General features: G+C 43.5%; 1 protein-coding gene across 1 annotated transcript; it reads left to right on the plus strand.

Annotated features, from left to right (window-relative positions):
* Positions 1-13,276: 13,276 nt before the first annotated feature.
* Positions 13,277-57,825, plus strand: LOC147667579 (GTPase IMAP family member 2-like). Its single transcript, XM_086948808.1, has 3 exons — positions 13,277-13,365; positions 19,252-19,374; positions 57,030-57,825. The coding sequence occupies exons 2-3, from the start codon at positions 19,362-19,364 to the stop codon at positions 57,689-57,691; spliced, it is 675 nt and encodes a 224-aa protein (XP_086804934.1). The 5' UTR covers positions 13,277-13,365; positions 19,252-19,361; the 3' UTR covers positions 57,692-57,825.
* Positions 57,826-72,089: the final 14,264 nt, after the last annotated feature.

Consider the following 72,089-nt stretch of genomic DNA (forward strand, 5'->3'; position numbering starts at 1 on the left):
CATTTTCTACATTTACATGTGTGGAATTTTGAACTACACCCACTGTTATAGTACATTGCATTATAAGTTTATTGTATGTGCATGTTTGTTCTTCACATCATTTTATGTGGTACTTCCACTTCTAATGCCCATGTTGCATTTCACATTTATTACAGTCAATCAATCAATCAATCATAGCATTTGTATAGCGCACTACTCACCGGAAGGGTCTCAAGGCGCTTGGGGGAAGGGGTCTGCTATTGCTCGAACAGCCAGGTCTTGAGTTGTCTCCTGAAGGCGAGATGGTCCCGGGTCAGCCGAAGGTGTGTGGGTAGGGAGTTCCATGTCTTGGCCGCCAGTTAGGAGAAGGATCTTCCTCCGGCGGTGGCTCTTCGGATGCGTGGTACGGCGGCGAGTGCGAGGCTTGTCGAACGTAGCTGGCGGGTGGGCGTGTAGAATGTTAGGCGGTCGTTGAGGTAGTTGGGGCCCAGGTCGTGGAGAGACTTGTGTGCGTGGGTGAGGAATCTGAACGTGATTCTCTTGCTGACGGGGAGCCAGTGCAGGTCCCTCAGGTGGCCTGAGATGTGGCTGCGTAGGGGGATGTCCAGGATGAGTCGGGCGGAGGCGTTCTGGATGCGTTGGAATCTTTTCTGTAGCTTGGCTGTGATTCCGGCATAGAGGGTGTTTCCGTAGTCCAGTCGGCTTGTGACGAGTGCCTGGGTGACCGTCTTCCTGGTTTCGGTCGGGATCCATCGGAAGATCTTGCGGAGCATGCGTAGGGTGTTGAAGCATGATGAGGAGACGCCGTTGACTTGTCTGGTCATCGAGAGGGAGGAGTCCAGGATGAAGCCCAGGTTGCGTGCGTGGTCTGTTGGCTTGGGAGTGATGCCCAGGGCGGGGGGCCACCAGGAGTCGTCCCAGGCGGACGGCGATGGTCCCAGGATGAGGACTTCCGTCTTGTCTGAGTTCAGTTTCAGGCGGCTGTTCTTCATCCACTTCGCGACGTCTTTCATCCCTTCGTGTAGGCCCGATTCCACAGACGAGCTCCTGTCGGTCGCTTCCATGTGCCGTACATGTCTGGTTGTTGCTGTTCTTGGTCTCCCGGGCCTTCCTCGTTCATTTTTGAATTGCGCACCTTGGCACATGGTGGCAAAGTGGTTGCTTCTGTTGCATTTCCTGCATGTTTGACCGAATGCTGGGCAGGTTCCTCTGTGTGGAAATTCCAGACCGCATCTGTAGCATTGGGAACCTTGTTTTTTTTGTTGCTTGTTCCTTGTGTCCTCCCTTCCAGTTCCCTTTCTTGCCTGTGTCCGACATTCTGTGTATTTGTTCTCCTCTTCGGTCCATCTGTCTCGCTTGCATCATTGCTCTTGCTTCTGCTCTCGCTAGATCTAGAATCTTTTCTAGGGTGATAGGTTCTTTTAGTAGTCTCGTGCGAAATTCTGTGTCGCGACAGCCTTCTATCAGTCTTAGGCGAAGGGCCTGTTCATTGTCATATTTTTCAAATTCGCAATGTGCTACTAGTTTTCTCAGCCTTGTTGCAAAATCGTCCATTGATTCCTCTGGCTGTTGAAATGCTATGTTGAAACAATATCTTTCAAAGTCGACGTTTCTTTGGGGGTCGAACTTGGTCGTTAGACATTTTATCAATTTTTCGTATGTTTCTGTTTCACTCTTTGGCAGTGTTATGAGGAGGTCATCCACCTCGTCTCCCACTAGGTTTAGGAATAGCCCTAGTTTCTTTCCTTCTACCACATCGGTCGCCTCCATGTATCGCTCAAACTTCATGATCCTCTTTTCCCAACGTATGCCCATTTGCGGCTCTGATACATTGAAAGGCATCGGTCTGCTGTATTGTGCACTTTGCTTTGTTTCCGGCATTTTCTCTTCTTTTCTTGTCTTTGTACTTGTTTTATTTCTGTTCTCTTGTGTTACTTTATTCTTCCTTTGTCCTTATTTTCTCTTTCTTAGATATTTCTTCTTTTATTTCTCTTTTCTTATGCCCCTTTATTCTTCCTTAATTATTGTAATCTTTTTTTAGACACTTCTGTCTTATTGTGGCAATATTTCTCCTTCCTTCTGTTTCTGTTGGGCTTTTTTTCGTTTTGCCTGCCCTTCTAATGGCTGCCCTTTATTTCCTATGTTCTTTTCTTCTCTTGTCCTTGACAAAATGTCCGCCCCTGTTCCCGCGAGATTTCGGGATCGAAATCTCGCTTTTGCCTGGCCTTAAAATGGCCGAAGCGTTGTAGCTGCCTTTCTATTGGCTTTCCCGCCTGTTCTCAAAATGGCCGCCGAGATTTGCCCCGTTCTCGCGAGACTTCGTGCTCGATTTTCGAGCGCGATCGCCTCACTCTTCTGTTTGCCACAGGCGCTGCTCCCGGGGGCTCTTCTTACCGCACTTTGCAGCTCTCGTAGGACGCTGATCGGGGTGGGCTCCCGTGTAGCTCCTTGCGTCGCGCCTTCACAATCACGTGCACTTCGTCAGTCGCGTGTTGTCAATGTTCCTCCACCTCGTCGCCAGATGTCATGTAATGTGGTGCACGATCATCAGGAACAGCACAGGACACCAGATGCAGGTTAGAGATACTTCTTTATTTGGTTATCTGCTCAGCCGGTGTCGGCACGTTCGTCCTCGTCCTCGTCCTCTCACCTAATGCCCCTTCCTGTCCGTCCACAGGAAGTTATGTCCAGTGACCTGGTCACTACCCTGTGACCCACAGGGTCCTAGTGCCCTGCGTCAGTGGTCATCATCAGCGGTCATCACACGGAGCACTAGAGCGCTCACAATGGCGCCCAAAAAACGTCCCCTCTCCTGCCAAGATGTCGGCCGATATTCGCCGAAATCGGAAGCCCCAGGACCGGACCCGCTCAAGCAGCGGTGATCAGACAATTATTGTGAAAGAAGGTGGAAGAATGCTCTTTAAATCAGGGGATAAAACAAGAACAAGAAGCTTCTTTCTGGGTAATGCAATGAAGCCTGATGGAGCACTCATAACCGTAGTGTCCCTTCCAAGTGCTGCCTCCTGAGTAATTCACTAAAACCTGGAGGAGCACCTCTGACTGTAGTGTTCCTCCCAGGACCTGTCTACTGAGCAATTCACTAGTGCCCATGCATCAGATCGCCCCCATCCCCAGGCGTGGCTCTTCCTCTCTATCTCAAAGGGAATTTCACACTAGCTAGTCTTCCAGAAAATACTAGGAATCACAATGCCTTTATAATAATCACAAGAAAGAAAAAAGAAGCAAATTCATATTCAAATTTCAAAAGAGAAAAAAACACTTTCATGTTTAGAAAGAAACATTAACATTCATATTTATCATAGCAAAAGAGAAAAGAAAACCCCTTGTATGCATTTTACATTTCTGTGCTGTGACTGCCAAAACCTCATGTAATTCAAACTGCAAGGAACAAAGTTCAATATCTCTCCCCTTTTGTGACAGCAACATGGGATCTTACCCGCTTGTTTCTGAACAGACAGACTTAGCGTAATACTTTGGCAGTTTCTTACCTGCTATTGGAAGAGGTGTGGTGCAGCAGCCGGGGTGCCTGACTGTGAATCACAGGGTTCACGGTTCAATCCCTGACTCCGGTGGCAGGTTAGCTCAGCACCATGTGACTCTGGGCAATAGCTCGCTTAATCTTCCTGAGAGCCCCCAGCGCTGGGACACCTCCGTTGGAGGTAGCTGTATGCTTTACAAATGCTGGCATTGTTTACAGCCTTAATGAAACCCTCCTTACAACTTTAGGAAATATAATTCAAAGGAATAATTTTGCAAATGGGCAGGTTGCATCTAACTGCTGATTGGATATCAGTTTTGTACAGTCTTTAAAATATATGCCTTTTACTTTTCTATACACTTTTAACTCTCTTGATTCCTATATATACAGTGGAGCACTCTTTTTACATGTTCCCTAGAACATTCTCCTACATTTCTTGACCCTCTAATGAATAAATGTATTGTTATAATACTTAGTGGTTTTTCTGCACACCTGTTTGTTTTAATTATTTTCACGATTTACAGACGTGTGTATTGCTGATTAATGTAAGCTCAAATAATTTCTGTTAATCTAACTCTTCCTTGAATAATTGGTCCAGGACCATTGTTTCTTTATAATAACCGATACCCAGGTCCAGGGACTATTTGGGAATACCCTATTGTTTATAATGGCTAAAGCTTCCCGTGGCACATGAGCACGCAGTGAAATATATACTGTTTCATTTCAAAGCTGAATACATCACATGCATAATAATTATTGATGGAAACTTCCAGCAGAAGTCTTTGTTAACAAAGGCTATACTATTCTACAAGAATAACTAATCGTGTGTACCTGAGGTCTGAAACTATCTTGCTGTCCTTGGCTTGTTTGGGTCTGAAGCATGAGATACCACTCCTACATGTCAGGGGTTCTATGAAGCCTAACATCCTGGCTGTCCCGCGTGTCTATTCTACTCCTACATGTCTTGGGCTCTATGAATCCTGACATCCTGGCTGACTCACGTGTTATTCTACTCCTACATGTCTGGGGTTCTATGAAGCCTAACATCCTGGCTGCCTTGCAGGTCAATTCTACTCTTATCAACATATTTTATTAAACATGTGTTCCCTACAAAGCAGGCCTGTGGCCTTCATGGCTTGTGTGGCTGCCTAAATGTATTTTTCTAGTCTATGAAAACATGCATTTACTTTTCTCCCTTCTAATGTTAACCCTATTGGTGCTGTTTTTCTTTGTGCTATTGTAGCAAGACAAGGCCTGAACTGGTTTCTCACTACATACATTTGTAGACGTTTTCCAGCTGAGGTTTGCATTGAAACATACACACTTGCTTAATTATTTACACTATGCTGGTCATGCGCCTATTGAATAACCAGGTGAATGACCTGAGGAGGTAGGCAGACCGCCACGCCCTGCCGCGTTGGATGTTGCTGGTGAATAAACAATATAAGGGGACACAAAATAAAAACAGCATAACATCATCACACTACAGTATAAGAGTGGGAAGTTGAGATTTCGGGCCCTCATGTGGAGGCTGGTAACATTGTGCCCTGCTTTGCCCATGCTGCTCCAACTCAGGTGAAAATTTCCCCTGTAACTACAGGTGTAGAGCTTCCACAACACGGACATTCCAACGCTCTGTTCACCCTACTACCCCAGTCCAGTATGAGGTGGCATGACATCCACATGCATGAGGAGTTGTTGAGCCTCCCCAGACAGCACAGATGCCGCGTTGGAGTACCGACGGAGAGAGCGGTGCTTCACTTATGTCCTGAGCTGCAGCCAGGTGAGGTGAGGTCTTCACATCTTACACATCGGTGAACAACCGAATCTGTAAGACGATACGTATGAGTACACCTAGGAGTTCCAGGTGACTTCTACACCAGTATCTGATTTGTCTCACTTTTTTAGAACACTATTTCTTTTTATTTGTTTACACTTTGGTTCTGTTTGCAGTAGCAGTAGTCGTTTTGACAAGGTCCTGAAGAAAGCAAGGCCACATGGCCGCAATTTGCTGAAACATGTTGACCACGCTCCACTACTAGACAGTTTATAAATATTCTCTGTCTTGGCTATTTTTAATGTTGGCATTGGAAGCTATATCCAATTAAATTAGTTTTTTGCTTCCTAAACCAAATTTACCTACTTTATTCTCATTTTTTTGGTATCACATTTTCTCTGCACTGCACATTTTTCTGTTACCCCATCAGCCACGCCACACATATATATACATAACCAACTATTTCTGACAATAGGTGACCCCACGCTGCCCACAGGAGGGACCGTTTATCATCTATTAGGCCCTTTCCTGGTTGAGATCAGGCAGTTTGGTGTGCGGGTCCCCAGAACCCCAAATGATGAAGGGCGGTTCCGAGTGGTGACTGATGGGTGTTCAAGACCATACACTTGATTGGCTCACTTTTATCTTATAAAGAAGAGTTGGGATATAGCTAGTGGTACTAATTCTCAGCCATTATCCGAGTATCCTTTGTTAATACTTTGACCCTCTGGTACCCTTGTTGTTGTGAAGAGCCCCACTAGGTGCCTGACTTCATCCCTGCATGAAAAAGAATGGCGGACACCACACCTAATGCGCCTACTAGACCAGGTGCCTCAATGCCTAGTGAGCAGCTGGCTGGGGCGGTGAGTACAAACAGCTCACTCACGGCCCTCAAGCCATTCAGCAAACTAGAGGACCCAGCCACCACAGCCTGAGGATGAAGACCAGCATTGGGAGGTTGAATAATTATTTTGCAGCCACCCAGAAAACATTAAGACACTGCTGCAGGGATTCTGCCCTTGAACAGGACTATGAGTTGGATTATGGGACCTTTGTGAGCAGGGACTGAGCCATCCTGTCACCCATGATACCAGGACCGTCTAGCTATTGTGTCTCACTTGCCCTCCTACTCACTCACAGAGAAACAAGTGAATAGACACCCCAGAAAACAACACAGCAGAATCTCTCTGGACTCTTGGTTGCAAGACACACCCTTTCGCTCGCACTCTTCTACTTGTCCACAACAAGATCTGACAAAGACACGAAACATTTTAAAATATTTATTTTAACTAACGTGCTCTAACATGTAGTATACATGCCACAACAAAAAGGAGAATGCATAATATGAATACAGTCAGAATAGCAGCTAGTCCATATATCATGAGGAGAGATGTCATCATGAAAAGACAGAAGAGCCTAACCTCCCTCCTTGTGATAAGAAGCAAAATTATTATATATTAGAAGATCTCTGGGTTTTGTCTGCAGACCCCATACCTCCGACTATAGATGAAAGATCTCCATCATAGGTGCTGTCTCGCTATTCTCCCTGGAAAGGCCCCTCTCCAAGTGTGTGCTCCCTATGCATGTATCCCAATAATACCAAAGTACGAGTTCCAAACAACAGCTGCAATGGTATGTTTTGTCTAGGTGCTAGGGCCTGAAAAGAACAGCATAAAAATGGGCACTGTATTTCGGCCTTGCACAGCATGTTCAGACTAAATCCCAGGCACTGGCAGAAAGTGAATGCAGCAGACAGTTCTCATGTGAAAAAGCTGATGAAAGTCTTTGGAAAAATAAAGCCATATAGTAAAGTGCACAAAGCAGCGCACTGTCTGCAAAGCTCATGCTAACTTAGAGAAACGACACCGTTCTTTGGAAAAAGGGCCCTCTCCTCTGTTTGCTGAATCCTTTTGTGGGCCTTAGGAGGCTGAGCACTTTATAACTACTGAGCAGTTCTAAAGTGCATGTGCCCTTTCCCCTAAAAATAGTAACATTGGTGCATGCACCATTGGAATATTTTGGTTACGTACTACGTCATTGGAATATGTTGTGTACTTATAAGTCCCTTGCAAACAGATATACCGTATACCCGGGCCTCTAACCCCTTCCATGCTGCCGTCGGCCATTGGATGACGGCAACGCTACCTCGCTGGTGCTGCTGTCGGCCAATGGCCGACGTGGCCCCGCCCGTTTTGCAGAAGTGCCAAACTTCCACAAAATTGCGGGCGCATGGGAGGAGTTAAATTAAATTCTACTAGTGGGCCAGCAGCACTGATTGTGCCACCCATACAAGTAGCTTTTCAAACCTGTCTCAGGCCTGCCACAGCAAGGCCTGTATGTGCAGTTTACTTCTACTATGGTTTTACATTTAAAACCCTTTGCCAAGGATTAAACTCCCCTTTTATTACACAAACATCACCCCTACAGTAGGCCCTCTGTAGCCCATCGGGCAGTGTGCTGAGTAAGTTTTAGGTACGGCATGTACCTTTATGTTTTGCCTGTCCTGGTAGTGACATACAGTTAAATTCATTTTTTTCTACTGTGAGTACATTCTTCTCATAGGTTAACATTGGAAATTCCTTAATACATTTTTAAGTTCTACGTCCCGGTTAGAAAGGAGTAGCTGCATCATGTTTCGCTATCTTTGGAATGGTGGGGATTAATCTTCCTTACTGGTATAGTTGGATTTAACATTACTGTTTTAGATATGTCACTTTTAGAAAGTAGATATTTCTCTGCTCTTACTGCTTGCTGTGCCCCAGTCTATCTCCAAAACACACCTGGAGTGGATAGCAGCTAAACGTTGTGCATTCCGTCTAGACAGTCACAATCACAGGAAGGTTAAGTGTGTCTGAATACTCATCTCCATTCTGATGGCTCTTCCTGGGCAGGAGGGGAGGAGGGCTGACACTTACACTTGAACAGACAGTTTCCTATTCCCATGCAACGGTCTGATTACCCCTTACTGATAGTCTGGATCCAGGGCTACGAAGAAAGCACCTCCATGCACTTCAAAGACCCTTCTTATAAGTCATTCCCACTTCAAAGGCACAACTGGATATGAGTACTGGCTCCCTGACTCAACAAAGTTAGTACACTACTGCACCTCTGAAGAACATTGTAAGGAGGAAGGACTGGTGTGCTGCTACCAGGACTGTCCCTGCTGGACTGCTGCTCAGGAAGAACAGTTTTTCTGCTTTGATGTGCTGCCTGTTGCATGCTATTTGCTACCATCTGGCCTGCTAAGGAAAAAGACTGGACCCATATCACTTCAGCCCAGTGTGACTCCAAGGGGCATGCTGGCATGCCCCCTGCTCTGAATTCTTTGGGCCATCAAAGACTTCCTACAACCCTTCAAAAACACCAATAATCTGCTATCTGTGAGTCCTGGCTCGCCAAGTGTTCCCATCCCAGTCGTGGTCCCTTGGAACAGAGTTTTCTGTGCTGATCCAGCAGAATCCATGCATTGATGACTTTGATGGTGAGACAGTACTGTATCTAAGACTGCTTTGATGGACTGCGCAGCTCAATGACGCCGGACTGCACGACTCAATGATGATGCATCACCTGCATCACAAAGTGTTTTGTCAATGAGGCTCACTGACTGCGCGGATCAACAACGACACATGACCTCCTCTGCTCCTCGCAGTGAGTTATGGGCGTTGCTGTTTCCTCCATCCATTTTTCAGCGTGACCTACGGGAATCCAGTAGCTGGTCTCCCCTCCATCACAATGAGCCTGAACTTTGGATTTACTCTTTGCAACAAGATGTCTCCAGTTGGCGCCTTGTAACTCCAAGCAGTATATTTGGTTTAATCTTTAGAAATTCATAACTCCTGTTCTACCTATTGGATTTTTGTAATTTTGGTTATTTTTCTCATTAAAAAAATACAATTTTTTCTGTCTCTATGGAATATTTTTAAGGTGTTTTCATTGTGTTTCTGTGTGTGTATGTGTGTGTGTGTGTGTTACACAAATACTTTACACATTCCTTCTTTATATAAGCCTGACTGCTCTCTGCCAAGCTACTAGAGGGTGAGCACAGGTCATGTTTTAGTGTGTATCTAACTTACCCTTACTAGAATGGTGGTTCCTGCTTGGATAGGGTGCATCATGCCTCTGAATTTCAAACACCGTCCGACCCAAAGACACATGTCACATCAAATTGTGACACTGATTTCTGCTATGGAAAATCTGAGGCGAAGGGCTACCAACTGAAGAGATGCACCACTCAAAGGAAAACATGTTCCAATTGTGAGGCAGCACAACCGCCTGAACCTGTGGCCCACACAGTCATCAACCAAAACTAAAATCTACACATACGGAGGCCAACAACTAAGGTGTTCTTGATGTAGTGGTGCAGCATGGTCAGAAAGAAGCACTGGCAAAGTTTAATGCCACAAAGAAAGAGGATGAGAAGCTGCTAGGATGTCAAACTGCAATTATTTTGAGGTCGTTTTTTTGTATTCTCTGTCCACACATTCCTAATGGATCAAATACTCAAGTGCTTCCATTAACTATTCCAAGGCTTAGGATGGCTGAAAGGTGCTTCAGTGAAGTTGCATCTCTAGGCCTCATGGATTTGGAGTACAGGTGTAATAGGTTTGGTTTATGATGCACACTATTCCTTGAGAAATGCACCCAAAATATAGTACTAATATCTCAGGGTCCTCAAAGTAATTCCATTGACCCAATCAAGAGTGAGAACATTTACTTTGGTGGCTTTATGATACTGCTGCTATGGAACACTTCTGAACTCTCCCACTAAGTTCAGTATGTAAGGAAATAATATATTTATATGTATTATTTATTTTGCGTATTTTTAACGAGCAAAACTAGGGGATGTCACGGTGCTAAGTAGTTGCCCAACCTATGCACTGAGAGATCTCACTGAACAAAAAACATCATCCAGTCCATTAACCCGGAAAGCTGATCACAAGATCCCTGGACATTCGAATATTAAGGAGATGCTTTACTCCCTTGTGTTGAGTGAGTTGTGGGAGTATCCAGCTGCCACCAACTTTCTCATCCAGGGACTCACTGAAACAGCTCTATTCAGCAGTTAATGTGGACATCAAACCCTGGAAAGTTGCTCGTACCAAGCTATCAAGTGAATTCATTGATTTGAATTTCTTCTGTGGATACTAGTTGTTTGGGAATCAGGTGCCTGTCACATTGGACAGGAAGTTATATTTTCAATTCAGAGTAGGCACCCTACCGCTGAGAGCGTTTACCTCGAAATGGGCCACTGGGTGAGTTGTTGTTTGTCCACCCCATAGCTCCTGAGACGAGAATGTGTTGCATGCACTCTTTGTGTGTGCAGCCTACACATTGTGTAAGAATTCTAAGACAGAAAAGCACATCCAGTCACTGCTTCAGGCCTTGAAAGACTACAGTAAGAAAATGGGCTTTTAATTAGGGAGAAGTGAGTCCTTCCCAGGAAATACGTCCTACACATTGTCAGGTCCAACACACAGTTTAAGAAAATACATCTGACATTTTCTTTGGTGACTATGGCATGGGGCAGCCAGGCACGACTTGTGGAAAAAGATAAAATATGATTAAAATCCAAAAAGGGGAACTCCAATTTATTAATGTAAAGGTTTTGAGGCATAAGAGTGCCAAGAAAAAGGAACAGCTTTTTACTATTGTCACGATTCACAGTTGGCCTGAACTTAGGTGCAGTTTCAAGCCAACCATTATGGGCTTCAGTCTCAGACATCAGCAGGTTTTTGAGGTTAACGTTTTTTCCTTCTTTTTCTATGGAAGTCAAAATTATCGAGCGGTTGAAAGCTGCATCTGTCAAAGTCCTCTCCAAGAGAGTCTTTGGATGAGGTCCTGCTGAAGCACTTGGTTTTGGCAGATAAATCTCAGAGCAAGAAAATTTCAAATCCCTCACCTGCTGAAGTCCTCTCCGCATCTGGATACTTTTTCTACCTTTGCTTGGTCGAAATTTCTATATTAGAACCGATTCTTCAGGAGGACAAGCCTGGAAATGTAACTGGATGCTTTATTCATGAGGGTGCATTACAGACTTTTTTCAGGTGGCAAAAGCTTCTGATTTTCTTGCCCACCAAAGCCGAAAGTTGTGGTTGGTGAGTCCCAATACTTCTTTTTGGACCAGTTGCTATTTGTCACTCAAGGGATCCCGGCACCTCAGTAGAGGCCTTAAGCAGTGCCCATTGAGAATCCAGTTGTAACTGGTCAGCAGGCCACTTCATGTAAGTGCTTCTTGCAGCGTTTCATACCCCTGTCGACACACAACATTTCAGCTACCTTACAGTGGGAATGCATTTGTTATGCTTCAGTATATGTGGGAGCAGGTTCTGCACTTTAGGTCTCCACTGAGGTCACAAACAGCAGTTACTCTCATGTGCTGTTATTCCACAGGGTCAGATGTGTTCTGAGGAGATGGGAGTGAGGTGCCATTTTTAAATAATTTGCTAGTCTGTGGGTGGGGGTGACTCCAGGACACTCCTTAACCAATGGGCAAAAAGTTCCCAAGAGCAAATAGTTCCCCGTTTGCAGCACAACCTGTGTACCTTGTTACAAACTATTCACAGTGCACCAAACTCAGGGAAAATCAAAATGGCAGAACCTTTTTGCATCTGGGGATGGCTGGTGGCCCAATCAGGGCTGTCTTTAGGGAAACAAGCAGATCCTTCCTCCAGAGGTACCCCAAACTGGCTCTAGGGGGAGCGCCCTCTCTCACTCAAATAGATCCAGACTGGCTACAGTTGGGCCTGGGATCAAAAGACCTCTCTTCCATAAATCTCACTGAGAAATACTGAGTAACATAATTCACACCACCAGGATCATCCTGCTAGTAGGTCTATGTCTTTGTTTCTGATTTAATATCAGTGTTTACACCTCATCAAGGCGAAAGCCATGACAGGGAGGGCAGTTGCAGGCAAACTAATGTTAATTAGCCAACTAGAGCTTCAAGCAGGCAAACTCTTACTTCTTAAATGTTACTTTTACTTTTATAATATTTCAAACTCATTCTTACCATTTAATTGGATTTTAAATACATATTTAAAACAACAGTAGGATGGACTCTGTAGTTTTCTCCAACCCAAAGTTAGTAGAAATATTGCTCTCCTTACTAGCACATCCAACAAGGGAAGTGCATTCTGTCAGCAGTTCATGTCCTGATAGTCTGAGCTACCAGTCTGACCCTAATATTATGCAACAACCTACCTAGAATTTCAATGGAAGGGCACAGATCAAGCACAGGAGGACACAGCTTGTTCCAAGCATTTCAAGCTCATCCTGTCCTCACTTGTTTCTTTTGTGGGAGTGCATAAACTTACAAGACAAACCATGCCTCGATTGCCTCGCTGCCCACCGGTGTCAGTGATATTTCTTCCCAGTTTCATTAAGTGGGTGAAAGACTCATGTATGTCTTCAGTGTTGTGATGTGAATGCCGCACATATGTGAACACATCCAAACATGCATTTATGAGCTCCACCCTGATATTTTGCTTGTATTTGGTTATTATGATATTCACAGATAATTTAGATTGTATTTACATCCTTATTTATATTTTCCAAAGAAAATGAACCTCACAATACTGTAAATAAATGAAAAAATAATGATTACAAAATATAAATCCTTGATGCTTTATGTTATTTATTTTTGTGCTTTCATATATTTCCCACATCTTGCCCTGCTCTTAATATGCATGAAAACAAAATGCTGAGTGAATAAAATAACATGACAGAAGTAGAACATTATGTTTATATTTTATATATTTTATATGTGATCTCCCCACAGCAACCTTCCAGAGCACCTTCTGGTGTAGCTCCCAATCTTTGACTGCCCCACAATTTTGAATAAATCTCCTATCCAGGGTAGGAAACAAAAGGTCCCCAAATCCCATCAGCAATGACACAGGCAAGTTCTTTGTATGACTAAGGTTCTACCTGACAGCCCTGCCATTCACAGAGGCCAGGCTTCACATCAAGCTAATAGCTGTTAATAAATGCTAATTAAGCTAATAAATGTCCTCTTCAAATCTAGATTTGATCTAGTCCTAATGTACCTGTGTTTATTTCAGGTGCGAAAATTTGAAGTTTCATTCAATAAAGAAGCCGCTGAAGCACAAAGGTAACATAATTTAATGAATTATGCTTTATCTCAAATGCCTTTTACCTGATGAAGTTATTATAAGACCAGCAATTAGGAAATTGAAGCTACACCGGACTAGGTATTCAGGAGAAACCAGCACTGCATCTTGATACAGGCAGTACAGACTGATGCAAAGCAATCAATCAATCAATCAATCAATCAGAGTTGGTAGAGCGCAGCTCCTCACCCAAATGGGTCTCAAGGCACGAAGTGGGGAAGGGTCACTCCTCTCCTCGGCATTCAGGGGTTTGTGTCGGAGACCAATGGGTGGGAGGACTTCCCTGTCCAATGGGTACCTTTGAGTCCAGACTCTCATGGTGATTCATCAAAGAGCCAGGTCTTGAGGTCCTTCAGAAACTTGGAGAGAGTTGGTGTCTGGCGGAGGTGTAGAGGCAGGGTGTTCCATGCTTTAACCCCAAGAAAGGAGAAGGAGGGACTTCCGGTTTTGGTCTTCTTGATTCGTGGTACTGTTACGAGGGATAGCTGGGCTGAACGGAGGGATCGCTGGGGTGCGTGGAACGAGAGGCAATGGTTCATTTAGGTGGGGCCAATGTTGTGGATGGCTTTGTAGGTGTGGGTGAGAAGCTTGAAGGTGATTCCCTTCTAAATTGGGAGCCAATGTAGTGCCCGCAGGTGTTGGGTGATGTGGTTTAGGACTAGTCTGGCAGGGGTGTTCTGGATGATCTGGATTTTGTGGGTGAGGTTTTTGTTGATCCCGGTGTGTTGTCATAGTCCAGTCTGCTGCTGATGAGGGTGTGGGTGATGGTTTTCCTGTGTTCGAGGGGTGAGTCAAAATATTGAAATTTAAATATCGACTTACATTAGTATCAAGTTTTTAATATCGAAGGGACAGAATATCGAAGTCAAGAATGTCATTGACCAGAATATCGACTGCATGGTAAGTAATATCGATTTATTTAATATCAAAGTAATATCAAAGTAAATAATATCGTCAGCAAAAATATTAACGATTTTATTTAATTTTATGTATTGAGTATGTATTTTATATGTATGCTTTTATGTTTTTTCATTATTTTTAAATATATGTATTAAATGTTTGGAAAATAGTAATTTTTCTAAACATTTATTTAGCGTTTAGTATTAGAGCTGGTTGGGGGTTTATAGGGGAATAGGATGTAAAGTAATTTAATTACAATTAATTACTTAAATGTTTTTATTTATTGTTAATTTATTGCTGATGAATTAATAATTGGCAATTCGTTTTTATTAATTGGTTAATGTATAATTATATCAATTATAATTATAATTAAGGTATATACATTTTTTGTTATTGTTATTGTTAATTAAGTTATTGTAAATTAATTTATTAATTGATAATCACATGAATTATGATATGTTTAATGTGTAGCGAGTTGAAGAGAGTGGGAAGTAATTTAAATATCATTTATCAATTCATATGGTTTTATTTATTGTTATTGATTATTAATTTATTGTTAATACATTATTATTAATTGGTAATTACTTTTTTGTTGGTTAATTTTAAATTATAATAATTATAAATAAATTATAATTAATTTATAATTACTTTTTCTTTGTTGTATTGTTAATTAAATTATTGGTAATTAATTGTTATTTGGTCATTACTTTGTTATTAATTGACTAATTGATCATTCTATTAATTGTGTTATTTTTTCATGTGTAGCGCGTTGTGTGTTTATAGGGGAATAGGGTGAGAAGTAATTTAATGTTATTTAAGTAAACATTAATTTAATGTAATAGGTATTTACAAATAATTTTTGTTAAATAAATATTAATATGTTATTTATTTTATAAAAAATATTTAATTGATAAGTATGTTAATTTAACTCCTATGCTATCCAACACTTTCCATACTGTTGCACTCAGTCAGTCAGTCATATATCTTTTATTCGGTTTCCATAATTTTTTAGGAACCATAAAAAGTACATTACAACAAACAATATATAAATATTGGACGGCGGAAAGGGTTGTACCAAAATACAACGTTTTCATAAAAAAGAGATACATTATAAGGTTAAAATAATACGGGGTTAATTAATTAATTAATTCTGTTATTATACAGACTGTTGGTAAAATGCGAGTGCATTAAAAGACAATTTAGTCATATTTACACCGATATTTTATACATGTTTTAAGAAAACCAGCTACGCATTTGGCAATAAATTCAGAGTCTAGGTATTGGAAAGCAAGAAAAGCGGGACGACAGGATCTCAAGCCCATAGATGAATATAGAGGGATAATCCATTCATAAAATCGGCAAAATAGCGTAACATGGATTGGGGATTGATACGAAATATCATCACATGGGCACTTAGTAATAGATTTTGACCAATCTTGCTTTTTTGGAAAGGTAACAATACGAAAGAAAATATTAAAATGAAACCAGGTCAACAGTTATTTTTCATATGCATTTAGATGATATTTCAAGTAGGGTTGAATGCCTAAGGCAGATTGAACACTTAGGATATGGATATTGGAAATCTTGTTAATTTCTTTGGATATGCGGAGCTCCCTCATATGTGATAAGCATACCATTTTTAGGTTTTTCCTTGAAATGCTTGACAATGTTGAGGGCTAAAAGAAATAAATGGTCATGTTTATATCCTTAAAAAAAGTTACTCACATAGGCCAGCCAGGGGATTTTTGTCCAGTTGGCCAGGCCCAGGCTGTCCATAATGAGTGAGCGGGTCAAGTTACACTGCTCCGTGGTCCAGACTCGGTGCCATAAGAGAATGGGCTGGATTTTTATATTATCCGTGATGTAATACATACCCAGCTCAATATGGCTACCATAGATTGGAGCGCCTTTTGGGGTTGCCAGCATGTACCTAATAAAACCGTTCTCTACCACCTGAAGAGCTTCTACGGCAGTGTAGCCCCACACCCCCGCGCCATAGACTGCCACACTGTGGCATTTGGCATAGTATATTTTCAGAAGTTCTTCGAGAGGAGGCTTTCCAAGCTTACGTGCAAAAGTAACCAGGGCAGTTGGTGCGCGTAGAAACATTATATTCCTACTGCACATAGCCTGCTTCCAGGATATTTTGTTGTCAAATAAAATACCTAGATAAGGGTACGTATTAGTACTTTCCAACTTATCTTTAGTGATAAAGATCGGTTTAGGCTTCTTTACTTGCTTACCAAAGTGCATTACGAAGGTCTTTTTAATGTTGACCATCAGGTCCAGAGAAGACATAAAATTACAGTAATTATTAAGAAGATGCTGCAGCTGTTTTGGGGTTCTCGCCATGATCACCGAGTCGTCCGCATACAGTAATGCGAGACTGGGGCGATGGTCAATTGTTGGTAGGTTCTGGCTCCCTTCCAACATGGCTAACTCAAGGCCATTGGTGTAAAGGTTAACAAGGAAGTGAGCCAGGACACAGCCCTGCCTAACTCCCCTGGTGACGGCAAATGGTGGAGTAAGTTCGCCGTGCACTCCGTATCTCACTCTCGCCGGGGCGTCTGAGTAGAGTTCTCGTAGAAATGTGACCAAAGGCGGGAAAACGCCCAATTCGGCAAGAATTAACCACAATTTGGAATGAGACACGCAGTCAAACGCTGCGGACAAATCTACATACACGAGGTGTAGACTGCCTTTCTTTGCCCCAGCGTATTTACCAATAAAAAGGGAGAGGTTTAATGCCTGCTCTACGGTTCCCAGTCCCTCCCGGAACCCATATTTCAAATCGGTCATAATATCATTAGCAGTGGCCCAATCCTGTAGGCGCTCAAGGACTAGCCGACCGGCCACTTTGCCAAGGGAATCGAGTAGGGATATGGGCCTGTAGCATGCAGGGTTATTACGATCTCCCTTTTTAAAAATGGGGAGCAGAGTTGAGGTTGACCATGAATCAATTAACCACAGTGAGGTGGCAGCTTCAAGAACACGGGTCAAAATTGGTGACCATAATTCCTGATTATGGGTAAAGACATCTAACGGTACCCCATCCGGGCCGGGCGCCTTGCCATATTTAGAAGCTGACAGGGCGGTGATGATTTCATTATGCCCAAATGTTAACTGGATGGCGAGATACTGGTGGTGAGGGGGACTCCTGCCCTACCTTTCCTATTATCATTCTGGGTTAAATTATTATCATTCTGGGTTAAATTATCTGCTGAGAAAATTTTCAAAAAATGGTCAACCCAGCTCTCTGCAGTTACTGCCACTTCTAACCTGGGTACAGAGCTTGAATCTGAGAGAAAAGGGGATTTGACTACTCGCCAGAAAGCTGAGCAGTCCTTAATACGACAGCTCTCAGGGAGCTATTCCCAGAGATCCTTCTTAATTTCCCGTCTGCAGTTCTTAATGGCCAAGTTATATTCTTTCCTTAATTTTCTGACTTCAAGTGGGTCTCTTATTGGGTTGCAAAAGGGCCTCCTTTAAAGATGAGAGGGCCGGACGACATTGCATAAGTGAAACCCCTACTGTTGCACTCACTGGAGTGGGAACAGTAATTTTTACCCCTACGCTATCCAGCACTTTCCCTACTGTTGCTCTCTAGAGTGGGAATAGTAACTTTTATCCTGACACTATCCAACGCTTTCCCTAATGTAGCAATATGTGGAATAAGTATATATATTAATTTATATGTAGATGTTTAATTAATTTTTTAATTATTTGTTTTAGTTAGTATTTTTAAAATATATGTTTTAATATTTATATATATATACATTTATTATATGTATTATTTACCTATGTTTACATTATTATTAAAACATTTTTTAAAAAACGATATTTTTAACATCGATGTGGATAGAATATTTTTGTCTTCGATATTTCTGGGTCGATATTTTTGTTGGTCGATTTTTTGTCTGTCGATATTTTGCCAGACATTGGTTCGAGGGGGACCCAGTTGAGAGTTTTACGTCAGAGGATGAGTAAGCAGGAAGAGGTGACGACATTGATCTGGTGGTCCATTTTGAGTCTGCAGTCAAGGATGATTCCGAGGTTGCGTGCATGGTCTTTGGGTGGAGTTGGTTTCTCGAGGGCTGGGGGCCACCATGTGTCACTCCAGGCATCGGGATATGGGCCTATGATGAGTACTTTGGTTTTGTCTGTGTTCAGTTGTAAGTATCTGTTCTTCATCCATCTGGTGACTGCTTCCATTCCTTCTCGAAAGTTGTGTTGCGAGATGTTGGATTTGTTGGATGGTGAGAAGATGAGTTGTGTGTTGTCTTCATACGATACGATTTTGAGTCCGTGTTATCTGACGATGGGAGTGAGAGGGGCCATGTATACGTTAAACAGGATAGGGCTGATGGATGATCCTTGGGCATTCTGCAGGTGGTTGGCGTGGGCTCCGAGATTAAAGGAGGTAGTCTGGCAAGATATTGACAGATGAGTTTCAGAAACAAGTAAAGTGCTAAGTTGAAGAATTTGTGCCATTACCAACTCACATAATTCACACGGAAATGGAAAACCATAATACATTGAAACGAAAACATTATGTTATATCTATGCTTTTCAAAGCAAGTGTGGGAGCCCTTGAGATCCATGCACATATGCTTTAGCGATATCCCTAAACAACTCTGCACATTAATGAGGCATACTTAGTGCTTCCATACAAGTTGAATGGAGCTTTTAAAGGAGATAGTGGGGCATTTGGAGTTCAGTGCACTGGCCAGTATCTCTGCTGCAAACTCTGGCCATTGCAAGTTTTCTTTTCATGCTAAAATGTGGAATAACTGCTCAGAATGGGATTACCGGGTACTTTTCTGAGCAGTTTTTCACCATTTTGTCAAAAAAACAATGCTATTTCCCTCCCGCTTTTAGGATGCAGACAATTCCACTTGGACTGCTGGGGGTTTCTTGTCCAGTGCAGCTGATGGGTCCAGTCCACTAAATGTAATATTTTATTTCAGGAAAGGATCGGAACCGCAAGATTGGGTGTCAAGTGCCTGGAATCAAAGTCCTGTTGCTTCAGACAAGTCCAGAAGTCCAGTCAGAGCCTAAGGATATTCCAAGAACCAGTATGAAGCAAGAAGGTGAGTCAAGGCCCCTCACACAAGGTATAGTACCGGAATGTTCTGGATGAAATATTGCCCTGCATAAATATTGGACACAAAATATTGACTAGCAATATGTGTGTCCCTCATGACATGTTAAATGACATAGTCAATGACATCACTGATGTCATCACCCAAGTTACTGCTCCTCAAACATTGTAGTAATAAAGGCGAGAATGGTAAATATATATGTTGTACACTTTAGTGAACATTAATGCTTGAAGTAAATAGTACAAAAAAGATTTTCTTGCCAAACACATGCACCTACACAAATTGCACATCTTCCAGTGCCAAAACCACAAACAGGAGTCACCATAAAGGAAATCAAAAACTGTGTACTAGTAATAGAAGAGAAATAAAACATTACATTCAGAAATGCAAATTATAACAAGAAATAATAATCCACAATTGTGAACCGCAAACAATCACCCGTAAGGGTCTCCAGGCAATGGGCACCGTTGGGAAGATTAAGCAAGCTATTGCCCTGAGTCACATGGTGCTAGGCTAATCGGGTGCCGGGAATCGAACCGTGATCCCCAGATTTCAGCGTCAGTCGCCCTGGCCTCGGCACCACACCTCTCCCACAATAAAACAGTTAATAATATTAAACAATTTTGAAGTATGATTTTTGGGGCAGATCAGCATCTCAAACATCCGATCTGCCCCGGAGGCAGAGCTCAAAGCAAAGGCAAGAAATTGCCACCTAGAGAGGAGTGACCCTTTCCCCAGCCAAACACCACCTCGCACACACCCCTATAAAAATGCCAACCACACACACTGACAGCTAAATCCTCAGTTCAAACACACCATCATCTAAATGCCATTAAACAGACAGCCAGCAAAAACACCAATACAAGAAGACCATCAGCCAAACTCCAGTTCACACACACAAAGAAACTTTCCCTGGTGTTTAGTGGTTTTCGACCCCCTTGGGGGTAGATGGGCTTAAAAATGTGGGTGATCTGCCCAAAGGGAGGGGCAGAAAATGGCCACATTGTGCTGTATAAAGGGGAGTAACCATTGCCCAAGTGTTAGATTTGGGGATCACTAGTTGGCACAGGTGGTACTTGTGACAAATAGGGACCCTTGCCCTATAGTCAGGGTAAGGGGGTATACTACTAAAATAACCCCTGCTCACCCCCTTGGTAGCTTGGCACGAGCAGACAGGCTTATCTCAGAGGCAGTGTGTAAAGCATTTGTGACCACATACAGAAACCCAGTGACAACACTACAGATGGACAACACACAGTTGTATATTAAATATAAGTATTCTTTATATAGACTTAAACACAAGACCACAAACAACAAAAATCCACAATACTATACTTCAAATAGTAGTTTTAGCTTAGTTCAGTTCAGTTCTTAAAATGTAACACTATGCGTCAATGTACCTTACGATGCGTTGCGCTTCCACAACAAGTAATGTTGCAGCAATGGAAATGCGGCAAAGTTCCGGTGCAAAGAAATAAAGACGTGAAGATCTTCCAGATGCGGCACGCTTCTCTGATGATGCGAGAAGTCTCGATTCAATGCGTCAGCTGCAGCAGCAACACCCTTGTTCAGCGATGCGACGGCAACAGCTTCAGCTGCGACACTCTTCTCCGATGTTTGCGAGAAGCTTCCGCATGATGCCACAACTACCGCGGTGACATCCTTGTTCAGAAATGCGACAGCAGTAGCTCCGACGGCAATGTGATTCTCCGGGGATGCGAGGCGCTTTCCTCGATGCAGTGCAATACGACAGCTACAGCGGCTACACCCTTGTTCAGAAATGCGAAGGCAGCAGCAGCAACGGCAACACGCTTCTACCTCGTTGCGAGACACTTACCTCGATGCGGTGCAATACAACAGCTACAGTGGAGACACCCTTGTTGAGAGTTGCGACGGCAGCAGCAGCTACAGCGACACACTTCCTCTTCGTTGCAAGACACTTCTCTCGATGCGGTGCAAGGCAACAGCTCCAGCGGCGACACCCTTGTTCAGAGATGCAACTGCAGCAGCAGCGACGGCGACACGCTTCTTCCTCGTTGAGTCGTGCTTTCAGCTCCTTGCCACACGCAGTCCCTCAGAAGGCCCAAAACAGCAGCAGGCACTTCCAAAGAACTCTGGGGAGCTGGTGGGTGAAGTCTGCTTTCCCTGCGACTTCAGCAGGAGGCAGGCTCTTTTCCAAGCCCTTGGAGATCCTTCACAAGTTGAAAGTAAAGCACACAAAAATCTTTCTCCTCTCTTTGGCAGTCAGGCAACCATGGCAGGCCAATCCCCTAAGCAGCACTTCAGCTTAGGAATAGTCTCTCCTCGTTTTCCTAAGGTTCCTCTCCTCAGCAGAGGTTTCTTCTTGTAGTCCAAAAGTGATGCAATTTGTTGGGATCAGGTTCCCAATATTTATACCTCAAAATCCTTTGTCCTCTGAGGGCAGAGGGGCCTTTGCCCAGTCCAAACCAATTCTGGAGCACTGTGTTTACATGATTCCTTCTTTCCTTTCCTTTCACAGTTCAGGGCAGAAACATCAGACGCCCCACAGGAGGTGGAGCCAGCATTATGGAGGGAAAGCATAGCCCAGGAGCACTTCGTGGACAGGATTCCTTCTCTTCATTCACTGTGCAGGGCAGAGACATCATTGTGGAAGGCAGGCACACCCTATTTAAGGTTCAGGTGCAACTCCTCCCTCCCATCTAGATGCATATCTCTCTATTCACCACTGGGCTGACTCATTCTGACTCTTGGAATCCCCCAGCTCTGTCACCCAAACTCCAGACAAGGAATACACAACGTAGCAGAGGCAGGCTTGAAAGGTTAGGCAAGAAAATACCTACTTTCTAAAAGTGGTGTTTTCCAACACAGAATGTTAAAACCAACTTCACTAAACAATTTTTTTTATCATTCTGAGTTCAGGCATACTAAACTTAATTTTCTACCATGTTCTCAGAGTCAGTTAGGATTATGAAAATGTAATAATCTAACTGCCCATTCTGGCCTATGGAGAACAGATAGCCTTGCAGTAGTGAAAAACAAAATTGTCTGTTATTCACTATTAGGACATGCCACACACATCAGAGCTTATCCTACCTTATACTTACAATTCACCCTGCCCTTGGGCCTACCATAGGGGTGTCTGATATGAGGTAAAGGGAAGGTTTAGGGACTGTCAAGTGGGTGCACTTGCCCAATCAGCATGACAGTACCAGACTGCACACAGGCTCTGCAATGGCAGACCTTAGACACATTTTACAAGGTTGCTTCTGTGGATGGCACAACCAGTGCTGCAAGCCCTCTAGCATCATTTGGTTTACGAGCCCTGGGCACACTTGGTGCACTGTACTAGGGTCTGACAACTAAACCAAACAAGCCAATCATGGAATCACTAATCCATACATTAATTTATAATAGGAGGAGCATATGCACTTTAGCATAAAACCAACCAAAACAGGTCAGACAAAATACAGGAGGAAGGCAAAAATTTCAGGGATGACCCTGTAAAAAGGGCCAAGTTCAACACCAAGGGGTTGCTCCCTGACAGATCAATAACATCATCCCTAGTGTCTAGTGGTTTTCTACCCCTCTTGGATGCAGACAGAAAAGGCCCAAAATATTGCACCCTTAATGGGGTGCGACCCTTGCCCTTGAGGCCGCCCCAGACATATAAATAAATAAAAAATCCCTGGTGTCTAGTAGCTTTCTGCCCCCCCTTAGGGACGAATGTGCCTGAAAATATGACTGATCTGTCCCGGGGAAGGGCAGAAACCAGACAATATTGCCCCCAGAATTGTGAGTGACCCTTACCCAGAGGATCACTCTCCAACATACAAAAATAAGTGAAATCCCTGGTGTCTAGTGGTTTTCTACCCCCTGGGGACAGATGGGCCTACAAATATGGCCAATCAGCCCTCCAGGGGTAGAACATGGGCAAAATATTTCCCAAGTTATTGGGAAGGATTCTTGCCCAAGGGGCCACTCCCCTACACAAAAGTTGCTAATAAACATCCCTCATGCTAGTGGGTGCTTTCCTGCTGCACAATCCCGACCCCACCCGCTATCGTGCAAAAAGAATGCACTGCAAAGAGACACCCACCCTTCGTCTTAGGGCTGACTTCAACAACTGAGCAAAATGCCTTCATTAAACACTAACACGAAGGGCGGGAGCACGAAACGCGTCAGCGTTTGACTTTGAAGATAAATTTTGTGCTGCTGGCGGTGCATCGACTTTGATACAGTCCTCAATAAATTTGCAGAAATACTCACATGTGTGGGCTTCATCATTGGAGGTGATTCTTGTTTGCGTGGATTTTAAGTGGCAAGCCTGGCCGCGATGAATGCCCACCGCTGGTGCGGACCCTTGCGAAACAGACTGAGTTGTCGCCATACTGGGACATGGTACTGCGTTGAAGGCTGGTAATTATAACAAAGCTGTTTTCACCGTGCTAAAGCCACCCACTTGGATGTTATATCAAGTTTTACAAAAAGCATATACTCCTGCTCACATGAGGAACACTGAATTGAGCACTACGAAGACCATGATGCTGCAGGAGCAGCCACGCCCACTGAGGCAGGAACTTCATAAATAATGAGTGCTTACTGAAGGCGTTTTGCTCAGTTGTTGAAGTCAGCCCTAAGACAAAGGACGGGAACCTGAAACGCATCAGCGTTTGACTTTGAAGATAAACTTTGTGCTGCTGGCGGTGCATCGACTTTGCTACAGTCCTCAATAAATTTGCAGAAATACTCACCTGCGTGGGCTTCATCATTGGAGGTGACTCTTGTTTGTTTGGATTTTGAGCAGCAAGCCTGGCCGCGATGAATGCCCGCCGCTGGTGTGGACCCTGGCGAAACTGACTGAGTTGTCGCCATACTGGGACATGGTGCTGCGTTGAAGGCTGGTAATTATAACAAAGCTGTTTTCACCGTGCTAAAGCCACCCACTTGGATGTTTTATCAACTTTTACAAAAAGCATATATGCCTGCTCACATGAGGAGCACTGAATTGACCATGAAGCTGCAGGAGCAGCCAAGCCCACAGAGGCAGGAACTTCATAAATAATGAGTGCTTACTGAAGGCGTTTTGCTCAGTTGTTGAAGTCGGCCCTAAGACGAAGGGCGGGAGCCCGAAACGCGTCGGCGTTTGACTTTGAAGATAAACTTTGTGCCGCTGGCGGTGCATGGACTTTGCTACAGTCCTTAATAAATTGCAGAAATACTCACTTGTGTGGGCTTCATCATTGGAGGTGACTCTGTTTGTGTGGATATATATATATATTCACAGAAAAAACCATAGGTTATAGTGGATATATAGTTAGGAATTTGCATTTACAAAACCTTGAAAATTCAATGAAAAAACCATTGGTTTTAGGCCATATATAGTTAGGGATTTGCATTTACAAAACCTAATTTTACTCGCATAAAACCATTGAAATTCCATATATAGTTATAAGCGCTAACTATATATCGCGCACCCGCAATCCACTGCTGATGATGTCACATATTACATCATTCATGACATGGTCAGTGACATCACTGATGACATCACTGATGACATCTCAAATGACATCACTGATGACATCACTGATGACAACACCCAGTGACTGTATGTTTCTGTAAAGTTAAAATATGTCTTACATATTGAAGAATGAGTGGATGTATAAGTGTCTGGATGAAGGATTTAGTAGGTGCATGACTGACTGTATGAGTGAGTGATTAAATGTGTCTCACTGAGTGCATGGGTTAGTGACTAAACTGTCTTAATTTGTGCATCATTATGTCTGTTGTTCTGTAAACTGTTGCATGTGTTGATAAGTAGCTATATGAGTAACTATATGGGTTATTGATTGGTTGCCCAAGTATTTGTATGGGAGACTGAGTGTGTGTGTGGGTGGCTGGGAGGTGTATGACTCTGTGCATAGATGTGTGAGCAGTTGATTCACTAGATGTATGGTTTCAAAAGTGCATGTGGAAACAGCTGTATGGGCGGTTGACTGTGTGCATGAGTGTATTGGTGAGTGAATGGATATCTCAGTGCTACATGTCAAAGTAAGTACATATGTAAAACACAGTACATGTGAGAGTTGACATATATAAATAACTGTGCATAAGAGCCAGTGAATGTGTGAGTGGCTGTATGGATCATTGTGAACTTGTATCAGGGATTGTATAAGAGAGTAAATATGTGTTAGTATATGTTTGAATAAGTAAAGTTTGTATAACTGTATAGTTGAGGAAATGGAGGTGTGATTGATTCTTTGCATGACTAACTAGGTGTGTGAGTAACTCCATGGATGAGTGACAGTCTGTGAGTGTCTGTTTACACTGATTGTATCTAAGGTTATATTAGAGTCTGAAGAGGTTCATCGTATTATCACATGAATGATATCATCAGTGATGTGATCAGTAATGTCAAATGAGATGTCATCAGTGATGTCATCAGTGATGTCATTTGAGATGTCATCAGTGATGTCATTTGAGATGTCATCAGTGATGTCATCAGTGATGTCACTGACCATGTCATGAATGATGTAATATGTGACATCATCAGCAGTGGATTGCGGGTGCGCGATATATAGTTAGCGCTTATAACTATATATGGAATTTCAATGGTTTTATGCGAGTAAAATAAGGTTTTGTAAATGCAAATCCCTAACTATATATGGCCTAAAACCAATGGTTTTTTCATTGAATTTTTAAGGTTTTGTAAATGCAAATTCCTAACTATATATCCACTATAACCTATGGTTTTTTCTGTGAATTTCATTGGTTTTTTAATAGCAAATATGAAAAGCTTTAAAATGTCAAGTACGTGATAGATCAAAACATTTTCGTATTTATGCACGCTGATGTGCTTTGAACGCTGCACCCCCCCCCCCTCCCCTCTTTTGTCTTAGTAGTACTCTCTCTTTGCAGATAGTGAACGGTAGTTAACGCAAGCCTTTGCCCCCGTTGTAATCCGTCGTGCCTGCTTGTCTCTCCATTTGATTGATTGTTGTCCAAGCATTTACTGTTTTAGAATTGGTTCTCTTTGGATCATTCTCTATTTACAAACAAGCACAAAGTCGCAATACTCTGTTTAGTCTTTGCAGATAGTGAAAAATCGTGTAAAAAAATAAAAGTAATCGAGCAAAATCAGTAGGCCACTAATTGGATCTCTTTTTGACCTCGCTAAAATAGAAATATTAGGAACAACCCTTCATGAGAAATACGAAAATAGTGAGATGAACTGAGCTCCACACCATGAGGGCTGCAAGACAGCTCGGCTCCATCACCCATCCCGCACAAAATAACGACAAACCCTATGCAAATATTAAAAATATAGACAACACACCAGCAAAGAAACAGGGTAAAACATTTTATTAAAAAACTATTTACATAACGTTGGTTTATAAGATGATGTCAGTAGTGGACCGATGTGTGAATAGGTCGAAAGCAGCACAAGGCTCCAAGATCCGGATGGCAAGCTCCTGGATGTTGGGTGCCATAGTTCAGAGTTCTGAGTTTGAGCCTTTTTCAATGCCTGTGCTCTGTTGAATCAAAATGGCGGCTTGACACAAAGCTGACTCAAGTGTTGCTACTGATGCTATGCAGACCAAAACTGGTTTTCAGTTTGTACATTTTTCTAGATTTTTCAATCCAAGTTTGGTTGACTTTGTAGAACGATGGCTTCAAATTTTCAACATACGGTGTGGTGGCGCTGACTGGGAGGGGGCGCTTCGCTCCTGCCCCCTCCCCAAGTAAGATTTTCATACGTGAAAGTACATTAATGGTTTTGTTCCCTGAGTTGCTTCGATGTCACTGCCATTCTCAAATGGCATAAGTTCTGGATGTTGGGTGCCATAGTTAAGAGTTCTGATCAGTGCTTGTAACACTGTCTGAAGCTTATTTCCACCTACTGCAGCTTCACTATTCTCAAAGTAAGTGAGTGTCGTTTGTGGACCTGACTGCATTAGAAAACAATGTGATATGTTACCTTCCTAAACAGCTTGACGGAGGCCCCTGAGGGGCGGTGTGATGGCCATGGACTCGGAGAAGACGCTTGGCTCCGACACCCTCCCCAAGTCTTATAGCACTGGTGTAGCCTGAGATCGCCCCCGACATAGGCGGCCGGCTCCCGGGGTCCGGCGGAACTTTTTGCCTTTTGATGACTCTTCAATTCTGAACCTTGTCCCACAATCCGTTTGACCTGAAGACACGCTGTAGTGGGGCGCCCCTTTACCGTTTCAGTTGCCATTCCGCCCGCTTTTGCTACACTGTGCCTCTTCCGCCATTCAGCTGTTTACCGCCCGCTCTTGCGACTACAGCGTCTCGCTCATCATGTAGTTGAGTTGCTCCCGCTCTTGCGGTGCAGCGATAGGCGGCTGCCACAGGACTCTCAAAATGGCGGCCGGCTCTTCGGTTTTGGGCCTGGTCCACTAAAATGGCCCTGGGACACCTTTGAACTCGGACGCTTCCCTGATAGGGCTTGGGTCCCATTCTCGAAAAGCGTCCCCTCAGCCGTGAAGATTCTACAAAAGTCTTGGGGGCCTCCGACTCCCGCAGGCTTCTGGTGAGGAGCGGCTGCCATGATTGCTCGTGGAATGGCCACGACGGAGCTACGAGATGGTAGTGGTCTCATGCTGACGCCAGCTTTAGTCTGAAACATCCAGAAACACTGTAGACTACCAATTCGATCAGTTCCGGTAGCGCCCCAACATGACCCGGAAGAGAAGAACTTGCCCTCCCCTCTTTGACTGATGGTTCTTGTTGCCTGTCCCCTCTGTTGTCATTTAACAGAACTTTTTGGACTGCTGAAAGGGGTTGTGTTCCGAACGCTGGTTGGTGGAGACATTTTGACTATATTCTTGACCTACGTTGTCGCGTAATGCGTTATATGACACGCCGCGTTAGCGCACCCGGAAGTGATCCGAGGCGCGGCGCGCAGCGCGTAACGTAAGCATAACAGGTCATGTGACTTGTTAATAAAACTTTTCATTGATTCATTTTACTTTTGTTAATTTAATGATGAAAAGCTTGGTCATATGACCTAAAAATTACGCTTTTTATTGTTTTCGAACAATATTTCTTTTTCAAACATATGTTATAATATTCCAGGCTAATGTACTTTCCCGGAAAATTTACAACTGTCTTGCAAGTAAAATATATTCCTTTTTCGAGAAAAAGGGCGTTTCTTCCTTCCATGACGGAGCCGTTGAGTAAAAGAGATTCCGCCTGCTGTCTTAGTCGCCGATACGCCTGATTATCAGATTCTTATCGATCACTTTATGTTGCAGACATGAAAAACACAACTGCCCTTGACCATTTATCTTTACTGCGTTCCTACATATTATACCTTTTATCCGTCATGTAATTGGACTGCTTTATTTCACTTGCCTTTTACTGATTCGAAAACAGTGACTAAAAGTAAAAACTTTACCAGTGTAAATACTACTACCGTGTTTTGTTTTAAAAACCTTTATTGTGAAAATGTCAGTATACAAATACGGGCCTATAACCACGTGGGCCGGCCACGGAGCAAACTGAAATCGTATATGATGAGGAGACATTTACACTGTAGAAGAACGTAACGAGCGGGCCATTAGGTTGCAAGAACAAAGGTGTCTAACAGTTGCGGAATCGGTGGACGTACATTTTGTAATTAAAATAAGACAGGGCCACTTACAATAACATTTTCTAGATATACATTTGCGGGTAAGGAGTTACGAGTCCCATTTATACCGGCGCCATTTTGGGCGAGGCCGGGCAGGTCCAAGATATAGTCAAAATGTCTCCACCAACCATCGGCCAGACCAGAACACCTTTCGGCCCTTTATGCTACAAGATGGTGTCTTCCATTCAGAAAATATTGTTGGCAGCATTTTGAAAGGAAACAGAAACAGCCGTTCTCCTAGTGAGTTTCACATTGTTACATTTAGGAAGAATGTTGAAGAGTAGTATGTGGAAAATCTGAAGCCATTTTTCTACAAACTCTCAATCAGACTTGGATGGAAAAAAAAAACCTGAAGAATGTACAAACTGAAAACCAATTTTTGTCTGTATAGCATCAACAGTAACGCTTGAGTCAGCTTTGTGTCTAGCCGCCATTTTCATTCAATCAATAGCGTCCCCCTGCACACATTCAGGGACCTGGTCGTGTCTTCAGATGAAACGGATTGTAGGAAAAGAAGCAGAAAGGAAAAGGAAAAAAGTTCCGCCGGACCTCGGGAGCCGTCCGCCTATGTAATGTGTGACCTTTGGCCACACCAGGGCAATAGTGAAGCTGCAGCAGGTGCAAATAAGCTTCAGACAGTCTTACAAGCACTGCTCAGAACTCTCAACTGAGGCACTCAACATCCAGGACTTGCCATTCGGATCTTGGCGCCTTGTGCTGGTTCCGACCTATTCACACATCGGTCCACTACTGACATCACCTCATAAGCCAACGGGGCACCCCACACTGACTTTCGGCGCAGCATTGTAGGATGGCCACACCAGTGCGGCAACTTGCTGGACACGACCTCGGTGCCATCCGGATCTCGGCGCGTTCGAGTCACTGTACCGCAAGAGTGACCGGAACTCAGCTGAACACGCCGTCTTTCGGCGCAGCATTGTAGGATGGCCACACCAGTGCAGCAATTTGCTGGACACCACCTTGGGCAATAGTGAAGCTGCAAAAGGTGCAAATAAGCTTCAGACAGTCTTCAACTTACTCTGATTCTTATAATAAACTTCAGATAGTCTTACAAGCACTGCTCAGAACTCTCAACTATGGCACTCAACATCCAGAACTTGCCATTCGGATCTTGGCGCCTTGTGCTGGTTCCGACCTATTCACACATCGGTCCACTACTGACATCACCTCATAAGCCAACGGGGCACCCCACGCCGACTTTCGGCGCAGCATTGTAGGATGGCCACACCAGTGCGGCAACTTGCTGGACACAACATCGGGGCCATCCAGATCTCGGCGCGTTCGACTCACTGTACCGCAAGAGTGACCGCAACTCAGCTGGACACGCCGTCTTTCGGCACAGCATTGTAGGATGGCCACACCAGTGCGGCAATTTGCTGGACACCACCTCGGTGCCATCCGGATCTCGGCGCGTTCGAGTCACTGTACCGCAACAGTGACCGCAACTCAGCTGGACACGCCGTCTTTCGGCGCAGCATTGTAGGATGGCCACACCAGTGCGGCAATTTGCTGGACACCACCTCGGTGCCATCCGGATCTCGGCGCGTTCGAGTCACTGTACCGCAACAGTGACCGCAACTCAGCTGGACACGCCGTCTTTCGGCGCAGCATTGTAGGATGGCCACACCAGTGCGGCAATTTGCTGGACACCACCTCGGTGCCATCCGGATCTCGGCGCGTTGTGCTGCCTTCGGCCTATTCGCACATCGGTCCGCTACTGACGCCGCCTCACGTGCCAACGGATTTTCTACGCTTTTTGTAGCCCTATGCCGCATAACAGGTCATGTGACTTGTTTATAAAACTTTTCATTGGTTCATTTTACTTTTGGTTTCCGAAAGATGGAAGGCTTGGTCATATGACCTAAAAATAACACTTTTCATTGGTTTAGAACATTTTTTTTTCCCAAACGATGAAAGCCCCACCTTGTTTCTGGATCATTCAGACTGAAGCTGGCGTCAGCATGAGAGCACCACCATCTCGTGGCTCCGTCGTGGTCATTCCGCGAGCAATCATGGCAGCCGCTCCCCACCGGAAGCCTGCGGGAGTCGGGGGCCCCCAAGACTTTTGTAGAATCTTCACGGCTGAGGGGACGCTTTTCGAGAATGGAGCCCAAGCCCTAGCAGGCAAGCGTCCGAGTTCCAAGGTGTCCCAGGGCCATTTCAGTGGACCAGGCCCAAAACCGAGGAGCCGTCCGCCATTTTGAGAGTCATGTGGCAGCCGCCTATCGCTGCACTGCAAGAGTGGGAGCAACTCAACAACATGGTGAGCGAGACGCTGTAGCCGCAAGAGCGGGCGCAACTCAGCTGGATGGCCGCCACCTGGGGAGGCCCGTTCACGCCGCCTCCCCCACGCCCCCCCCCCCGGGCCGCCGCACGCCAATTTTCGGAGCAGCATTGTAGGATACCAAAACCAGTGCGGCAGTTTACTGGACATCACCTGGGTGCCTGTCGTACATGTTGTGTCAGCCATGGGACACTGGACACAGTGCCATCAACATCTCAACGCGTTCTGCTGCCTTGGGACTATTCGCACAACAGACCGCTACTGACGAGGCCTCCCCCCGCACCACCCGGGACGCCCCACGCTGTTTTTCTGTGCTGCATTGTAGGATCCCAAAACCAGTGCGGCACCCAGGCGACATCACCTGGGTGCCGTCCAGAACTCTGCACGTTGTGCTGCCTTGGGACTATTCGCACAAAAGACAGCTTCTAACCATTGTTGCTTTTTGGGTTGAAAAATGTTTAAATGTTTTTAGTTTTTGTTCCGTTCATTATAGTTAAAAGTTAATAAAGTTTTATAATCTTACTTTGTTGGAGTGTTATCTATTTTTTTTAAAACGGGTGAATGGGGCCTTGAATCGGGTTATTGTCATGTGTGGGCTTTGGAAGTGTGCTGCTGCAGGATCGGACATTTCAAACTCAAATGCACGTTCTTTTTCTTACCTTTCCGAAGCATGGAGCGCAATAGCAGGCAGAGAAAGGGTGATGCACGTGTTGAACACTACCTGACCTGGCAAGTTGCTGGCAGTGCCCCCCCGCCCGCTCCTGAAAGAGGGCACACACACACCGCCGCCCCGAGTACTTCACAAATCTTTAAAAGACCATGCGCTTGTTCATGAGGCTTAAATGGTTTATCACCTCTTCTAGAACCCCTGCATCGACCCTCTGACGTTTCCTGGAAAAATTACCATGTAACACAATACCAAGCCCTGTCAGCTGAAACCCCCAAGGAATCGTGGGGCATATTATCAAGGGGGTTTATCTCCGCTTTTTTGGCTTTAAAAGCCATGAAAGCGGAGATAAAATTATCTCCCTATTACCAAGCTGTCGCTAACACCAGTTAGTGACAGCTAAAAGGAGATAGCGACCATCTTGGGCCCCGCTTTGCATGTCAGTGATACTTATCACTAATGACATGCAAAGTGGCGTGCCAAGATGTTAGCGACTGGAAACAGTCCCTAACATCACTATCTCCTATTACCAACTTTTGGAGATATTCGCGCTAAGCGCGAATATCTCCAAAATCTAACACCTGCCCTGAGCAGTTCTTAGCCATGTTATCCAATGGGAGGTGGATAACATGGCTAAGAGCATTTGCTCGATAATACATGAATATCGCTGACTTTTCTGCGATAATAGCAAGGTTTATCTGCGATAAAAATTGCCAATGTGCGGCGATAATTTTTGTCTCTAAACAAGTTAGAGACAAAAATTATCGCTAGTTGTTCGTAATATGCCCCCGGGTTTTTGCTTGCAGAAATCGGGAGGCGGGAGACTAGCACTGAAATCAGTAGTCTCACGCCTGAATCGGGAGGGTTGGCATGTCTGAATTCTCTACAGCTGGGGCCATAAACTACATCCGCAGGGGTAGGTGATAGCCTGGGACCAGCCTGGCATCTAAAATGGCTGCCGTGCACGACAAAATTGTGGCATTGGAAAAAAGGCAAGATGGCGCAGCCGCTGGAAGAGATGTATCAACATATATCAGCCTCCTCAGCCACCCTCAGGAAACATAGGGGATTAGGATACGTCTCCCGCACCCCCTTATACCTAGTAATTTAATTAACGAAGCACAAAATGGCGAATTCCCGTTTCGCTACCAGTTTGCGGCCCAGTTCGCGGCCCGTGAAGCGCTTCTACCGTGAGAAATCATTTTTTTTTTCTTTTCCCCACGGGACCCTTTAATAACCCCAACAACATTCCTAGGGGGTCAAGAGGGGGATACCTTGCCCCCTTTCATTAAATTCCCCCTTCGTTTTTCACCTCTTCTTCTCTCTCGATCCTACCGAGAGACAAGATGGCGGCCGCTCCGGACTGTTTAGAATGTTGACAGACACCGGAGAGCCAATCAGCTTTCTGCGCGCAAAGTTCCGAAACGCGAAAAGTAAGCGGACCGGATCGCTGCCCGGAGCGCTGTTACAGATATATATCTTGATTTAAACGTTAATTTCTCAAAATCCACTGAAGCACATATATTGAGACCTAGCAAAGGCACATCGGGCTAACAGTCCCTACAATTTTGCCAAGTTTCGTGCAAATCCATTCAGCCGTTCGAGCTAAAAGTGAGTCCAACCGCCCTATGGAAAACTCAATGTTAAAAACGCGTTTTGGGACCCCCCTTTTTTCTCAGCCCCCCCTTGACGAAACCCCACCAAATTTTCAGGGGCTGCTTAGAAACAGAATGTGCCATTTTCCTGAAAATTTCAGCCGATTCCGTCCACAAACGCCAAAGTTATTAGACATAGAACTTTCAAAAATCCCATAGGGAATTAATCCTAACTATATATACCTACTGGCGATAGCCAGTAGGTAATATATATATATTACCTGCTGGCGGTCGCTCTTTTGGGAATAACTTTGGCGTCGATTGAGGGATCTGCCTGTAATTTTCCTTAAATTTGCCTCGCTGCGCTCCGCTCCTTCCCTGAAAGTTTGGGGGGGATTGGTCAAGCGGGGGCCGAGATAAAAGGGGGGTCCCAAAACATGTTTTCCCCATGTTAACTTCTATAGGGCGGTTGGACTCACTTTTAGCCCGAACGGCTGAATGGATTTCCACCAAACTTCGCAAAATTGTAGGGACTGGTAGCCCGATGTGCCTTTGCTATGTCTCAAGATATGTTCTCCAGTGGATTTTGAGTAATTTAGGTTCCAAAAAATATATATATCTATAAGCGCGCCCCGGTACGCGCACCGGGGTGCGCTCAAGCACGCTACGCGAGTTCGCGAGCGGAAAGCTGATTGGCTCTCGGGTGTCTGACAACATTTCAAACAGTCCGGAGCGGACGCCATCTTGTGTCTTGGTAGGATCGAGACACAAGAGGTAGCAAAAACAAAGGGGGAAATTACCAAAAGGGGGTAGGATAGACCCCCCCTGACCCCCTAGGTTTGATGTGGGGGCCATAAAACCTCCCTTTTTTGATTTTCGCGGGGGGAGCGCCCAGCACGCGCACCGCAGAGCGTACCGGGGAGCGTACCATGGGGAAAAAAGAATGACAGATTTTTTAAAAATTGTAGCATTTTTTTATAAATTGGAGGTAGTTCTAAAAAGAACTGTTTTTTATTATTTTTGTTGTTTTATATTTTTTTTATTGTTTTTTGGAACATTTTTTACTTTTTTTGGCTTTTATGAACAATTCTATATTTTTTTGTAATTTTTATGGGGACAAACAAAAAACAGGGAATTGTAAACGGCTCAACTGGAGCAAAAAAAATCAAGAAAAAATTAAGGTTTCTTTTTGCAGTTGTGGTTGTCTCCTGCACGGTTGATCAGATTAATCCTTTGCTCTCCATAGCAAATTGTAGTCCCACAAAATTTACAAACAATTTTAAAATCTCCAAACTGGGGTTGGATATTTGGGACCATATCCCTTGTCTCTGGACCCAATGGAGTGGGTTGTGTACTTTTGGAGGTGCTGCGAGAAGATTGGGGAGGGTTCCTTGTCAGTTCTCTGACCTCTGCTCAGCATAGTTGTTGGGGTGCCTGCGTTGCATATGGCGAATCATAGTATTGTTGCCAAAAGAATACTTTTTTGCAGGGGTCCCCCTGGAAAGTACAGTGCCACAGATCAGACAGGTAACTTTTGGAGAATTAACTTTCTTTAGGCCCCTTGGGATTTAAAAAAAATCCCAGACAATGTGCTCCTTTGGTTTATAGGGGGTATTATCTTCAGGCAGGAAATGCCTCTCCTCCTCTTCCTCCTCCTCCTCCTCTTCTTCTTCACCACCACTGTGGTGTTGTGGTGGTCCTTGTGGTGGTGGTGGTGGTTGAGATGCTCCTGCTGCTGCTGCTACTGTAGCCATTTCTCACTACAAATAGGTCTGCAAACAGGTCTTCCTCAGTCAAAGTACAAAGTGAGAATGAGGAAAAAAGGTGGGGGCTTTAATCATTTGGGAAAAAAACTGTTCTGAAACAATGAAAAGTGTGATTTTCAGGTCACATGACCCGACGCGCTTCGGCTACGCACCCCGGGGGGCGCCCGAGGGCGCTTACGTAGCGCAATCGTATGCGCTCGGGTGCTTCCGGGTGCGCTTACGCCGTGTGTATCACGCGGACGCGTCTACGCGATACGTCACGATGATGTTTTCGTTCACTCACCGGTACGCGCCGCAAAACTGCGCATTCCAGTGCGCAAACCGGTACGCGCACGGGGAGCGCTCCAAGGCAAAAAAAAACATGAACAATATACTTAAAAAAAATAGTATTACATAAATATACAATATAGGATTCATTATAAAAAATATTATATTTCATAGCTATAGAAATTTGCTATTAAAAAACCTTTGAAATTCACTGAAAAAAAACATAGGTTTGAGGCCCTATATATAGTTAGAAGTTAGCATTTAAAAAACCAATGAAATTCACTGAAAAAAACATAGGTTTCACACCAGTTATAGTTAGGAATTAGCATTTAAAAAACCTATTAAATTCACTGAAAAAACCATAGGTTTGACACCAGTTATAGTTAGCTGGAAATTTTACTGACATAAAACCATTGAAATTCCCACGTTATAGTTAGTTGGACTTACTATAACTTGCGCGCCTGCAATGCACTGCTGATGACGTCACATATTACATCACTCATGACATGGTCAGTGACATCACTCATGACATCACTGATGACACCATTCTTGTGACAGAGTGACAGACCTCCTTTCAGTGTAATGTAACCCTTGAAACACATATTGAAAAATAGAAACAAAAATTTTCAAAAAAATGGAGATACCCATACCAGTTACAACAACCAATTCAGTAATTCCACCATCTATATACACATCCACTCATTCACCAACAGTTCTATATAGTCACTCATACATATACTCACTCATCATATTTAGTGATACACCTATACATCCTGTTACACACCGACAGTCATCCAAAAGTTACGCACACACATACTCACACAGGCAAATAAACTATTGAACATCCATTTATTTGCATGTACAGCTATACACACACTACCACCTTACTTCTAAGGAAACTTACACATTCTTACTCTCTTAAACAATCACTTATATAAACACATACTTATTTAAACAGGAACTCTTAAAATCTCTCACTCTCACATATACTCACTTATATACATCAATACTCACATATACTAGATTAAAACATATGTAGTTACTGATAAAGACACTAGTGAGACAGTCATTCACTCACTAACACACACATATACACACTCATCCATCCATACAGTCCTGCACATATGCTGTCTTCAAAACACATACAAACAGTGAGTCAGTCATTGATGCATCTATGTGCTAAGTAATACCCCCACCAAACCATACAGACACTCATACTGATACTAAAAAAACATCTAATAACCCATATACACACACATGTAGCTACTCACCAACCCATGCAGCCACTTATACACAAAGTGAAACACTGATACATATATTTAAATATTTAAACATTACTCGCTAATATATGTATTCACAAAGATACACTTAATAAGCCAGTTAACCAATCAATTAAAAAAATATTTTTCCATTTAGACACTTATTTAAACATTTATTCTTCCATCGACCTTTACATATACATAAATAAAACATATTTATTTTTCAGAAAGACACACATTCACTGGATGGTGTCATCAGTGATGTCATGAGTGATGTCACTGACCATGTCATGAGTGATGTAATATGTGACATCATCAGCAGTGCATTGCAGCCGCGCAAGTTATAGTGAGTCCAACTAACTATAACGTGGGAATTTCAATGGTTTTATGTCAGTAAAATTTCCAGCTAACTATAACTGGTGTCAAACCTATGGTTTTTTCAGTGAATATATATATATATATTCACTTAAAAAAACATAGATTTCAGGCCTTATATAGTTAGGAGTAGCATTTAAAAAACCATTGAAATTGCTCCTATATAGTTAGTTGTACTAACTATATTTCGCGCACCCGCAATCCACTGCTGATGATGTCACATATTACATCATTCATGACATGGTCAGTGACATCACTGATGACATCTCAAATGGCATCACTGATGACATCACTGATGACATCTCATTTGACATGACTGATGACATTACTGATGACATCATCCAGTGACTGTGTGTTTCTGCAAAGTTTAAATATGTTTTACATATTGAAGAATGGGTGGATGTATAAGTGTCTGGATGAAGGATTTAATAGGTGCGTGACTGACTGTATGAGTGAGTGATTAAATGTGTCTTACTAAATGCATGGGGTAGTGACTAAACTGTCGGAATGTGTGCATCAGTATGTCTGTTGTTGTGTAAGCTGCTGCATGTGTTGATCAGTAGCTATATGAGTGGCTATATGGGTTATTGATTGGTTGCCCAAGTATTTGAATGGGAGACTGAGTGTGTGTGTGGGTGGCTGGGAGGTGTGTAACTCTGTGCGTAGATGTGTGAGCAGTTGATTCACTAGGTGTATGAGTTCAAGAGTGCATATAGAAACAGCTATATGGGCGGTTGACTGTGTGCATGGTTGTGTTGGTGAGTGAATGGATATCTCAGTGCTACATGTCCAAGTAAGTACATATGTAAAACACAGTGCATGTGAGAGTTGGCATATATAAATGACTATACATGAGAGCCAGTGAATGTGCAAGTAGCTGTATGGATCATTGTGTACTTGTATCAGTGATTCTATAAGAGAGTAAGTATGTGTTAGTATATGTTTGAATAAGTAAGGTGTTGTGTGTATAACTGTATAGTTGAGGAAATGGAAGTGTGATTGATTCTTTGCATGACTGACTAGGTGTGTGAGTAGCTCCATGGATGAGTGGCAGTGTGTGAGTGTCTGTATCGGTGTATGCGTGCATATGATAGTGTTGTATTGATGAGTGACTATGTATGAGTGAATCTATGGGTGAATGAGTAAATATGTGTGTAGATCTAGGAATCAGTGAGTGCGTATGTAGTAACTGGTATTGGTGTGTCAAAGGTTTCAAGAATGGTAGTCTGTATTTAACACTGGGGGTATCAAAGGTTATATTAGAGTGTGAGGAGGTGCATCATATTATCTCACTAATGATATCATCAGTGATGTGATCAGTGATGTCAAATGAGATGTCATCAGTGATGTCATCAGTGATGTCCTTTGAGATGTCATCAGTGATGTCACTGACCATGTCATGAATGATGTAATATGTGACATCATCAGCAGTGGATTGCGAGTGCGCGAAATATAAGGCCTGAAACCTATGGTTTTTTAAGTGAATTTGCAAGGTTTTTAAAATGCTAATTCCTAACTATATAAGGCCTGAAACCTATGGTTTTTTAAGTGGATTTGCAAGGTTTTTAAAATGCTAATTCCTAACTATATAAGGCCTGAAACCTATGGTTTTTTTAAGTGAATTTGCAAGGTTTTTTTAAATGCTAATTCCTAACTATATAAGGCTTGAAACCTATGGTTTTTTCAGTGAATATATATATATATATATATATATATATATTCACTGAAAAAAAACATAGATTATACACCGTATATAGTTAGGGATTAGCATTTACAAAACCTTATTTTACTCACATAAAACCATTGAAATTCGCATATATAGTTAGTTGCACTAACTATATATCGCGCACCCCCAATCCACTGCTGATGATGTTACATATTACATCATTCATGACATGGTTCAGTGACATCACTGATGACATCACTGATGACATCATCCAGTGACTGTATGTTTCTGTAAAGTTAAAATATGTCTTACATATTGAAGAATGAGTGGATGTATAGTGTCTGGATGAAGGATTTAGTAGGTGCATGACTGACTGTATGAGAGAGTGATTAAATGTGTCACACTGAGTGCATGGGTTAGTGACTAAACTGTCTTAATTTGTGCATCATTATATCTGTTGTTTTGTAAACTGCTGCTTGTGTTGATCATTTGCTATATGAGTAACCATATGGGTTATTGATTGGTTCGACAAGTATTTGTATGGGAGAGTGAGTGTGTGTGTGGGGGTGGCTGGGAGGTGTGTGACTCTGTGCATAGATGTGTGAACAGTTGATTCACTAAATGTATGGGTTCAAAACTGCATGTGGAAACAGCTGTATGGGTTGTTGACTGTGTGCATGAGTGTATTGGTGAGTGAATGGATATCTCAGTGCTACATGTCAAAGTAAGTACATATGTAAAACACAGTACATCTGAGAGTTGACATTTATAAATTTCTGTGTATAAGAGCTAGTGAATTTGTGAGTGGCTGCATGGATCATTGAAAACTTGTATCAGTGATTGTATAAGAGAGTAAATATGTGTTAGAATATATTTGAATAAGTAAGGTGTGTATAACTGTATAGTTGAGGAAATTGAGGTGTGATTGAATCTTTGCATGACTGACTAGGTGTATGAGTAACTCCATGGATGAGTGACAATCTGTGAGTGTCTGTTTACTCTGAGTGTATCTAAGGTTATATTAGAGTCTGAAGAGGTTCATCGTATTATCACATGATTGATGTCATCAGTGCTGTTGTCAGTGATGTCATTTGAGTTGTCATCAGTGATGTCATCAGTGATGTCACTGACCATGTCATTAATGATGTAATATGTGACATCATCAGCAGTGGATTGCGGGTGCGCGATAAATATTTAGTGCAACTAACTATATTTGCGAATTTCAATTGTTTTGTGTGAGTAAAATAAGGTTTTGTAAATGCTAATCCCTAACTATATATGGTGTAGAACCTATGGTTTTTTCAGTGAATTTTCACGGTTTTGTAAACGCAAATTCCTAACTATATATGGTCTATAACCTATGGTTTTTTCAGTGAATTTCAATGGTTTTTTAATAGCAAATATTAAAAGCTGTTAAATGTATTCTTTTTTTGAAGGAAAAATATATTTTATATGTATTTAATATAATTTTTTAATGTATAAATATTTTTTTGACATTTTTTTTTTGTTTCGCAACCGGTCCGCGCACCGGGTAGCTTCCCGTTAGCTCAATTTGGTGCCGCGACTCGGTCCGCGAACCGGTAAATGTTCCGTTAGCGCAACTGCCGCGTTTGAAAACAACATCGTGACGCGTTGCGTAAGCGCGACGTATCGCGTTGATGCGTAATGCGTCTTATGACGCGCCGCGTTAGCGCACCCGGAAGTGCTCCGGAGCGCGAACTAAGGCGCGAAGCGTAGCTCCCCGGAAGCGATCCGGGGCGCGGCACGGAGCGCGTAACGTAAGCGTAACAGGTCATGTCACTTGTTAATAAAACTTTTCATTGGTTCATTTCACTTTTGGTTTCCTAATGCTGTAAGGCTAGGTCATGTGACCTAAAAATAACACTTTTCATTGGTTTAGAACAATTTTTTTCCCAAATGATGAAAGGCCCCACCTTTTTTCTCACTCTGACTTTTAACTTTGTGAGAGGAAGACCTATTTTGATTAGAAGAAATGGCTTCATTAGTAGCTGCAGCTGGTGCACCCCCACCACCACCACCACCTCCTAGGAAGAGAGGACCACCTCCTCAGGTTATCCTTCAGCAAGAGGAGGAAGAAGAGGAAGAAGAGGAAGAGGAGCAAGGGGGGAGGGTGTTTTTGCCCGAAGAGCCGAGGAGGTCCCATGTGAAAGAAAGTTACATCTGGCAATTTTTCACATTTCCCCGGGACCAAAAAAAGGTAAATGCCCGCTACGTTACCTGTCTGATCTGCAAAAATGATCTGTCCAGAGGGACTGATAAGAAATACAGCTATGGCAATTACACCATGCAACGGCACATGGAGAGGTGGCACCCTATAAATTATAGTGCTGCGCAGGTACGTGACCTGCAGGATAACCCCCCTCCTGTGGCCAGTACATCAAATGAAGAGGCAGTGACGGGACCAGAGGCGAGGGACACGGTCCCAAAGATCCAGCTGAAGTTTGGGAATGTGAAGCAAGTGTGCATTTTTTGCGGCCAATTGTTTTGCTACACGGAGAGTAGCATAGATTTAATCAACACAGCTATTGACAATCACAAATGTCCAAAACGCCCCAGAAAATAAATTACCTTTTTTTTTGTTGCGCCTGTTGAGCCCTTTATAATGAATCATTTTCAGTTTCCCCCCCCCCAAAAAACAAAAAAAATATTAAACCGTTCAAAAAATACAAAAAAAGTAAAAAGATGTTCAGAAAAATAATAAAAAAAATATAAAACAACAAAAATAATAAAAAAAGTTCTTTTCAGAACTACCTCCCCTTTATAAGAAATTGCTAGAATGTTTAGCACTCTGGCAACCTCTATTTCTTTTGATTCGCTTCCCGGTTCGCGCGCCGGTCCACAAACCGGAAGCGAACCAAAAAAAATTTTTTTTTTTTTTTAAAAGAAGAGTAAGTAGAAGGGAAGGAAACAGAGAGTAATGTTACAAGAAAGACAGCTAGAGGGAGTAACACGGAGACACTGTTTAATAGATCTATTTACTGAAGAAAAGATGTAAGAGGGTATCATTGTGAAAAGCAAAATAGATAAGGAAGTGAAAGAAAAAAAGGAGAGTAGAAGAATAATAAACAACAGTTTCTTAGAGAATGTGAGTGAATGTTCAATTTAAGAAGAAAAACAGTAAAGGATGTGGAATGAGAGGTAGGGATAGAACCGGACTAAAAGAACAATCCTGATGGAAAGTGTTAAGAAAACAGTGAGCGAAAGTAAATAGGAATAAAACAAGATGTATGACAGTGACTAAAGTTAAAACATGTGGAATAACAGAGAGAAAAAACGGAAAGCAGAAAAGAAGAAGTGACAGAAAAGGAATGATTGAAACAGCAAAGAAATGTAAATAACATAGTGTGCTTGAACTACAGGGAGAAAGCATAATAAACAAGTAGTGAAAGAGTGATGAGTCAGAGACAGTGAGAGTAATAGAGACGGAGTGAGTGAACAAGAGTGAGGAACTATGAGAACAGAGGGACTGAGAAAAGGAGTGGAAGGAGTAGAGTAAGTAAATAATAGAAAAAGGAATGAGGGAAGTAGCAAAAGCAGGAAACTGAGGGTTAAAGAAATGAAGGAGTGGAACTAATAGAAGTTAAATGTGATAGAGATGTAACGGAAAGAGTACTAAACACTTACCTTATAATTGTCGTTAACTTAGTCACTTGTTATTTTTATACTTTCAATCTGTGAAAGAAAGAACAAAAATTTAAAAATTGATAGAAAGTAATAAAAGATGAGTGAGCATGAGACAAGATGAGTACATATTAAAAATCACAATTCAAAGTACAGAATTAATTATACATATTAAATGGTTTATTTTTGCTGTTCTCAGAATATATCAAATTTCACTAAAACAGTAAGCTGAAGGTATTCATCATATAACAGCGGGGAAAAAAAACACAATCAAAATGATTGTGTTTAAAAAACCCATATAATATAACCAATCAGAAATCAGAACTCCTCAAAAGTAACTTACTTTCCATGACGTCAAAGGATGTCCTATGAACAGCTTATACTCTGTTGTGCTGTTATTATTTTCTGCCCGCCACTTTCTGAAAGATAAGCTCCATCGTTTTAACACAAATGTGATATAGAAAGCAATTTAAAACAGCACACTAAATTACAGCAACACCTAGAATCATTATAGTCCAGTTACCTACCCTAAATTCTCACTTCTGAAAACAAGTCAAAAGGCAACATTGCTTCCTAGTCAAATGAAAATCATTGCCGAAAGACCAGCATTTCTTACATTTCAAATAAGCTGTGTAATATCCTGATGTTGTCAGAGGACCATCATGTCATATAATAGCAGCAGTTACAAATGTTCTTCCTGAAATCGACGACTGTGCAGCCAAAACATTTTTAATTAGACTTGACAACTTATTTACATCCGGTTTATATAGTTGGAATTGCAAAATTACATTTCACCCATAAGATTATATAAATAATGTGGACAGCATTGCAGACTTACATTACCTCTACTCATTGTTTTGATCTGCTGCTTGAATTAGCTTATTAAAACAAACAGTTTTCGCTCTGTACTACACTTATCCACAAGGCTATATAGTGTAGGAGCCATTAGAACCTCTTGAAATTCCTCAGAACAAATCCCGAGATTCCTTCCCTAAAATTTTGGTTGTAAGAACACCAGGTAAGAATTTTTAAGGTGAAAAGGTAATCTTTTTTTGAAAGTTAAAACAGAATCATTGCAGAATGACCAGCCGTTTCCAGACTTCAAATAAGTTGTGTAATGTCCTGATGTTGTTGAAAGACCCTCATGATATATAATTGCTGCAGTTAGAAAAGTCCTTCCTGATATTGACAACTGAGAAGCCACAAAATTTGTAATTAAAGTTGTCAATTTTGTTCCATCAGGCCTACATCATTGGAACATTAAAATGACATACTGGCCATATCTTCGTATAAATATTGTGGACAGCATTGCAGACTTACATTGGCTACACTCCATGTTTTGATCGGCTGCTTTTACTAGCTTATTAAAGGATACTGATTTACTGTCTGGCAAAGTTAAATATATAAATCTTTCTGAGTCTACACTAGTAGTACTTGATAACGTACAATTCTCGCAGACATGCTGCCATTGATAAGAAAGGCCAAACAGATGATCTACATCTACACCTTCATCTTGCAATACATTAAGCATATACATTAAAAACTCCTGACAATCTTGCTGAATATTTTGAGAGAATTGTGTTTGACCTGAACATTTGTCTAACAGATTTCGAATTTCAGACACACTTTCTACTCTTGTTCTATCAGTGCTACATTTCTCAAACACACAATTCAACAAACAGCAAAAACTTTGATCCGAATTGATCACAATCTGTTCTTTTAAAGTTTCTAGAGAAAAGACAACATTAACCACTACATTAGCATAGCAGTTGACACCAGAACTATTTTCAAATTGAAAACCAACAACATCTTCAACAGAATTAATTTTCTTTCTGCTTACAATTTTCGGCTCATCGACTTTTGGTCTTTTTGCTACAACTTCCCTACTATTACTGATATTTCGTCGTTTCCGGCCTACCACACGTTTCTCAAACAAAGGATATTGAGGCAAATGTGGCGCATACTCTCTTCTTAACCTATTGTATTCCTTAACACAATCAAGATCCGCACAAATGTTTGTGACATCACACTCAATCAAGTACAATCCCGATAAAGTTCTGACTCGTGACAATGCTACATAAGCCATACCCTCTTTGAACACAGAACTACCAATATTCACCAAAGCACTGTCTACACTTAAACCTTGTGATTTATGGATTGTCACCGCATATGCTAAGCAAACAGGAAATTACTTATGGCGAACATATAAGTCTTTTACAAGCAAAAACCTAGCTGTGCAACGACCAATTAGCTGTACTTCCTCAATGCCATCAAATTTAATTTTTTAAAATTCAATTCCATCTCTATTTCTGTATTTCTCAAAATCAACAACATTACCCATTGATCCATTTACCAGACCTCTTTCAACATGTAAATTCCTTCTCAAAATGATACCGCAATTTAAGCACACATTAAGATTCTTTTCAAAACCCGCAGTTTTAGATATAGTCTTCTCTGATGAATCCAATTTAGATTTCAAATTCTCAGACAAAATAATTGTTGCTCCCATATGCTCTATTCTATCAATAGCTTCCAGTTTCACAATCTCTTGGTTTTCTAAATTCAACATTTTGTTGTTGAAGATGGAACATTCTGCAAGAGTTGGCATCAAACATATTCCCGATTTCTTCTGATTCATTTTATGAAAAATATTCTCTGGCAGAACGTCTTCTTCTGGATACATATTTGACAGTAATCGTGCATGTAAAGCTTCTTTCCCACGCTCAGTCACTTTCCCGGTTCTAACATCTTGTAGAATATTCTTGTAATCTTCATCCTTCGCCTGACGCATATTTTCACGCAGCTCAGCATAATTGAAGTTTAACCATATGTTAACGTTGCCAATGTTCCCTAGGCACTTCCTGGTATCTTCATGCGTAAGCAGTTTAAACACTGGTTGTCCTTTCACTGGTGTCAGCTGCAGAAGATCACCGAAAACAATGATGTGTTTGCCACCAAATAACACATCATACTCTGTTTTAAGAACTTCCTGCATTCTCAAATGCAAAAAGGCAAGCATGACATTGGAAACCATGCTTACTTCGTCAATGATAAGAAGTTTCATCTTCTTCAGGATTCTAGGTACTTCACAACAAGCATCTCCAGATAACTTGTGGTATTGTAATTTGTTATCATGCTCCACTGGCAGCATCAGTAGCCGATGCAAAGTAATAACTTTAATGTTATGTGCTGCCAGTCCAGTTGGAGCGGTGACAACACAAGACAGCGATGACTCAGTCCTTTTCTGCAGATAACATGAAATTGCTTTAATGAGGAAACTTTTTCCAGTTCCTGCTTCTCCACTCACATAAAGTCGGACAGGCTTCAACAACGTACATGAGCACTCTTTCTTCTCATGACTTAATCCATGATCAATTTGACTGGTAACTTCGTCATATATTTTCCTCTGCTCAACGTTGAGTTGTCTTTCCAATTCTTCTAAGTTAACTGCATCCTCCTGAGCATGTGCCATGGCTCTTTCCACTTCAATCATGGCAGTGGCAGCTTCATTTTCGATAACTGTTCCGCCTAGTGGATCCTGACTCAATGAAACAGAACTCTGACTGTCCTGAGAACTGTCTCTAGCAATCTCGGCTGCAATTGTTGCTTCCTGCTCGATTTCTGCAATCAACATTTCTAGATATTTTGGAAAAACAGGACATTCTATGGACTCCTTGGCTGCATTGAAAGAGTCTTCGTAACAGAGGAAATCTCCAAGCAGTTCCTCTTCTGCACACCAAGGCTTGAAAAGTTGCAAAAGAGCTAAATAGAAAAACTCTTTTCTTTCTGGAGATTCGCAATCCAATTTTCGATGATTTACCAATAGACATTTTCTTTGCTTGACCAGAAATCCCCCACTTCCAATTACAGCATACACTCCTTTATCAATATCTTCTTTGATATTCCTCTTGAAAATGTAATTTTGTAGAACCTCATACAGACAAACATTCTCCAGATGACTGCTTCTATTTGGATAATATGTATCCAACATGTTGGTCTTCAAAATATCTGTACTGCTTGGCTCCTTCTCAGCCAAATACTCAATTTCCCGTACAGGTTTCAGAACTCGATTACACGTTGAAGCAAGACCAAGACTTGCCCAAATGATACTCCTAGATTTGGCATAAAGCCTTGCTGAAGATAACCGGTCATAACATTCGTAAGCTCTGATTTCTCGATGCGACAACATCTTCAGACTGAAACTGTACAACTTCTTACTGAGGCTCTTTTCATGGGAAATGTCCTCCCACATATCCTTGAGTTCTGTATTTTCTTTTTTTGTGATGTAAGACGTCACATACCGAGCCACAGCCATACACTTGTCAGCCACAAACTGTATATCCATGTTAGCATTCCACATGGACAAAATCACTGGGTTGTAGTCGTTGATGTTCTTGGACTCTTCATTTCTTTTCAAATTGTATGTATTTTTGGGTGATTTCCTCGTCACATTATGGCGCAGCGAAGACATCAAATTGTTCACTCTTCCTTTAGATATCACCGATCGTGGAAATCCAAAACGACATTTTGTATAGTACTTGTTCTTGTTTCTGAATTTACGACGACAGTACTTTCCACAACGATGGCTTTGAAACCGTAAAACTTGTTCTCTTAGACTTTTGTCTTCCTTTGTCTTTGGAACAGCACATGTAGAATACTGTTCTATGAAATTCATCACTAAGTCATCCGGATCTGTTCCAAATTTGGGTGCATCTTTGATCCATAGCAGCATATGTATATGAGGAGCACCTCTTGCTTGATACTCCTTTCTCCAGAAAAAATCCAACACCTCTCCAAGAGGTGGATTTTTCTTGTTCGTGATGAAAGACATCATAGCTTCAAATCTATGATTGAAGTACCTGCATACATTCACTGGATCCAAAGAGCACAGTTCACGGGGTGTCTTGAATTCAATATTTTCAATGTTTCCATTTGCCTCTCATAGAAATTCAAGTAAGTCTTCCCAGCCATACTCAGCACAGCTGAGAGTGAGGAACCATGTGGGAGTTCCTAAGTTCCTCAGCATACATTTTAAGTCACCATGGCGACGGTACCAATACTCATTAGTACCACGCTGACATGCCATCAGATTAATCAGATGAGAATCCAAAATACTGTCTTGCACATTCACTTTATCCATAAAGTCCCTTGCTGAGATATTTCGCAGTTGTACACCACTTTTCAGAATGTGGTTCACTGCATAACACAGTCCAGACAGATCACTTTCAAACAGTAGATGAAGCAAATAGGGAATGCATTGACGAAACTTAGGATCTTCTGCATACAATCGTAAAGTCCGGTATTCAGAAGCAGGAATTTGATCAGGTCACTCATCATATCGTCCTCCTCGACCTGTGGGAAATAACTGTGGAAAACACTGAGCTTCCAAACTTTCCTCCCAAACACTAATGGGACTCCCTTTGGCTTGTTTCATTTGACACAACTCAATAGCATTCCCCATGACTTCCTTGGAATGCAAAGGATGAACACTATAATGTTCATATATTTCTTCATTTTTAGAGGCTTCTACTTTCTCAATTTGTCTAGCACACAATTCACTGTCTTCTTCTTCACTTACTTCCTCTTCTGCAACACATACATTCTTGTAGTACTCATTGTTTTTTATCAAATACAATGTTGCCTTTTTGACTTTCCTAACATCCACTAAATCTTGCCAGATTTTTTTACTCTTTGTCGGAACCCCATTAACTAGGATAACCAGAGATTCCTCTTCCACTTTCTCTACTCCAATTGTATTAATGTTTTTCTTCAAATCTAAAGGCAAATAAACAACTCTTCCCTTTAATCCTCTCTGTAAATCTGATGGAGGCAATTTCCCTGTCTTTGGCTCCATTCATACAATAGCCTAAAAGGGATGCACACTTTGAATCAAAATAGATTCATTAGTATTTAAATCCTTCAATTCAGAAGGAATTTCAACCAATTCCAGATTATTATGAACCGCTCTAGCAGGCATCCGGTTTTGGTTTAATTTATTAAAACAATAAGTACACATACGTTGGTCCGATCCCAAATCAAAACAATTTTCTACCATCAAGTATGTAGCAAAATCCTTCCATTCACTATTGTTTTCCATTTCACTTTTTGCATATAAATCCACTAACTTAGTCTGATTCTTATAATAAGTCCGTCGACAAAACACACAAGTGAAATTAGGCCTCTCACTTGATTTCACCTGAAAGATGGAAATTTCCTTGTGAAACTTATCTATATTAGAAATCTGTACACTCTCCTCCACATTACCTTCTTCTACTGGGTCAATTTCAACATTGTTCTCTTTACTAGCAAAGTAACAGAACTCAATTTCTTCACAAATATTCTTCACATGTAGTTCTGAACCATGCAAAAGAGCACTGCTCAATTTTTTAAGCATAATTGCTGGACTCTTAGCATAATACAACATTCTTACTAATTTCCTCACTTTATTATGATGCACTGCTAGCATCCTGAAATGATGAAAAACACTCTGGCATACTCTTCTGGAAAGACAAGCCAGTGAATGCCCATGCAAACCTGTTACTTCTCTCACTCTGCAAGGATCTAATTCTTGCAACAACTTAATTTTCTGTTTTAAACTTTTCTTATTAAATGTACGAACAAAATCACAAAGCAAATTGATGGAATCCTGTTACCCACTACAAATACTACTACACTTCCAGGTGTACACTGGACCCTTAGGGCGTCTTCCTAAAACCTCATCACCTAACACCTCTTCTGCATCTGCAGACACAAGTTTTTCTTTTTCAACCGGACAACCATCTTTCACCTCATATGCTCGACCACTGGTGTCAACTGCATGCACCAATTCATTGTCCTGAAAGTAACTCTCCTCATTGAAAAATGCCTCACAACTTGAACTATGCATCCATTCTCCTGAGAAAACTTCACAAAAATTACTACGATTAACTACTCTCTTCCATCTACTATTTGATTTGAAATCATAAATTACCTTGTTTAGTTTCCTAATTCTATTGATTACCAAAATAAATAACTTTCGCTTAATTTCGAAAGCCTGATCAATAATTTTCTCTACATTTTTCTTTTTCTTATAAAATGCCACTTTCTGTTGGCCTTTCTTAATATTTTTTAACAAAATGACAATTATCCTGTTGCAGAACATTCGCCTACGAATGTCCCTGAATTGATTTTCCCTTCTACTGCCATGCACAGACTTATCTCCTGCTCTAGCAGAAACTTTTTTGACGGGCCTTTCCGTTTCCTTTAAATTGTCTCTCTTCTTCTGCACTAAAACATGTTCAATACTGGTATTTTTTTGTCTGCAAATTCTTTTTAAAAATGATTTCATTTTCTTACCCGGAGCTTTTTTGGCGACTTGAAACAATTTCATAGTACAGGACTGCTGCAAATCTTTACCAAGGTGGAGTGTAAGTAGCTTTGCTTCTTTTTGTTTTCGCTGCCTTGAAGGCATTTTTAAAGTTTTCAAAAGATCTTCAGTTAAATCTGTGGAAAAATTATTAAAAAATTGAAATTAACCACTATTACCAAACAGTAAACCAATAACAGTAGGCAAACTACCTACAGTAATTTAACAACATAGACAAAGGGGGCGTATTTACAAGGCCCTTGCACCAGGGGGAAGTGACTTAAAATTGCCAAGCAGACATGAGGGCGTATTTACCACACCCATGCACCAGGGGGAAGTGAATTAAAATTGGCAAGCACACATGAGGGCGTATTTACAAGGTCATTGCACCAGGAGGAAGTGACTTGAAATGGCCAAGCACACATGAGGGTGTATTTACAAGACCCTTGCACCAGGGGGAAGTGACTTAAAATTACCAAGCACACATGAGGGCGTATTTACAAGGCCCTTGCACCAGCATAAGGTGTGGTCTATCCAGAGCTATGCTGGATTGTCTGGCAGCCATGGTAAAACCAAAAAATATCTAGGAGCAAAAAGGCAGGTCTTGCAGTCACAAAGTTTGTTTGAGGTGAGGCCTACTCAGGGTTGCAGATGAAATGTTGGCTTGTTGAAGAGTACAGAGGACATAATACATGTGCAGGCCAACAGATGAAGTGAGTAATGTCCACTGCACACTTGAACAAAGGCCAGACCTCCTCTGTCTCCCTGGACAGGCCTAAACCTCATCTGCACAATGTGATTAGTAATGTTAGGAAACACAGGTGATGTAATTGAAAAACGTGCAAATATTTTTTCTCATTTCACAATCACATCACCAGCTGAGGTTCTTGAATTATGTAACCTATGTTTTCCATCGTAACTATTTCTGTATAATTGTATGTGTTTTATGTGGCCCTCTGTTGAGAGCCGAAACATAATAAATAAACTTGAAACTCACATCACCTGTGTTTCCTCAGCTTAGGTATCTCATTGAGCAGATATAGTCTAGCATATCCAAGAGTACACAGAAGGTGAGGACTGTATGCAGCAGTGCAATGTACATAATTCTCCTCCTTTGACAATTACAGAAGCCTCAGCATAACCATGCCCCCTAAACAGTCCTAAATGTATATCATTATTATCATAGTGACTATGAAACTCTAGCAGTACATATTGTGAAACCTAAATTACTTCAAGAAATGAGTTTTTAAACCGACAAACAAGCAAATTATTCTCCCATATTCATGTTGGGAAGTGAAATATTTATTTAAAAAAGCAGACCCCATGTTGTCCTACTCATAAATGTGAAAAGCATTTTTAAAAAAAAAAACGATTTTCTGGTCATAATTAGAAAACACAGCACAGCTCCTATGTACAAGCACACCCGAGCTGGCTTCCTTATTTTCTCCAAAAAGCATACTAATCTCTTTCTAAATTAAAGACACCTTTTCTCACCTTAGCACAGTTTTTAAACACATCATGTAAGCAAATTAAACTCCCAGATTCATGGGAGAAGTAACTTAAAATTGTCTAGCACACATAGGGGCGTATTTACAAGGCACATGCACGAGGGGAAAATGACTTAAATTTGCAAAGCACTCATAAGGGTGTATTTACAAAGATCTTGCACCACATTTAAAGTCACTTTTAAAATGGGGACAATGACGTGAATGTGGCTCATAAGCCTTGTAAATATGCCCCCATGTTGACTATGTAACTCTTGCACAACATATTGTGAAACCTAAATGACTTCAAGAAACGAGTTTTTAAACCAACAAACAAGCAAATTATTCTCCCATATTCATGGTGGGAAGTGAAATATTTATTTAAAAAAGCAGACCCCATGTTGTCCTACTCATTAATGTGAAAAGCATTTCTTTTTAAAAAAAAATAAAAGTTCTGGTCATAATTAGAAAACACAGCACGGCTCCTATGTACAAGAACACCCTGTCAGTACTAATACTTCACATTATCTATAATTATATTTTGTCAAATAAGCAAAATCTTTTTGTAAAAAACTTGACACAAAGCAACATTTTAAATGCACAGCTGGCTTCCTTATTTTCTCCATAAACTATACTAGCCTCTATTTAAATTAAATGAATATTTTCTCACCTTAGCAAATGCTTTTTGAATTTCAAAACAGTCTCAGGCACACACCAATTTTTTTTTAGCAGAGCAAAGGGTATGCACTCCAGAGGCTGCAACCAACAAAGGCACAGACATGCTGTATTTCATCACACATATCTCTCATGTCACCCAATCAAAACTCTTCCCTCACTTTTTTCAAATCAACAGCCTTCCCCCCTCTGCCCTTTCTGCTCTTTTTCCATAGCAACTACCTCCTGAAAGACCTCTCTTGTTTACAAGTTCACACAACAATGTTTCAACTGAACTCTGAACTCTCAGTACACCTGCGTATCCAATGCAATGTTTCTTAAAATGATTTTTTCTTAACCATTCAAATTACATCTTTCAAAGAAATCATCCATGCACCCTAACTTTCTGTTTTCAGCAATCATAATCCACCAATCACTGCTAGTGAATCATTAGCACTGAAACTCCACAGTTTTTTTCATTACAAACTCCTACTATTTCAACTGCCATTTCATTCCCACACTTCATCTGACTGCAGCAGAATCTCCTCTCACCATGTTTTCAGTCTGGATTATTGGACATAGTTACATCCACTGGGCTCAAAGGTATGCTGATACCAGAAATGTACACAACCTCAATTTACAAAATGTGGAAATCAACTGGATTGGCAAGAGAGGATTGAGATGTCACCAATTGATACCATTGGTGAAAACCTTTTTACATTTGCCAAACCCTGACCTCATAATAGTGCACTGTGGAGGAAATGATTTGGGCACTTTGACTGGGGTAGGTCTGGAAATGCTTTTAAAGGACACCTTTGAGCAATTGATGGCACTTTTTGCTCAAACTGCCTTGGTATATTCAAATATATGCCAAAGACAGAAATGGAGGTGGTCCAACCAATTTTGTCCACAAATTGAGAAAGCGAGGAAGCATGTAAATAAGTCTGTTTCAGCTTACATGAGAGACCATGGAATGGGCTCCATCTAAATGCAAGATATCTACAGAGGAGATGGTGTGCACTTCTCAGATGAGGGCAACAGAATTTTCATCCTGAATTTAAGACTGTGTATTGGTACCTACTTATAAGTACACAGAACCCAAAAGCTCTTTTCAGAGCTACCTTAACTATAATTACTCTTTTAAAATTTCGAATGTACCTTTTTTCACTAATTTTCACTTATGTTCGCTTCCTGGTTCGCTACCCGGTTTGCGTACCCGCAGCTAACCGCGCGGAAAATTCAAAACATTTTTTTTTTACATATATGAGCCTCCTCAGCCACCCTCAGAAAGCCTAGGGGGTCAGGATACGTCTCCCGTGCCCCCTTATATCCATTTCCCCACATTGTTTTTCCGCCATCTTGTGATTAAATTTGACCGAAACACAAAATGGCGAACTCCCGTTACGCTACCAATGAGCTACCCGGTTCGCGTACCGGGTAGCGCTTCTACCGCGAAAAATCGATTTATTTTTTTTTGTCCCACGGGACCCTTTAATAGTCCCCACATCATTCCTAGGGGGTCAGAAGGGGTCTACCTTGCCCCCTTTCATTAATTTCCCCCTTCGTTTTTCTCCACCTCTTGTCTCTCTATCCTACCGAGAGACAAGATGGCGGCCGGTCCGGACTGTTTAGAATGTTGACAGACACCGGAGAGCCAATCAGCTTCGCTTTGCGAAGTTCTGTTACGCGTCAGGTACGCGAACCGGGGTGCTAACCGGAGCGCTGTCACAGATATATCTGTTTTTTAAAACGTTAATTTCTCAAAATCTACTGGAGCACATATATTGAGACATAGCAAAGGCACGTCGGGCAAACCATATCTACAATTTTGCCAAGTTTCGTGTAAATCCATTCAGCCGTTCGAGCTAAAAGTGATTCCAACCGCCCTATGGAAAAATTAATGGGAAAAACGCATTTTGGGACCCCCCTTTTTTCTCAGCCCCCCCTTGACAAAACCCCTCCGAATTTTCAGGGGCTGCTCAGAAACATAATGTGCCATTTTCCTGAAAATTTCAGCCAATTCCGCCCACAAACGCCAAAGTTATTCGTCATAGAATTTTCAGAAATCCCATAGGAAAAAAATCCTAACTATATATACCTACTGGCGACCGCCAGTAGGTAATATATATATATATGTATATACATATATATGTGATCAGCAGTACAATGAAAGTAAAACAATGGTATAGTTCTACCGTCTTGCAGTAGACATGAATACATACAGGTATATAAAATACATGACTAAAAAGTGTGTATTCCTACGATGCTTCCAACTAGATGTACCTAAGTGTATCCAGCATGTGTGTAGGTGTTCAGCCAAGAATCTCTCTCGGATTTAGTTGAACCCCATTACCTGAAATGAGAGACTGTGGGACCACGTCTTGGTCTTGAGTTGGACACCCGGTGTGGGATGTTTAGACTACTGCGGTCTGGAGTATCTGCATGCAGGAACCTCAGCATCTCCGGTCAGTGTGTCAGCCAGGACGTCTCGGTCTCCTCTGTCTTTCTTAGCAAGATGTGATGGGCCTGAACTTTATACGGAGATATTATACAGGAGATGGTAGTCCTGCTGGGCTTCCAAGAAACCTCTTGCATAATGTATGAGATTCGAACTAGGGAAAACCTGCATTCTGAATGCAGTGTTGTATCTACGTAAAAGGTCAGTACCTGTAAACCATTATGTATGTAATGTAGGGAAGGATATAGGTGAAAGGTTGTGATGATACCTGCACATATATTAGGGTACCTATATGGAATACAACACCCACTCTTCTTCCCACTTGTCGACATAGTTAAATTATGAACATACTACTAGGCCTACTAGATAATGGTACACACAACGCTTGTACAAAAAGAAAACATTTTGTTTTGCTAAAAAATATTTAAAACTTCGTAAAAATTCAAAAAATCTTTAAAAACTGTTTAAAAAGAGAAAGCATTCTTTAAGCCATAGTTTGTAGGTTTTGTCTGAATCCGAATAAGCATAATAAAGCCAAGTATACCCGTGAGTCCACATCCTCCGCCATGGAAGATCCGTCCACTAGTCCAGTTCTTGAGGCGACCCCAGACCTGGAACCTGAGACCAGCCAGAAGCCGGAGTCTGCAGCGACCCACCAGGGTCATCGCCCACACCTCCAGTGCGGAACAGCCAGAATCGATATAGCCTGTGGCCTTGTCCAAGGCCGTCCCAGAGGTATAAAGACTGTGTCCCCTGAGGCTAGTCGGGGACAGTAGAACGGGTCGCTGCCAGTAAGAACAGCCACACACAAAGACCAAGTCCGATTGTTTCACGAGTGCCCCACACCAGAGGTTGTGTTTTATGAACTGTATGTTTCATTCTATTTTTCCCATGCACACCCGTTGGTGGTTTCATTCAGTTGATATTTCTCCCGGTAGAGGAGGAATGCAATGTTGCAAGGGTGGTGGAAGCCACCACACCTCCCAATTTGTTAGGGGTGGTCCCGTTGGATCCCCCTGCAAGCGTAAGACATAATGGGCCAGGGCGTACGCCGGCAGAATGTAACATGTGTAAATAAATAACCCAGGGCTCTGGGCATTGCTCAGTTACAATCTGATTAAAAAAAGTAAGGAGTGGTTGTGCACAGGCTTAGATATGTTGGAGCGTTACTATATTTTCCAATTTTGTAATGTGCTTCCTGACGTATCGCTTTGTTGACCATAAAGCGTTTCAATATTAGTAACTGAATGCAAACTCTAGTGATAGTGTTCGACCCTCTGGGCACACTGTATGTCCCGCTGTATCGCGGTTTCAATCATTCGCGTTCATTTCCACTATCAGACCGCGCCATTATCCGTGTTCTCTGCATTTTAAATCCACTTTTAGTCATCATTGCGTATTATACTACTTTAAGATGGCCGCCACAGTCCGAGTGACGCCATGTGATGCAAAAACCTTCCGTCGCTTTTGATTTCCATTAAATGTAGACGCCGCTCAGAATGGCGTCAATTACAAACTCTGAACGATAAAACACCGAGAGACTAGACGCTCCACCAGCACACAAGCATATTCCTATAAGGAAACTCCGGCAACACGTCGTTTTATGCGTCTTTAGAGAGACTTAAGACAGCAGGTCCGGTTCTCTCTCATTAAGACACATCCTTGTTTATTTTCTTCGCGTTATATTACGATTTATATTGACTAGTTTATTCACCTGTTTGGGCGATTAACATGCACGCTCACACTTTTCTTTGTTATCATCACAAACACTATTGCGCTTTTCACCGTTTTTTTTTCTCTGTTACGCCTTGATCCACAGTATTGGTCCAATGACTAACACACAAGCACCTTTCTTATTACGGTCGAGTTCAGCATATAAATTGCTGTTACGAATAGTTTTTCCTGGATTGAATTCACTTACTAACTTTACCACCATATAACACGACAATCATATTCACTCATTTAAATGTACTAAATCAGTACATTAATTATGCATACAATTTATTAGGTACCCTTATTGATAAATATATATTACTTTGTTAGATTCCCCTGAGGAAGTGCAATGATGGCACGAAATGCATTCTGAAAGATGGAATAATGTGTAATAACAAGATGTATTTGAATATTTACTGAAGAAATATATGTGAATTACAACATATATGAACATACCAATAATAAAACATTGGAAGAAAGAAGAAACACTATTTTTATGTTTACTCATTGGATTACTTCATTACTTTTAAAGACTTTAATGGTTGACACCGCTATACAGCGGGACATACAGTGTGCCCAGAGGGTTGAAGACTATCACTAGAGTTCGCACTCAGTTTGAGTTACAATCTGACCACCACCACAAACGTGTCTCCACGTCATCATTCATTAGTAACCTCTGGGCCTTAGCCACAATACAACAGGGTTAATGCCCCATCTCCAGTGGGGGCTCGTGGAGAGGAATGTGAGTTAGTTTGTACTGTCATCTCTGTCTGGACCGGTCCTTGCGCTCACTTGTGAATGTTCCTTCCACAGATGTCAGCTGCAGTGGGAGAGATGACCTGAGGATAATCCTGGTCGGTAGAAGAGGAGCCGGGAAGAGCGCCACCGGGAACAGCATCCTGGGGAGGGAAGCATTTGTGTCCAGACTCTCAGCAGTGTCAGTGACCCGGGAGTGCCAGAAGGGGGTGGGAGAGTGGGGGGGCAGGGGTCTGCTAGTGGTGGATACTGTGGACTTCCTTTACCCTTGGATCCCTGAAGAGGAGCTCTCCTCGGAGATGGCGCGGTGTGCACAGCTCTCCTCCCCATCCCCAAACGCCCTCCTCCTCGTGCTTCGGGTGGGATGGTTCACCAGGGAGGCCCAGGAATCTGCACAAAGCATCCAGCGCCTCTTCGGGGATGATGCGCTAAAGTTCACAGTGGTCGTGTTTACACGGAAGGAGGAGCTGGGGGGTGAAAATGTAGAAACCTTTGTGGATGAATCCGAGGACAAGGATCTTAAAGAGCTGGTCAGGAGGTGTGGGGGGAGGGTCTGTGCCTTCAACAACCGAGCGACGGGAGCAGAGAGGGAGCAGCAGGTGGGAAAGCTCATGCAGATGATAGACAAAATGCTAGAAGGGAATGGGGGCAGGTATTATAGGCCGCACCAGGATCAGATGACTCAAGGGTTCTGGGGGAGGATCTGTAAATCATCGTAAATCTATCACTGAGTGGAAGTTGTGAAACAGTAAAGATACGAGCAACTGGAGGTGATTGAAAATAACATCCGATAAATTTACCTTCAACCCTGGCCTGTGCCCAGGAACCACCCCAAAGCCACAGACCCACTTAATACTCCATCTAACCACAAAATTTATTAGACAGTGTATGAAAATAAGATATGAATTTACTTAAATGAGATCTGGTATTATACATGTTAGATGTGGGGGTCTCTAGTTGGCACAGGTACGTACTTGTGACAAATAGGGACCCTTGCCTCGAGTCAGGCTAAGGGGATTACACTCCTAAAATAACCCCTGCTCACCCACTTGGTAGCTTGGCAGGAGCAGTCAGGCTTTATCTCAGAGGCATTGTGTGTTAAGCATTTGTGACCACATACAGTAACCCAGTGACAACACTACAAATTGACACCACACAGGATTTATATAAAAAATAAGTATACTTTATATAGAGTTACCACAAGACCATAAACGACAAAAATACACAATACTATTACTTTAAGATGGTAGTTTTAAGCTTAGTTCAGTTCAGTTTTTAGATGCATTACTTTGCATCAATGTACCTTAGGTTGCGTTGTGCTTCCAGGACAAGCAATGTCGCAGCGATGGGAATGCTGCAAAGTTCAGATACAAAGAAATATAGACGTGAAGATATTCCAGATGCGGCACGCTTCTCGGGGATGCAAGAAGTTCTCAGTTCGATGAGTCCACTGCAGCGGCGACACCCTGGCGATGCGAAGGCAGCAGCTCCAGCCACGATACTCTTCTCCCACGATGCGTGAAGCTTTCGCACAATACGACAACTGCAGCGACGGCAGCAGCTCCAACAGCGGTGCACTTCTCGGGGATGCGAGGTGCTCTTCTTCGCTGTGGTGCAGTGCAACAATTCCAGCGGCGACACCCTCCTTCAGAGTTGCGACAGCAGGCACAACGATGGCGACACGCTCTGACCTCATTGCGAGATTCTTCTCCTGGTGTGGTGCAGTGCGACAAATACAGCGGCAACACCCTCCTTCGGAGTTGTGAAGGCAGTAGCAGCAACGGCGACACACTTTCTCTTCGTTGCGGCACGCTTTTCTCCGATGCGGTGCAGTGAGACATTTCCAGTGGCGACACCTTCCTTCGGAGTTGCGACGGCAGGCACAGGGACGGCGACACGCTTCTTCTCGTTGAGTCGCGCTTCCAGCTCCTTGCGACAAGCAGTTCATCAGAAGGCCCAAAACAGCAGCAGGCACTTCCAAAAGAACTCTGGGGAGCTGGGGGTTGAAGTCTGTTGTCCCCGAGACTTCAGCAGGAGGCAAGCTCTTTTCCAAGCCCTTGGAAATCCTTCACAAGTTGAAAGCAAAGTACACAAAGTTCCTTTCTCCTTCCTTTGCCCGAAGGCAACCACTGCAGGCCAATCCTGATCACTTGGTTTTAACAAGATCTTTTATTGTGTGATGGGATTTTAATGGCCACATCGGGGTCCAAAAAAAGTTTATGAAAGTTTGTATTCAACAGTTTGACAGTTACACAACACTTCATCCCAAACTCAATCTGTCAGTACAGAATACAAGTTGCACATGCATTAAAACAGCTTTGTATCTTTACCGTTGATAAGTAAAATTGCAGAATTTCAGATAGGTACATCTGATCAAAGTGACCACTAACAACAAGAAATCACAATGAGCATACAAGGCACAACACAACACTCGGCCAGTGGAGGACTCTAGTAATATTCATACAGTCAATTGCAGAGGGATAAAATGTAAAGCTCGACAACCAGAAAAATTGCTGGCCTCGGTAAAGACACTTTGGGACGAATACAAGGGTGCAGATACAAATGTGCTAATATGCTGGGTATTGTTTATCAAAAAGTTAGGAGAAGCGCACTCAAAAAGGGAAGGGCTTTACTCTTGCAAAACCCCCTATTAGGGAAATTCAAACAGAACATTACGGAAGCTCCAGCAAAATAACCCAGACCCTATCATCCAGAAGGAACTAATGCAACTAAAAATAAACAAGAGAAAAAAATCCGGTAATTAAAAAGTGAATTGGAGGAGAAGTTATAGGCCAAGCTCCTACACAACTCAAAAACTAAGAACAGCGCAAGATTCTGGTGCACGATAAACAACTTTCAGCATACAAGTGCACACAGAGTCAATTCACATTTAACGTAAGAAGCCTGGGCATTCTACCTATAGCACCACTTCAACACAGAATCTGTAGTATTCACGATTGGGAATCCCAGACCCTGTTACACATCTGGGGATAAATTGCCTGACCAAAAAAAACATTGGCAATCAATTCTTTCATATTTATGGTGAAACAGATAAGAAACAGGATAGCAAAAGGCAGGCTGGAGGGCACGCCAGGCGAGAATGGGATCCCTCCCATCCAGTTTAAACGAGATCTGGTCTACTGGGCGGCAGTATTAATACCACTCTTTGAACAGATCTTGGGAGCAGTAAGAATACCGGCTTCTTGGAAGAGGTCAATTATATACGCAATATACAGGAGAGGCAATAAGAATGATGCAAAGAGCTACAGGCTGGAAGCATCAATAGATTACAATGCAAATACTATGCTGGCCTTCACTTGGAAGTACTTATAATCAATCAATCAATCAATCGCAGAACTTGTAGAGTGCACTACTTACCCGTGAGGGGTCTCAAGGCGCTGTGGGGGGGAAGGAGGCTGCGTCTTGAGGAGCTTCCTGAAAGTGAGCAGGTCCTGGGTCTGCCTCAAGTGGGTGGGGAGGGTGTTCCAGGTCTTGGCCGCGAGGAAAGAGAAGGGTCTGCCTCCAGAGGTGGTAAGCTGGATTCGTGGGATGACGGCGAGGGCAAGGCTGGCGGAGGGGAGCTGGCGGGCGGGGGTGTAGACTTTGAGTCTGTTGTTCAGGTAGGCTGGTCCGAAGTTGTGGAGTACATTGTGGGCGTGGGTGAGGAGCTTGACGGTGATCTCTTGTCGACGGGGAGCCAGTGAAGATCTCTGAGGTGGGGGGTGATGTGACTGCGTCGGGGGAGGTTGAGGATCAGGCGGGATCTGGCGGATCAGGCGGATCTGGATGCGTTGTAGTCGTTGTAGGTGTTTGGTCGGGATCCCCACGTAGAGTGCGTTGCCGTAGTCCAGCCGGCTGCTGACGAGGGCTTGGAAGGAGGTGGTCCAGTCTAGTGTTTTTTCCCGGATTCCGGCTTCTCGGAGGCGTGTTCTTAGTGTGCGGTGGCATACCGCGTCGAAGGCGGCTGACAGGTCCAGGAGGATGAGGGCTGATGTTTTGCCGTTGACTAGTTGGTGTTGGATGTCGTCTGTGGCGGCGATGAGGGCTGTCTCGGTGCTGTGGTTCCGTCTGAATCCGGATTGCGACGGGTCTAGGATGTTGTTGTCCTCAAAGTGGCGGGTCAGTTGTATGTTAGCGATTTTCTCAATGACCTTCGCTGGAAAGGGGAGCAGGGAGATGGGGCGGAAGTTCTTGAGGTCTTTGGGGTCCGCCATGAGCTTCTTGAGGAGGGTGTTTATTTAGGCGTGCTTCCAGCTTTCCGGGAATGTCGCTGAGTCGAAGGAGATGTTGATGACCTTCCGTAGTTGGGGTGCGATGATTGCGTCCGCTTTGTTGAACACGTGGTGTGGGTAGGGGTCTGTTGGTGATCCAGAGTAGATGGAGTTCATGATCATTTGTGTCTCGTCGTCGTTGACGTGGGCCCATGATGTCACCTGGTTGGTGCCACTGGTGTTCGGGGTGGGATCAGTCGTGGTTGGGGCTGGTGGTGCATTGAAGCTGTCATGGATGTCTATGATCTTGCGGTGGAAGAAAGTGGCCAGTGAGCCGCACAGTTCTTGCGAGGGTGGGATGTCGTTGGTGTTGGCGTTGGGGTTGGAGAGTTCATTGATGATGCTGAAGAGCTATTTGCAGTTGTGTGTGTTGTTGTCCAGTCAGGTTTTGAAGGAGGATCTCTTTGTTGTTCTGATGAGTTGGTAGTGTCTGCGAATGGCGTCCTTGTGGGCGGCGTGGTTCTCTGACATGCGGTCTTGGAGACATTTTTTCTCCAGCATCCGGCATGTGTGTTTGGAGGTCTGGAGTTCCTCTGTGAACCAGGCGGTTTTCTTGCGGGAGTGGTTGATGGAGGGCTTCTTTAGCGGGGCGAGAGTGTTGGCGCAGTCTTCGATCCACTGTCTGAGGTTTACAGATTGGGCATCCAAAAAATAGGTAATTCCCCTTAACCATATTGTATTCTGCAAGGGCATTGGAAGTGCTATGAACATACTTGCCCTCTCAGTAGACACTATCAAAGCTGCAAAACTGTCACTCTATGCGTGTTTAATCGACTACTCATCAATCAGATAAAATAGATAGAAAGATGCAGTATGCTAAACTCACCAAAAGAAATATACCATCTGCTCTTCTGAATCAGTGGATCCTTTTGCATACCAACACCTGGGTCCAAGTGAAGCTTGAAGCTGGCGACTGCCAGTCCAGAAAAATACCAACTAAAAAGGGGCTGAAACAAGGGTGCGTGCTGGCCTCGACTTCTTTCATCTTCTTCATTGCAGACTCATCTACAAAGTTGGACAATTGTAACTCACAAGTACCAAGGATGGGTGGACTTGCCCTCTCCAATCTACTCCACGCTGACAACCTTTTACTGTTCAGCCGAACTCCAATTGGTCTCCAACATCTACTAGACACCACCCAAAACTTCTCTGCAAATAATGGTCTAAGCATCAACTTAAACAAGTCTAAGGTGATGCAATTAAACCGAAAAAAGAAGACATCTAGCTATCTTTGGCATCTGGCAGATCAAGCCTTAGAAGTAGCTGAAGAATACAAATACCTGGGGGTCTTAATAGACAACAAAGGCATGTTCACTTCATGAATAGGAAGCCATCAAGAGAAGAGGAAACTCAATGGTGGTAGCATTGAAAAACATAAAAGATAAAACTCATGCATTCTGAGTGGACAAAGCTTCCTGGTTTACTCTTGCGAGATTGGAAAGGGGCGACCATTCGGTCCCCCCGAACGTATGGTGGAGTACCACGATCCCCCCGGGAAGCCATCTTGGGCGGGAGGCGGGTCTCGGCTGGTAGGCCCGAAGCGGCGTAGCCGGGGTGCGCCTTTTTCCCGCCCTAGAGTGGGTTGTCCTAGACACTGACGCGGCCGGCCACGCCCTCGGAGGCAGGCGGGGGCGGGTTTACGCCCGCCCTGAAGACGGATAAAAGGAGCAGAAGCCAAGAAAGCATCCTCTTGTTCCTGTGCTCTGAAGCTGCACCTCCCCGCTGCACGTGAGCTCGAGACGGAACGAAGAGCCAATTTTGAGCGTTGTAATCTTTCTTTTTGTTTTACAGATATTCCGTCTGAGAATGCCCAAGAAAGTCGGGAAGCGGGTCAGTAGCGATTATTATGTGTGTTCTTATATAGCGCTCAACTTACCCTTGGGCATCTTGGCGCTTGCATTGGGAACCCGTCCTGGCTTTTCCCTGTGAAATAACCCATACTGGGCATCCCCAAGGTGAAAGCCAGGCATCCCGCCGCGGGGGGCCGTAGTGGAGATTAAGCAAGCTATTGCCCAGAGTTGCAGAGTGTGAGCCCGTGATTTGAGTAGGCACCGATGCGAGAATTATCAGTCCGCTGATCCTGGTCCAAGACCCTGCCGCGTCGGGAATCGAACCCTGGTCCCGGGCCGTTCTCTGCACTCGGGTCTGCCGCCTCTAACCAGGGAGCCACACCTCTCCACCTCTCCGCGATCAGATGCTCCGCATGCTCATGAAGGAGGTAGCCGATTTGAAGAAGCAGGTGGCGGCTAAGGACGGGGAGGGAGGACCGAAACGGCCTTTGCCGGGAGCAGTCCCCGGTGGGAGAGGCAAGAGGTCCAGAAGGGGGGCACTCGGGGGGGAAACCCCGGTTCCCGATACCCCACTTGAGGAGCCAACCCCGACGCTGAAAGAAGGGAATCCGATCCCCGTGGTGGTCACCCCCGTGAACGGGGAGGATATGCCTCCCGAGTTAGCGGCGCAATTGGCAGCGTGGTTGGGAAAAGATAGCGAGGGCACCACGGCTGACGACGCCCGCGCAGTAATGAGGCAACTGCGGGAATCTAGGGAGGCTGCGAAGGCACCATCTTCTGTTAACGCATCAGGCCCAGGTTCGGTGGCAGATGCAGCGTCTGGTTCAGGTAAGCGGCCATTGCCGATTGCGGGGGAGGGGTCTGTACCTTCACGAAGGGAAAAGGTGGCTCAGCATGTTCCACTGGAAGTTAAAGAAAAGATTTGGGCAAATAAGTATGTGAACATTTTTTCTTTACTTACCGATCATTACGAGATGGAGCATGTAAAGAGCCAAAAGGAGCTCATGCATCCGAGTGTTTGGCGCGCAAAAATGGCCGCCTTTAAGGTTGACGAAAACATTGGTACTTGGGGCAGGGCATGGGGCATTTTTACCTCCATCATGGGAGAGCGCAGGCCCGAGTTGTTGACCGAGTTGCCAATTTATCAATCACGTATCATGGAGTATTCCGTAGCATATGGGGGCAATCAGTGGTTCTGCTATGACAATCTTTTTAGAAAAGCTAAGGAACACGACCCGATTTTGACTTGGGATTGTTACGACTCCGTGTCATGGCAAAAAATGGAGAGTACAGGAATGTTGAAGGTACCATTGTTAGGGAATAACGGAGGGGAATCTTCCCGCCAAAACTCTGGGACACCCTTTCGGACGGGTGCAGGTAACGAGTACCACTCGAAGCCGAGTGGCAACACAGGTAAAAGGGGGATCTGTTGGAGTTTTAACAGAGGGAAATGTACAAGGCCCCAGGGGTCATGCAAATTCAGACATGAGTGTGGGGGGTGTGGGCAGCCATCCCATCCTGAGTCCATGTGCAGAGCCAAAACGGGTGATAACGGTGGTAAGGGAGGCGCCAAACAGGTCTGATATAGTCCGAGGGGCGCCTTTACCTACCCCGATTGATACCATGGCAATGATTCCTTGGCTCAACGAATACCCGGATCATGCTTCCGCTGGGGTGTTGCGAAATGGGTTTTCATATGGTTTCCGCATCCCAGTGGGGGATTTTCAAGGTGTAGCAAATTGTAAGAATCAACTGTCGGTCTTGCAGCACACGGCGGTGGTACAGGTAAAGATTGGGAAAGAGGTGACTCGAGGTCGCGTCGCCGGTCCATTCGATTTGCCACCGGTTGCTAACTTTGTTTGTTCCCCTCTAGGGGTGGTCCCCAAGAAGGACCCGGGTGAGTTTCGGCTGATACATAACTTGTCGGCCCCACGTGGTCTTTCCGTGAATGACGCGATAGACCCGGAAGTGTGTTCGGTGCGGTATGCATCTTTCGATGAGGCCGTTGCCATGTTGAATCGCCTGGGGCCCGGGACGCTGATGGCAAAATCGGACATCGAGTCAGCGTTCCGGTTGCTCCCGGTACACCCAGACGATCAGCGTCTCCTTGGTTTTCAGTTTCAGGGTCGCTATTACATGGATAGATGTATGCCAATGGGGTGCTCGATTTCCTGTGCCTATTTCGAGAAGTTCAGTTGTTTTCTGCAATGGGTATTCACAAGGAAGACAGGTTTTCAACATGTTATGCACTATCTCGATGACTTTCTGTTTTTGGGGGCAGCCGGGGATCCTGAGTGTGGACAGGCTTTGCATGAATTTCGTGTCTTAATGAATCAATTCGGTGTGCCATTGGCACCAGGTAAGACTGTGGGTCCCTCGACCTTGCTCGAGTTTCTGGGAATCGAGCTCGACTCGGTAGAAGGTTGTTTTCGATTACCCAAGGAAAAAGTGTTAAAATTCAGGTTATCCCTTGAGACATGTATTCGTGCAACAAAAGTAAACCTGCATCAATTGCAACAGGTGGTGGGTCAGTTGAATTTTGCCCTGAGAGTGATGCCAATGGCGCGCCCCTTTTCCCGTTCGATTGCACAAGCCATGGTCGGCCTGAAGGAAGGTCATCATCGCACGAGGCTCTCGGCAGAGGTTCGCCAGGACATGCGCATTTGGTTGGCATTCCTGGCGGATTTCAATGGTCGAGTTGTCTGGAACAGGCCGGCGATGTCCTCCGAAGAGCTGGGGCTGTAGACAGATTCGGCGGGGAGTATAGGTTTTGGTGCCATATTTGGCGCACAATGGTCGGCTCAAAAATGGCCGGCATGGTGGCACGAGTGCGGTTTGACAAGTAACATTGCTTTTCTCGAACTTTTCCCTATTTTGGTGGCACTGAAAACGTGGCCCGAGGGGTTCCGTGATCACTCTGTGGTATTCTGGTCTGATAACATATCCGTGGTTGAGTGTATCAATAGTCAGGCAGCACGATGCAAATTGATTCTGAGACTGCTCAAAGAAATTGTGTTGTTATGCATGCAACTGAATGTACTGTTTAGGGCAAGACATGTGCCGGGGGTGATGAACCAAGCGGCTGATGCGCTTTCTCGTTTCCGTATGCAGGCCTTCTGGGGTTTTCTGCCCACAGCGGACCCGGTGGCGGCCCCCTTTCCCGAAGCTCTCTGGTCTCTCGGTGCCCCGAACTACAAAACCTCGTGGGAGAGAGTTTAGCACCCAGGATGAGGAAGGCATATGAAGGGGCATTCCGTTCCTATTGGGCCTTTTTGGGTACTGCTAGGGGGGAACTTTGGGGTCAGGAAGAGTTTGTAGTGAAATTTCTGCTCTCCTTACATCGGGCGGGCAAATCAGTAGCTACGGCCCAGAGGCATCGGGCCGCCATTTCCTTTATGGCAAAGGCTCATGGGATCCAGGACCCGACAGCATCTTTCGTTGTGCAGAAAGCGCTACGTGGGTGGCAACGCCTTGAGGGTCGCAGATTAGATGAGAGGCACCCGATAGGTCTGGATAGGCTGACCCTCTTATGGTCCGTACTCCCGGCAACGTGTTCATCCCAGTACGAAGCAGTGTTGTTCCGAGCCGCATTTGCACTAGCATTCCATGGGGCTATGCGGGTAAGCGAATTAGTGGCGAAGAACAAGCGGGATACGATGGGGGGATTTTGCCGGGAGCACATTCAGGTCAGGGGGGAGACGATGACGGTCTCGTTTGTTAGGTCCAAATCCGATCAGGGTGCAATCGGGGACTGCGTAATCATTCAGAGGATCCCCGGTTCTTCCATGTGCCCTGTGGTGTGCGTAGAGAAATACTTAGCGCGGAGGGTGGCAGCATGGGGGGGGACCTTGTTGCAACACGCTGACGCCACCCCACTGACGAGGTTTCAGTTCCAGAGGGTGCTTGCGATGTCGATTTCGGCCACGGGCTTGAACCCCGGCGAGTTCGGGACCCATTCCTTTCGGATAGGGGCTGCTACTGAGGCTACAGCCAAGGGTCTGAGTGTAGAGGAAGTAAAACGTGTGAGGCGTTGGTCCTCGAACTGTTATAAAAGGTATGTGCGCTTGCACATGTTGTGAAGCTGTAATGATATACTCACGCTTCTTGTTTTTGTTTGGTTTTCAGTTGCGCAAGCTTACGAAGCGGGGCGGACTGTGCAGTCGACCCGACACCTGGGGACCAGCGGTCAGACATCACCGACTGCGAAAAAGGAGGTGTGGGTCGTGGGCCACTCATACGTGAGGCGTGCCGCGGACGTATTCAAAGCAGGTGATATGATTCACGTGGCTGGGGAATACGGGTACAGGGTGTCCTTCTACGGAAAGGGCGGGCTCTGTATTGACCAGTTTCAATCCTTTTTCGAGGGTTTGTTAGGGCGGACAAGGTCACCGCCGTCTATAATCATAGTCCATCTTGGGGGCAACGATCTGGTGGCCACTGGTAGACGACTTCTTCTTGAGGCAATGCTTTCCACAGTAAGTTGGTTGGCTAGAAGAGTTCCAGGGTGCACAATCGCATGGTCCCATATGATCCCACGGAAAGTGTGGCGGGGGGCTATTTCGGTTTCTGCTCTGAATCATTCCGTAAGGAAAATAAATAACAAAGTGAGTAGATTGTTTCGTTCAAGTACACTGCATTCTGTTTCGTATGGTTGTATCAAAGGGGACAGTATGTATTTGGGGGACGGGGTTCATTTGTCCCGGGTGGGGAATGAGTTACTCATAGGAGACCTCATAGCTTGGTTGAAGGGTTTGAAACATGACCTTTAGGCAGGAGTGGGGGGTCCGGATAGCCGGTCAACTATCCGGGCCTGTGGCGGTAAGGTCATGATCGGTGAGCAGTAATTGGAAGATCCCTATGGGGGGGCGTCACCCATTACGGATGGGAGCGCTCGGGGGAGGTGGCCAATTGGCCCCTCAACGGGGAGGCGGTCCCGTCTAAGGATAGGCCGCCGGAAGGAAAGGAAAGGTGGTCAAGGCCCCTTCCTGGATAGGAGGGGCTACGGGCCCTCCTGGGGAATTTCCCGGGGCCAGGACATCTGCGACGGCAGATGGGTAAGTTGTGTGGGGTGCGGGAGGGGGTTTACGCTACCTTTTAGACACCTCACACGAGTCCTCGAACGACCGTTAAAAGGCGTCGAGTTCATTGGGGCCCCCGTCAAGTCCAAGGGAAATTGGTAGATGCACTTGAGGTACGCCTCTGTGCGGTCGCTCCCCTCACAAGTGAGGGTGGTATTTCTGGTTTAGGGATCTGACACCGGTTACGACCTTGCCGTTGGCCCTTAACGTTAGGATGTACAATTTCAAGTCAAATGTTTTGTAGGATGTTAGTTCGGCTAGGAGAACCTTTGTATTAGAGATCTGTTAAGGTTAGCCAAACATCGTAATGTGGAAATGAAATTGTACATAATATGAAACTGTTATTTTAATGTTTTGATTTTGTTTCATATTTTAATAAATACGGCCGGGAAGGGTAACTCCCTTTCCGCCTTCCAAAAGTTCAAGAACTGTTTCCGGTTTCCCAATTCTTGGGGATTGTGTTGAGAGGGGGTGGCGGGTATCTCAGCCATATGTACTTCTGTGATGGAGTTTTTAATAGCATGTAATAGAAACACTGAAGGAACTTTATATGACTGTTTATTCGAAAGCGACATAAACCAAGTATCAAAGAGTATTAGACACCTACACAAGCCTTTTGTACATGTTTAAGATCCTGTAGGTAAAGTGTGTTTGGGGTTGACATTTGAAGAGAGAGTTTGGGTCAATTCACAATCTAGTCTATGATAGTTAAGTTACTTAGGTGTGATTCAAAGTGTTGTCAACCTTTGTGTCATTTAATCTGCTTATTAAGTGTAATTCAAGGGAATGTTTGTTTTCATATGCCAGCCAACAGGGGTTTTGTCCCCTATGCGGCTCATAGACCTGTGGCTTTTTCAAGGCTATATATACAGTAATTGTATAAAGTAACATTTTTAGTTTTTGAAACAACAAATGTCATAGACACAACAAATCAAACAATATAATCAGGGTCAAAATGAAAATACGTAGGATGGTGAGTGGGGCAAAATAAATTTGGAGACAAGAAAAAACAAATGTATCATTATTGAGTATTTTCATATGTGTAGCCTGTGCCAAGGTGAGAAGCCAAACACTTAATAATTTGGATACCAAAAAATAACAATTTCACCAGTGTTCATAGAAATTGATGGTGCCTAACCCCAGTTAGCTTTGAAGAAAGTTAGCATCAAGAAGTAAGGAAGATAATCATCCTATTATATGTATATAAGGTATTAGAAAGGAGGACACAGAGAAGAAAGTATTTATCTACTTTAGTCATGCCTAAGTAATTATTGTGTTAATATAAAGGCAGTAGTCTATGTAAACACGTCTGAAAGCAGAGTCCAGATTTCAGATGGTTTATCTTAAAAAGAGGTGTCAAATGATGACATTGGGAATCAAAGGTGATATGTGAAAAGAGAAATTTTGGTGAGAGCATACAACGGTATTCATACCCTAGTACCTTTGTCCCTTGTTGTTTACTTGTGTTGCTTGAACGTGAAATACCTTGAAAAACAATAAAAAGAGGCCAGGAGAACAGTTACAAAAATAGTGTCTAAGGACTTTCTCAATTTACAGTCAGTCTCTGATGTGCTTCTGTAGTTCATTGTGTGTCATAAATGGTTGCGGTGCTCATTGTGCGGAAAGGAATGTGATTTGCTGTCTTGGGGGTTGTAAATTAACCTATTTGATGAAAAATCCAGTTAGGCCTCAACCTTGCGTGGACACAATGTGGCCAGTGGGTAAAGCGTCCAGATATACGGCATGGGGAGCAAGTTTTCTCTGCAGGTACTGTCTGTGCTGTGTTCTGATTGGCTATGTGTTTCTAATTTTATGTGGCATCTGATTTTATGGTGTTTTGAGAGCATGCGTACTCCATGAGTGCTTTATTGGGAGCCATTCTCACTGGGCCATTGTGGATTTGATCTAGGATTTCCTGTGAATGCATTTGTCTGCCGGCTATGAGCCACCCCACCTGTGGCTTTTCAATCAGTGGCTTCAGTCCTGTGCTTCAGTGGGTGTTTGACAATGTATTTTTGAGTAGGGGTTCACGTGGATTTCATATTGGGAAAATTATATAATAAAGATGTAATCTCTTTGCCATACACAAATGTATCATTCATCATACTGACATCAACTTTCTTCTTATTATTATTCCCCCCTCGAGTTGAATTTTCAACTTAGCTATCCAACTCACACTTCATGACAGTTACTTTATTGCGTCCTTTTGTACTTTAAGCTTGTTTTTGACAATCACTACTTTCTTAGTTACTTGCAATCTACCCCGTTTGAGGACTGTGTTTTTACAGCAGAAAATACCCAATTGCATGGATCCACATAAAAACAAGACTGCAATGAAAACCGGCAACAATGATTTACACAGACTGGAGATCCCCCGACCAGAGATCCACCGGGGAGCCTGTCATTGTGCAACGCTTTGCAAAGCCCGGCTGGTCTTGGACTTGCTGATGATATAACCTAGACCGTGGGTTTGGGAGAATATAACTGGCTAATGGTGCATTTGTTTAGATACAGTGACACTATTTCTGTAAGTATGGGGTAAACCAGTCATTCTGAAGTTTTGCTACCATGTTTTCTTTTGCTGTGTGTGCTGGTAGGTGTAATTGGGGCAGTGCTACGTTAACTAAGCTCTGGGGCATGACTGGTTTTCCTGTGGGTAGGTGTTGGTATATGAGGTCATGCAGACAATGCCTTTTTATCGATCTTTCTCACCAGGTAACGCAGTTTCCTGCAACTCCATCAGATACAGCCCAGCTCTTGCTGCATAAGGTTTGTTCGGACTGGGGTTTACCTCAGACTCATGTGGCAAGGGAAGAATGTGTCTTTTCCTGACTGCTCTGTATGCTGATTTCTTAGCAAACTGGTCAGCTAGTACATTCCTCCGCGATACAAAGTCCTTGCCCCTGGTATGAATGGCATATTTCACCATGGCCATACATTTAGGCAGGGTCAATGCTTTGATTAATAATTCCAGGAGATCGCTGTATATGACGGGTTTACTGTCTGATTTTAGGAACCCAGTCCTTTTCCACCTTCCTATACTAGAGTGCACTATGGTGATGACATAAGCTGAGTCTAAGTAAATGGTGACTGTTCTTTCTGTGCTTTGGGTAAGTGCTTCGATTAGTGAGGTCAGGTATGCCGCCTGTGCTGAGAGTCGCAGAATGAGGGTTAGCTGCTCGGTGACTTGCAGTTCCGCTGAGGCAGCGTGGCTGTGAGCCTTTACAACCACCGCCCCTGTGTGTCTAACCCCTGTCTCTTGGTTGATCACAGAGGACCAATTGATGAATAGTGCCTCACTGTCTAGAATGGGGTCTTCTTCTGCCTGATTTATTCCCTCCGACATGTATGTTGCACATTCATGGATCTCCTCCCCCTCTTGAACTTCCTGTGCTAGGAAAGTGGCTGGTTCCACCAGATGACATTGTACTATTTTTTAATAATGGTCTGGAAATCTGTAGCTCATAGCCTGAGACCAGTTGCGTAGTTAGCATGGTTATGCTTTTTTGTACGACCGCAAATACTGAAAGCTCAGCATACAGTGTCAGTGATCCCCCATCACAATGAGTCCTGTGCTCTCCATGCCACTGGAGTCAAGCTATCCTGGCTGATGAGGGCTGAAAGCCCGAAATAGGTGCTAGGATGCTTGTTTCCAATCCAGGGAGGACCTGGCCTGGGAGTTCGGGCTAGACTGTTCCCATTGGGTGCAGGGTCAAGATATGATATTGCTCTGCATTCTGTCCATCAATTTTCCTTTTTGCATTTGTCACCCGAGTGGGACGGGTATGCTTAGACGTGAGTCCCGTGCTCTCCATGCCACTGGAGTCTAGCTATCCTGGCTAATGAGGGCTGAAAGCCCAACACCGGTCCTAGGATGCTTGTTTCCAGTCCAGGGAGTACATGGCCTGGAAGTTCAGGCTGGAATGTTTCTATTGGATGCAGGGTTTTTGCTTATGCCTGGGTCCAAACTGGAATGGC

The sequence above is a fragment of the Lissotriton vulgaris genome, unplaced genomic scaffold (genome assembly GCF_964263255.1).
Source record: "Lissotriton vulgaris unplaced genomic scaffold, aLisVul1.2 SCAFFOLD_353, whole genome shotgun sequence".
Lineage (NCBI taxonomy): Eukaryota > Metazoa > Chordata > Amphibia > Caudata > Salamandridae > Lissotriton > Lissotriton vulgaris.